Source organism: Cavia porcellus, unplaced genomic scaffold, assembly GCF_034190915.1.
Source record: "Cavia porcellus strain 051 isolate PalLab524CR breed Dunkin Hartley unplaced genomic scaffold, mCavPor4.1 scaffold_24, whole genome shotgun sequence".
Classification (NCBI taxonomy): domain Eukaryota; kingdom Metazoa; phylum Chordata; class Mammalia; order Rodentia; family Caviidae; genus Cavia; species Cavia porcellus.
The window spans coordinates 22,370,876-22,441,541 of record NW_026947507.1 but is presented as its reverse complement, the minus strand read 5'-3'; the positions used below and the strand labels follow the sequence as shown (position 1 = coordinate 22,441,541).

Genomic DNA, 70,666 nt, shown 5'->3' with positions numbered 1-70,666 from the left:
GATCAAGAGCAATAAAGATAATGTGAGGTTCAAGGTTTGATGTAGCAAATACTTTTGTACCCTGTTATGAGAGAAGACAGAGAAACTGACGTGGTTCCGGGTCCCCAGACATGGCAGTGAAGGACCTGAAATGAACCAGAGACAGTGACTTACCTATGTTTAAAACAACTAATTCAGAGAAATAAAATTGACTCATTATTTTTTAAAGGACAATAAAAGCTACTTGTTTTCTAATTGATGCAGTCGGCTAAACACCCTGTGGAGTCTGGTTTGGGTAATATCTTGGGTTGCTTAATGTTACTTAGTGTCCTGGATTTGATCAGGAAATTCACCAGGCGTGTGGCTTTTCAATAGTGGAATCTGTTGACACGAAAAATCCTCAGCACTTTGGGTGATTCAAGTGCACTTTCATAATTTGCTCTCATTTTACCCCCTTTGTTATTTCCACATTGCACAGGAATCCGTCACTTCTCTCTGAATTATGTGCTGCTTGGGACTGATGCTCATACCACCCAGTCAGTGAGGGCAACCTCAGCGCCTTGAACTCACAGAACCTATTGTTCGGTCCCTTTCTTACCCAGTGCTGTCACTGCAGCCCTGTACCACCAGCCGGGAGGGCAGGAAAATGACTCCCTGGAGGGCCATTGATCACGGTAATAAATGCTGTGCATTTAACTAGGTTCCATCAAAGTTCACCTATACACCCAAGCAAAACAATCGTTCTCTGTGCCTTCTTTTTTTGGAAAACATATAGACTGCCCATAAAAGTGCATAAGTCATTTGGGTTTATGTGATGGGTAAACTTGGAGCTGTGCAGCATGTGTACACAAATTGTGTATGTGTACATTGTAGGAACACACTGGTCTGTATTTCAGGAAACCTAAGCATTTGCTCGTATGTGAGGTACCAGACACCTTGATTTGCAGCTGACCTTCAACTTTATATTCTTCTTTTAGATACTACAGCTGCTGCTGGTTTGGATTTCCGTTACTTTCTTCTCCAGTTTTCTTCCTGTCCTCACAGGTGTGCTGACTGTATTTGTGTTGTTCATTTAAGCATCTCCCAAGACTGTAAGAGATTATCTTCCTGTTTCTGGCTTTCTCCTACTCTAGCAAAACCTTTTGTAGCTCTCACACACAAATTAACCAGAAACATTCACTATTAAGTAATGAAATTGGGATTTCTTTTTGTGCAGCCCAGAAAGATATAAAAGGCAGCCTATCTTTATGTTTACATCAATTCCTGTTTTCATTATCTTCATAATGTTATATGCTCTGTCTCGATTACTTTTCTCTTGTTGCTGGGACAAAACACACACTGCCCATAATTAAAGATGGAAAGGTTTATTTAGCTCACAGTTTGTGGAGATTTCAGTCCATACTTAGCTGGCTCAAAGGCAGAGGGGCACATGGCAGAGGACAACAGTTCATGGCAGCCGAAAATAGAAAGAGGAACAAGAGCAAAAAGGGCCAAAGGAAAAAAGGAAAAGCAAGCTTCCTTCCCTCCCTTAGGTTATATTGAGGATACCTGCCCATGGGTAGGTGCAGTACTAACATCACCAATCCCAGTACTGGAAAATGAACCAATCAAAAACTCTAGATTTCACCTCTGAAAAGCCTGCCCCATGACCACATGAGGCTTTGAGGGACATCCAGACACAAACCTTGACATTTCACCCCTTATCTCCCAAAGACTCTTGCACATGCTTTATGCAAAAGGCAGTTAGTCCATCTCTAAGAGTTGCCAAGTCCTAACAGTTTCAATGTTGCTGAAAAGTCCAAGTCCCAAGCCACCTCCAAGACATAAGACAAACTCTTAGCTGTGAGTCCCTGTACAAATGAAAAGAAGGTTAAACATTTCCAGCATTCAATGGCACAAGATAAACATTACCATTCCAACAGTTACAAACAGCGGGCTACAAAGGAATGGGACCAAAGCAAGTGTCCAAAATCCAGCAGTGCAAACATTAAGCCCTGTAGTTACATGTAGAATATCTGAAGCAATCTGTAGCAACTTGTGAGCTCCAAAGGGTTTGCATGAATCCACCTTTATGGTACTTCCTGTGGATGTAGCTCCCAGGACTTCTCTCTGAGACTCTGCTCTTTCCTTGCAGGTTTCCTCACACAATCCACATTCCTAGCTTCTTTAAACCTCAGGAGGCTCCACTGCACCTTGGGCTTCAACCCCACAACTTCATACTTTGCTCTCTCAAGGGCACACTCCCTGGCTTTCCAGGCCTTCTGAAATCTGGTAGACACCCTTTTTTTTTCTTTCTGGTCCTAGGGATTGAACTCACAGCCTTGTGCTTGCCAGACAGGTGTTTATGCCACTGAGCTAAACCCTGGCTCTGGAAACCTTTTCAACCTCAGAACTTTTTCATTCTGCATGCACCTAAAACCAGCACCACATGGATGATGCCAGGATCTGTTGCCAGCTGGAGCAATAGTGAGGCTTTCTTCTCTTTTGGCTGCAGGGCTCCAGTGCCTGGATTGCTGGGCACTCTGAATTCAATTCTGAGGAGCAAATTCTCTATGCCACTGCCTTCCTGGAACATGGCAATCTGCCTCAAACTCTCTTCAGAGCAAAATTTTTCACATTTGCAATTTGGAACCTACAAAAGGTGGAGACTTGCTGGTGTTTTGGGGTGTGTGTGTGTGTGTGTGTGTGTGTGTGTGTGTGTGTGATGCCCTCAGGCCATCTTTCTATTGTTCTATTTCTTCTCAGTAATCTAGATCTCTCTCCTCAGCTCTATCTTTGTAGTCCTTAGCTTTGCTGGAGATTTTTTTTCCCAGGCAAACTTGCATTTTAAATCACTCTGCTGGGGCTCTTTGCTCTTGAGTCTCATCATAAATCTGGCTGAAAGCCTCTAACAGTAGCCAGGCCACTGCCTCAACATTCAACTGCCTTGAAGTTTCTCCTACCAGATTAATTAGTCTGCCACCCTTAATCTTGTCTCAGGCAAAGTCTCTGGACATGAGCAAAATGCAGACAAACTTTCTGCCAAACCATAACACACATCATCTCGAGTCCAACACCCAACACAGTCCTTCTTCCCAGCAGAAACCTTCCAAGCCTGCTCTTTACTGGCAGGATTTCTATTGGCCTTCTGGTTTTCTGAGCTCTGACCAGAATCTCCCATATAAAACAACCTAAGATGTTCCAGGTCTACTTTTTCAACTGGCATCTCTGAACTTTTCCAAACTCTTCCCACAAGTCATTTTCAAAGATTCTTGAACCACATGATCAGGTAGTATGCTACCAACTGACTTTATTTTCAAAAGAAAAAACAAAATGAGGTAATAGGAGAGTAACAATAGTTAATACTTGAGTATTGCTATCTTTAATGAGTTACTCAGAGTACAAGATATAGGCAATTAATTGTCCAAATAATATTAGCACAAACCTTTCTTTTCAACGAACTAAGAGAAATTAGTACTATAATTATCTTAACTATCTTGTGTGTGTAGGTGTATATATATGTATTTTTTCCCTTCCTTTTCTCCTTTCCTCCATCCCAATTGCTCTTTTCTCTTGAACAATTTCTTCCCATTTTATAATACTTCTGACTGACTTTAGAAAAGCAGCAAACATTGTTCCATCTTCTCAGAGCATGGAGTGATGCTTTCAGCAGTCTGAATTAGCTATTTAAGGTTTTCAAAATGTGAGCACGCTCACACACACATACACACATGCATGCATGCACACACATGCATTCAAGTACCCTTTTCTTCATTTTAAATCTTTATTTGCTCAATAGCCTATTTAATAAAACACACACTACTTAGTTTGTCTGGCTGTATTTAATGCAATAACTTATGCATAAAAGAAAGCCCAAACATTTAGCCACAGATGTCGTCAAATAAGGGAAGGATTATAATAATGGCCTGTAATTTAGTGTTTAGATTTTAAGAGAAGACTTGTTAAGAAAAACAAAAGGATTTAACTCATTTACCCGTCTTAATAACTCTTTTTGAATTGACTGAGCATACACCCAATTAGAGTGATAATTTATTAGGGTCATATGTGAGCTAAAAGAAAAAAGAAAAGCTATCACAGAAACTAGGAATTATCAAAGGCTTACCTTGTTTTTGTTAGTGTATGATATCCTTTAAGCAGCCTGATGCCAATCTACCCTTTACATACTAAAGATAAACAATTTAGACATCATCTCGGCTGTACTACATTAATCTTAATTGCAGGAAAGGGCAATGCAAAAACACAGCACATTTAAAAATCAAACAAAACACAGGCTATGCCAGCCTGTATCAGGAAAGACATTCTAATCATTGTGCTTAATTTATCTTTCCTCAACTGATCCATAAAGCCTGATACACTCTATCCTTACAAGAAACACTAAGACTTTGTTGGGTTTTTTTGGAATGCTATTAAAAAGATCAATTGGTTTGATCAAAATTGTTGTATAAACCTAGTCATTTGCAAGGTGAAAATAGGTAGCCAAAAGTTGACAACTAAGCTTTTTGTAGGGCAGTCTGTAGTTCACCACTGAATCTCACATTAAAGCAGTTATCATTTATTATATTAAATTCTAAACTTTGAGAGGAGATTTTTAAAATAAAATGATGGAATTTGACAAACACATGAATCAGTGACTAATTATTAATCACAAGCTTCATAATAACAAAACTTTCAGAGAGATTGCTAGAAAAATACCAACTAAATGTTTAGTTGGTGGATTTCTAAGTACTGTAGATTTTTTATGAGAGTTCACATTTTAAATAAATCTCTGTTTTCTAAGCTAGTTTTTTCATTTTAACTATTGCTGTTGGGATTTAATAGATTTGTGTAACTGTGGCAGGTCTTGCTCAGGATGTTTTGCTTCATCAGTTTAAGTATTAAACAATGAAATGCCATTGTAGATTATAAAATAATTGTTGTACTAACTATTGTTGTTCAGTGAACCCAATTCCTCCTCTTCCAGAGCTCACACATGGTTCCTGAGGCATCACTGCAATTAGAAGTGGCCACAAGACTCCATCATGGTCTGTGAAGGTCTGTAGAAGGAGTCCTAGAGATGTTTCTGGCCCTGAGCCCTGGAAGCCCCCATGAGTGATTTCTCTGCTGTTTTTTTCCTCTTGTCAGATTAATGCAAATAATAAATTTTTTGGAAACCATATGTTGAAAATGGCATAACCACAAAATGGAAGAAACTAGGGTCCCCAAAATTACTGCATGAAAGAATGCTTCACAGCAGTGCTTCACACAGATCAAAGAATAATTTATTCTTTGATCACATGGATGGAGTATTCCCATGTGATCAAAGAATAAATTATTTTTTCATTAAGGATTTTGTAGATGTCATAGCAGTTCATCTTGATCATCAGCTTGATTGGATTGAGACATGCCTAGAGGAGGAGCCAGAGCCAGTGGTGCACGCTGGTAACCCCACCTATTCAGAAGGCTGAGGCAGAAGAATCCCAAGTTTGAGGCCAGTTTGATCAAATTAGCAAGCTCCTGTCTCAAAGTAAAGAAAAGGGCAGGTGAAGTGCTTGCCTAGCATGTCCAGGGTCCAGGGTTCAATCCCCAGGACAATTCTCCTCAATAAAAGGAGATACTGAAAGCCCATCTAAAAAAAAGGGGGATGCCTGCAAGGAAACTAACTCTTGAAGTTCATAGCTGAATGAGTTATTAGGAGGTGGGACCTAGCTGAAGAGAGTAGGCCACAGGGTACATGCTTTGAGGTTATATGTCCCAGTTCTTCCCCACTCTCTGCTTCCTACTTGCCACAATGTGGTCAACTTTCCTTGCCACACCCTTGAGCCATGATTCTTCTGCCTGGAAATCATCAGACCATGGACAGAAAGTGCTAAAATGGTGTGCCAAAAATAAGTCTTTCCTTTTTAAAATTTGTATGTCAGGTATTTTGTTCCATCAGTTATATATGCAAACATGTACATAATTGCACACCATACACATGAGACAGAGAAAGAGGGACAGTGTGTGTGTGTGTGTGTGTGTGTGTGTGTGTGTGTGTGTGTGAGAGAGAGAGAGAAAGAAAGAGAGAGAGAAAAATGAAGGAGGAGAACAGGAGAGAAGAGAGAATAGAGAGAGGAAAAGACCACCAAAAATTTATATACTTTAGGAAAATAAAAACTTGTATAAATATTTTAATACTAAAGTTATTGAGACATCGTGAGATCAATACAAGTTACTGTTGGCCTCTATAACTACAAGAGGTTCACAAAGTAGCAGCTACTCACTTCCAGACATTTACTGTTTTTCTTTTTCCCAAGCATGTATACATCTTTTGGCAGATATTGTATATATAATTACAGAAATAAAGGAAGTTCTCTAGCATTTAAAAGACTACTTCTCTGGGGCACTGTAGAGACAGGTCTGCACCTGAGTGCATTATAGCTAAGGGTGGTAGAAACTTTTTATCCCCTCTTGGCCAAAGGATATGGACAAGTAGCCCTAAGTCAACCAGTCAGATGTTCCTGCACGATCCTCTGCCACTTGAGGAAATGATATCCTTAATTATTCTTTTTGTTTGCTTTGAATAAGACATATGACATTGTCTTCTAAAACTATTTTCTTCTTAGGTTCTAATATGGACATGTCTTCTGTGACTTTTAGCTCCACTAGTCAACTTAAAGACTTCTCTAGATAAAGTTACAGAAGAATATTTCTGAGGTGTTAGTAGCCTTTCTGAAAATATATTATGATATTTTATGGTATGTTTAAGCAAACTTCTCAGTTTCTGTTTTTACTGCCTGGCACATGGTAAACACTACACTTTCATGGATTTTTTTTCTTCCTTCTTTTTTAAATACATTGTGGCTTAGGTCAGTCATTTACAACGTGTTTACAATAAAGGATTCTGTTTCTAATTTTTGCCCTTTGTAGGACACACGTAGACTGGAAGATTTTTAACCTGCTAAAAGGTTTTATTAAGTATCCCAAATTTAATTTGCTATATTTTGTTATTTCTTTCCTATCTTCATGTTGACAGAAGTGGCAATATGGTAGAGGCTATTTCTAGGAGAATGGGCATAGCTTTGACAAGGGTTATTGGTAGTGTGGGATTTTGGTTAACACAGCAAATTCAAATTCTGTTGGACAGTTAGAATTGCCAGTCATGTCCCAATCATTTTACTTTAATATCACTGATGTAGCCAGATATTGTGTTAGGTGCGGGAGGTACTGACGTGAGTGGGATATGCCTTATCTCCCAGAAACCATGATCTGGGTAGGGAGGCATATACATGAAAGAGCATCTACTACGGTGTGACAGAGTCATGCTGAGGTAGGCGGAAAAGGATAAAGGCTTTATATTAGTTTCCTAGAACTGCAAAAATGAAGCACCACAGAATAGTTTAAAGCAACAGAAACTTTATTCTCTCACAGATCTGTCGGCAGGGCATTGTTCCCTTGAAGCCTCTGCAGAAGCATCCCTTCTCACCTCTCCTAGCTTCTGGGAGATGCTAACTATCCTTGGCATTGCTTGGCTTGCAGATGCATCCCTCCAATCTCCACCTCCATCTTCTCGTGGCCTTCTCCTCTGTGTGTCTGAATTTCCCTTATAAGGACACCAGTCACGTTGAATTCATCCAACATGACCTCGTCTTAATTTGGTTATGTCTGAAAGAACTAATTTCCAAATAAGGTCACTTTCACAGGCTCCAGGTGGATGTCTGTACTCTCCAACCCAGTACAGACATCTAGCCCAGATGAAGGCAAGTTTGAAAGGTGACCAAAGGATGCTCAGTGTGCCTGGAAGTTAAGATAAAAGTAAGATGGTATGCCACCTCAACATGTGGGACACATGTAAAACAGTTTTTAAAATGTCTCCTACACAGAAACTTTCATTATGTTATTTATTTAGTCAAGATGAATGTCAGTCTCAAACATTTGCTTTGTCTTTCTCCTATAACAAGGTCTCCCTTTGTGCTCTAAGCCAGGCGGTCCTACTTTATTCTCAGCTGTGAAATATGCAAAGCCCATGTGCTAAATATATATCACATTAACACTTTCTGCTTCAAGAATCTCCCTGTAATCCAAGCTCACCTGGCCTGACTCCAAATGCGAACATGGGACACCTGCAGACCTCTAAGTTTTTTCTACTTTGGAGTTGAGGGCTATTCTCACTCATAAAGAAGCGTGAAAAAGTCACAGTTTTAGGCTCTGAGCTGACTTTATCCAGTTAGTTGGTCATTCCACAAACTTTTGGAGTAGTAGCCACGTGTCACACTCTGTGCTGGGTATGAGGAGATTAGGGAGATAAATATATTACTCTTGTCTTTGAGAAGTCTTGGAGAAAGAAAACACAAGTAACACATGACATACCATCAAATTTTTGGGAAATATATCATGAGGAGATCTTGTTTATAGGTCCATTTCTCACACATATTTCAACTTCTTGCACATAGTAGTTACTCGAGAAATAGTTACTAAGTTGAGTAACAAGTTTTAAACATTAGATAGAAGGAATTAGTTTGCTTATAAATGCCCTGGGAGCTGAACTCTGGTCCCTGGCCTGTCCCTGTATTTAATTCCTCAAGTTTTGACCCATCAGTACTGAAATTCAGCATGTCGTCTTAAGATCTCTCTGCTCTGCCTTATTTTTGCTGTGATTTTCATCAAGATTATAGATTAGAGGGATGGTGTGCAATTTTGGAGAAGCAACCATGGCTCAGATGTGCCTCTCGCAGATTCCTGCAAATGGAATGGCCTGAGAGACATGGTGCGGAGATACCTGTGATTAGATGATACACGGCCCTTCTTCTTTCCTTTTTCCCTCCCTTCCTTTCTATCCTTCTTCCTCTTCTTCTTCATTCCCTTCTCCTTCCCCTTCCCCTCCCTCTTTGTATTCTCTCTCCCCTCTCTTCCTGTGCTGGGAATCAAACTTACTGTCTTTTACATGCTAAGCGTGCGCCATACCACTAATCTCTGAGTTACCCCCTGACCCCCAATGCAGAATCCTTTTCTGTCCTTCAAACTACTATAACTGCCTCACATCTAATTTTCACCTCATGAAACTCATGGGAAAACTGAAGTCAACACCTCAACTTCAAACTCAGTGTTCTGAAGACTCCTGTAGGGCAGATGGGATTGGAATTTGCAGAATATTTTTTCATATTCTCATAGCCATTCAATATTTATTTTGTTGCTTAAGATTTATCTTTGAGGCATAAGAGAGCACATTTGAAGCATTAATCTAAGAAAGTAGCTAAAAGTGGTGATTTTGAGGCTAACAGGAAGTAGTCACTTATTTCTTCTGAGTTAACAGAGGATTTTCTGATCTTTTAATGAGTCCTATTGGCTGGAATGAGCACAAAGCAAAAGCTCAGGGAATAGACGTTGGTTGGATAATCTTGGACATCTACATAATGGTGACTGGGGCCTGGACTGCTGAGATTGAAATGGTATTCAGCTAAAGGAAAGCTGAGAATTTTCAGTTGGTTTGATATAGTTGATTTCCTGAGTAGCCCAAAGCTTGGTTTTCTATTACACTAGTTGCCACACTATTGCTTAGGACTTTATTTATTTATCTATTTACTCTAAACTCTTGGAAATCCCCTCATTTAAAAAAAAAAATCAAAATGTTTGGTTGTCCTACTTTACAGTGACCAAAGTTGGCACCATGTTATTTCTCTTTATTTTAGTGTGGCCTGCTCCTGTAGCCAAGGGTGCGTGGCCAAGGCCAATTCAGCTGGGGTGAAGGATGTGTTGGCTTCACCATCTGCTATGGATGAAGAAACCAGAAGAAAAGGATTAACTGCACAGACACAGCCCCTAAACCTATAACCTGGCTGTAATTTTCTCAGGAAAGTCTTAGAATCTTGGTTTACTCACCTACTTCTTTTTAAAATCAATTATTTTTTCAAGGTAAGTCATCATTTCTGTTTTACACTATTGTTAACAGAAAGACAAAGCAATGAGCCTGAAATAACCTTCTGAAGAACGAGAATTTATGCCACTGTAAATGTTGTATCCCTCAAAAAAGAAATTCTAGTTTTAGCATTAGCAAAATGAGAATTTATTTTTATTTATTTTTGCACTCAGAGAGGAATGAAGATTTTATCCATGTCCTTAGACGCTTCTTGGTTTGTGGATTCTTTCTTATTTTACTCTCTTAATTGGATGAAAGTATGCAGCTGATGATTTATGGCTCTCCAGTTGTGCCAGGCATCATTTTAAATGTGCACAGCTGCTCCGCGGTAGTTTAACTTGGCAGATAGTATTAAGCCATTGGATTGTGTCATTTATTTGTATATGCGTACAATAGCCTCCTTGTGCAGGTTCTTCAAAAATTCTTGCAGGAATACTTTGGAACCAGGCATTTACGAAGTCTCAGAGAGTGATTTATTCTTTTGGAAGATTTTCAGAGTTTCCAGAATGAAGAGTGAGATAGCATTTTGTGTCATTGATAAGATCCCAAAGGAATCACAGAGACAGTCTAAAGTGGAACAAGGTTAAAAGAGTGATAGGCCCAGTGCTCAAGTTTGGGAATGCCAATTTCTATGGTCGCATAGGCAATGTAGAACATGTTCCTGCTGACAGCAGTCTCACTTTCGGAGAAGCAGCTAAAAGAGAGGGGTGATCTAATAATACAAGTCTTTGCAGGCATAAATAACCCGAGAAGCCCTGTTGACAATAAAAAATCTGGCATGCACAGTAGTTGACAATGCTATCTTCAAATTCAAAGGGCCCTGAGATTTGTCACTGTTGTCCTTTGTAGTCAGGGATGATATTGTTGACACTGCGGTTATCCTTGTACGCAAGTGTGGCTGAAAATATCAGAATGTGACAGATGATAAGGCCTTTCTGCTGAGTGTACTTAGAAAATCTTTTTTTGGTTTGTATCTGCTGGCCTTCCAGGACACACTTTGCCTTTCACAAAGTCATTGTGCCTCTGCTACGGACCTTGTTACAATGTCTTCACGACTGAAAACCTTTCCCCTGGAATGCAGTGAGGATTACACATTTTACCTGGTTTGCTTAGAGTTTCCAGTGCCAGAGCCAGCCTGGGAAGCTTGCATCTGGCCTCCATCCTCTACTGTGACTGCTGGGAGGCACTTTGAGATAGGCACCTGTGTACCTGAATGGTTTTGTTTATTGGGGACTTTACTATACCACCTGCAGTTTTTGAGGATTTTTTTTTTAACTGGAAATATCTGAGTTGCTTGGCATAGAATAAGAGAAAAGCAGAAGAAACACTTTCGGTGCAGTGTGTGTCTCCTATAGGCAGATAAGTTTCAATTTATTGCCTTAAAGAGCATTTCTGTACCAGTGTATTCCCCACCTCCTTTTTTGTAAGCCTGAAATATCCCAAGAGGTCATTTGTGAAGCCTAGTAATGGGATCTTCCCAAACCCTGTCAAGATCTCAGAAAGCTTTTCTGAGCTGGCTGCTCGGGGTGGCAATTAATGAGGTGAAGTGCAACACTGGTGAGAAAGGTTTGGCAGTTGATCGCTTTGTCTCTTTGGCAACTAGAAAACCATTTTACATTTCTGTTAGGACAGGGGTTAGGAAAAACTCCTTAGTGGTGCCTTAGTCTTAAAATTTCCTGCAAGAGGAACTGCAGAGACGGTTGGATAGGGAAAACTTCAAAACCCTTCCTAATTACTTAACCCCTAAGTGAGTTGCCTTATCAGCTTCTCTTTAAGAACTAAAGGTGGATTCATATTAAGAAAGTCATGCTGAAGACGTCTGGGAGATTAGAGAGATTAGCCTGGGCCACGAGGTGTCTTCAGAGGAGAAAGGTCTGGCCCAGAATACCCATGAGCTGCCAAAGGGCAGTGGATGTCCAAGAAAGGATACCGTCTCAGGATGAAAAAGGGACATGAGATTTGGAAGGGGGAGGAACTGAAAACATGCCTCGTGCATGTCAAATTTTGCCTTTATTTGATATTGTTCTATCCGGAACAATATTTGAAGTTGTTTCTCCAACGAATGTTTAAGGATCAGATTTAAGCTCTCTTTGGTCCTCTAAAGACACAAGAAGTAAAGCACAAACTTCTCAGATCCCTCAAGACTCCAGTGTGTACCCTGACAGCCTCTGATCTTCTAGTCACCTTTTCTTTTTGTTTTTTTCAGAGGAAAAAGGTTAATAACAAGCAAACAAGTATGAGGAGAGTTTTGCTATTCCCACTTTCTAGATGAGGAAAGTCAAGTTCAGTTATCAGAACAGGAATATGCAAAATTTAAAAATAAAACTGAAACAAAATCTGAGACTTATTTGCAGAGTGAGAAAATTCATAAGCTTACTCAGAGAGCTCCTTGACTTTTGTTTTTTTAGTTCTGTCTCAAAACTTGTGGATTTTCCTCCAATGTTCTGGTTTAAGAACTTCACCAAGAAAATAGCAACTTCATCTCATAAAGTTTTAAAGACCAGTGAGTGATCAACTGTATCCCAGGTGGCCTGTAAAATAGTAAATAGTAATATTACTATGATGGTTGACAATTAAAATTCCTTCTCTGTCATTTGGTTATTTTGAAGGCATCGTGTAAAATCTGTTATTCTGAGACTAATATCTAAATTATTTTAATGAATCTTTTTAGTTTGTTGTATAAAAATAATGTTTGTTGTATAAAAATAATGTCTTTAACTATGTCTGCTGAACAAGAGTTACAAAAGAAATAGTTGCCCTGAGATAACTCTCAAGAGATCTTAACAAATATGCTTAAATAGACATTTGAAAAGTTACTAATTATAAGAACTGATATGCCTATGAAATTATTGTGTACTCAATAGATTTATGACATGTGAGTTCCTTTTCTTTCTATTGATGCTGTCAGGAATCACCATCTTCATGTTATGTGACCCAATGGAGATCCTTTTAATTTATAAAGCTCTTCCTCATGAATGGTTTCGTGAAGCTTGAAGGAAGTCCAGAGAAATACCAAGCCTGAGCTATCCTTCCTTTCCAGTCATATAAATAAATTGAAACAAAACAGCACAGACTTTGCTAAAGTTACCAGAACTAGAATATAGGACCGAGTTGCTTTTAACATTGTCCCATCTTATTCTTTTTTCCAAATTGCACAAAAAGTTTATCAAGAATCATACTGTTGCATGCAGTAGGGTCATGAACAGCAATGGTCATTTGTAAATGAGTTTCAGATAGTGGAACTGATGGATTATTAGTATCTCTTGCCTTACTTTGAGATTTGTCTTTAGAATTTAAGTCATGGTTTAAGACAAGCATGGAGTACAAAAGGAAGGATGCCAAGGATGGAAGCAAGGGCCAATCTGACTTTTGACTGTGCCAGTATGCCAAGGTTTGAATGTGACTGTTCTTCCAAAATTCATGTGTTGGAACCTCAGTGTGATCATGTTCATAGTTAAGGAGCTGGGGAAAGTTGCCAGGCTTTGAAGGAAAGGGACAATGTAGACCAAGAAAAACAATACACTTCTACTTATGCTTGTAGATATGGAGATGGAACATTATGCTACCTTTGAAAACCTACTGCTATGGTTTAAACCCAGAATGCCCATCAAACCTCTCATGCACTCAGGAGAAGAGCTTTGAAAGGTGATTAGATGAGGGTGTTATATTTATCAGTGGACTCACTCACTAATGAGGTTAACAATACTAATGAGTATTCTGTTAAGAGGTGGGGTCTGGTTAGATGTAGGTCACTTGGGCCATGACCTAGAAGGGTGTACCTCCCCCTGGCTCCACACTTCTCTCTGCATCCTGGCTACCATAATGTGAGCAGGTTTTCCCCAGGCCTTTCAATGATTCTGTTTCTGCCTTAGAGCTAGCAATCAGAGACTGAAATCTCTAAAATCCATTAACCAAAATAAATCTCTCCTTTAAATTGTGGGTGTTGGGTATTATGTGTCAGAAAAGTGACTAAAATAGCTATGAAGGGCCAAAGTGGTTAAAGGGAAAGTGGTTAAGAAAGTTGTGGGAGATTGGAATGGGTCTCTAGAGGGCCCAGAAAGCCTGAGGAACTTGTATAAAGTAATGAAGAGGGATAGCTGCAGTGCTCCTAGGCACCGTGGTGGAGGATGGGCCAGACTGGGGAAAATTAGAGGCAAGGCGAGCAAACCAAGATTAGGTTATTGCAATGGTCTGGGCGTGAGGTGTGGAATACTTGAGTTTTTTCCAAATAGCAGAAAAGCACAACTGTAATTACTCAAGTTTCATCTCTGCTATAGAACATAAAGGCAAAATTTCTAGGTAATTTTGTATGTTTGAGGATTGATTTGTAGTATCAATAAATCTATTGCTGTTCTGGGGAAGATGGTCGATCAGTAAGCCGCAAACTACAGAGCATCTCTTAGAGAAACAGCTCAGATGCTGGAATAAAACATCCTAGAGAAGACTGGACAGAGGGCGATGGCTCCTTTCAACCCAGGAAGAAGCTAAAGGGAAAGAAAAAGAGAAAAGAAAAGAAAATCATGGACAGAAGGCTGTAGCCAGATGCGCTCTCACCAGAGCCAGTCCCATTGTGTATGAAATGCTGCTGGAATCTGGAGATGCGTGGTTGCCATGTAGTGGAGGGTTGACAAGTGTGAGGGCCTTAGTAGGAGGAAGCGATAGCGTAGGGAAGCAGTGGAGCAGAGAGCAGCATTCAGCTTGGAGATCTGTATCGGCTCACAGTGAGTGCAAGGAACTTAGTCCTCCAGTGGGAGTGGGCAACTGGCTGGGTGACATTTTGGAGTCAGGCAGGACAAGCCTGGAACCAGAACTGCAGCCAGCTTCATTCAGCCACTCCTAGCAGACAGCAGATTGGTGAGAATTGCTCAGACTGAGTCCCACCCCTGTGCACGATCCAATAGCAAAGGACAAGGTCTCCCTGAAACTATCCCTAACAGGCCCCATCCATGCATCACACACTAATGTGGTGAAGACTCCTAGAGCTTGATCAGCTCAGAAGGGAGGGGCCAGTCTGCCCCACTCCTGCTTGTACTTCAGTAATCATCAACAGACTAGGAAGGACAGCAATCCCTAGCCAGCATGCCTTAGAGTAATACAGGAAGTGCTGAGGACCCTCACTGTCTATTTGTCTGAAGGAAAACAGAAACATCACAAGAGAAGGAAGCAAAAGAAAATCTTCATCCCTAAACACAAACACCACTAGCCTGGGGGAGGTAAACACAGAAGTTTGGGGATTGCACACCCACAGTGTTTGAAAAAGCTGCATCTGACATAAAGAATTATCTTCATGATACTATAAAAGAACTAAAAACAGAAATTCTAATACAAGTGAAGGAAGATCTAAGAAAGATAATAAAAGAAATGCTAAGTATCTCTCAAGAAGACACAGATGGAAGAATGGAGGGACATAGAAAAGGGAAAGAAACCTTCAATGAAGAATATAAAAAAATCTAGATACATGAAACAGATTCAAAGAGACTACCAGGAAATTAAAAACTCCATTGAAAGCTGGCAAAACTGCTAGAAAGAAACTAAAGATGGACTATCAAACCTTGAAGACAGGTTTGCAATGTGCGATCGTGAAAAGAAAGATCTCTTAAAAATAACAAGGAAATAGGCAGTAAAAATACAAAGACTAGAAGATGACAAGAGGATCTATAAGTTAATAAAAGATGTGAGTGAAGAAGCAGGGATAACACAAATGAAATACAAAGGTTATTTACAGAAATAATTAAAGAAAATTTCCCAAGCATAGGAAAAGGAAATGATATACAGATATATGAGGCATACAGAACTCCATCCAGCTATAACCAAAGTAGATCTACACCCAGACATATAATCAAGATCTCAGAAATTCAACAGAACAGAATATAAAAGGTATCAGAGAAAAGAAACAGATCACCTATAAAAAATAACCCATCAGAATCACAACAGACTTCTCGACACAAACTGTCAAATCAAGAAGAGCTTGGAGTGAAGTATTTCAAGCCCTGAAAGAAAATAACCTCCCAGACTGATGTACACTGAAAAACTATCTCTCAAAATTAATGAAGAAACAAGATGATTCCATGATGAAAAGGAACTGGGGGAATTTGTGACCATCAATCCAACCCTACAAAAAATACTGAAAGACATTCTAGACAGAGAGAAAAAAGACCGTAATTTCAAGAACAGCAACAGAAGAGGCTCACTGAATGGGGAAGACAGTGAAGAGGAAAAGTAGACAACTAACAGCAGACAAGTAGCATGGCAGTGAAAAGGCAGAGAAAGTTGGCCATAATGACCAACATGGATGGCCTGGATACACTAATAAAAAGAAACGCAGACAGAGTGGATCAGGAGATAGCGTCCATCAAGATGCTCTATATAAGAAATATATTCAACCTGAAAGAAGGTTTAAGGACTGGAAGTCAAAGATGAGAAAATAATGCTCTATGTGACAGAGAACCAGAAAGAAAGTGGGGGTGGTTCACCCATCAGCTGCAGATTGGTTGGAAAGATATAATGCTTTACCGGGGATTGAACTCACGACCTTGTGCTTGCCAGGCAGTTGCTTATGCTATTGGGCCAAATTCCCAGCTCAGATATAACTTTTTATGCAATAGAGAAATACTCAGCTATAAGGAAGGAAAACCTTGAGGCTCTTGTAGGTAAATGGATACAACTTGAGACCAAGCTCAGGGGTAAAAAGGTTCAGAACCACTTTGGTAAATAGTGGTTTGTCTCCCTAATCTAAAAACAAAGGAGTTTGTGGAATACAAAATGTACAATGCACCCTGTGGAAGTGAAAGGGGAGGAATTGTCTAAATAGGGAAGGTAGAGGACATTGGTAACCTTGTATCATGATTTGTCTACTTGAACTAGATTTGAGGGCATAGACCGCTATTCTAAAGACAGCAGGATATACTACGGTAACCATTTTTAATTTCCTATTAACTTAATCTGAAAACCTGTATTGCTTTCACTGCCTGGTTTTGACTGATTTTATTTGACTGTTTCGTTTGATCACTGTCTGTCCTGACTGATTTTATTCGAATCTGTTATGTTTGATAGTCTCAAGTCTGAGAGTATAGGCAACTACTCTGAAGACAGTAAGATTCACTATGATACCCATTCTGGTTTGACTATTACCCTCTTTTGAAGTCCTATAATGTCTCCAATGTTTTGTTTTTATTGATTTTGTTCTGTATTGCTATATTCAATTTTATTGTATCTGATGATATGGGCAATTTTATTGAAGATAACAAGAGACATCAGAGTACATTGTAGATCACCTTGTATTGTGGTTTTAAATTATGTACTATGTACATCCCTTTGTTCTGAATGACCCCATTTTGCTTTTATTTCTCATTTGGTTTTATTCTTTTTAAAATAAAAATAAAAAATAAATTTATTGCTCCAAGTGGCACTTTCATAAACTTTGTCATTCAAAAGAGTATCATTCAAGTGTTTTGCAATGCATCTTAAGATCAAGTTCTTTCTCAGAAGAATTAGGGGTCAAATATGAAGGATGTTAGAGAATCCTTCCTGGCCAGGATAAGGGAGAGCTTTAATGTGTGGACAGGTTGACAGAAGTGGCAGGTCTTTTACTTGGGAGACCAGCTATGATAAATATCAGTTCTCAAAGTGAAAACTAGCATAAAGCAAATGTGGAGCAGGAGGTTTCAACAGGAGCCTTTAATAAATAAATGGCTCTGTCTTGACTGAAGACTGAAATTCTGTGCACTAGGGTGGTTTCTCACTTTTCTTCTGTATTAGTCTTGGTCTTTGACCTTGCTTGTAAGAAATGTGGACAAGTCTCTTACCTACCTTTCCACAAATGAATGAAATGATACCTTAAATATTTCCCAGACTTGCTTCATTCTCAGGAGTCTCCACAATCCAGGGTCTTTAGGATTTCCACAATTTCCCTTAAACATCACTGAAGGTCTACTTTGGCAAACCACCATGCAATCAAACACCTAAATATTTTTAACAGAGCTGACAGGAATATAATGAAAACAGTTATTTCCAATAATTTATTATGCACATGTTCATAAACACATTACACTTGTTACAGAACATACACTTGCAGCAGGCCTTCAGAGATGAATAAATAACACTTACCTAATGAGAAAGTTGATGTTGTTTTGCAGACTTGACCTATACACACCAAAGTTCCAATATGAAAAGAAGTCACAGTTGTAAGTCTCTTTTAAGTGGGAGTTCCATAGCCATGGGCCACATAGGGTGTGGGTTGAGAAACATTATCTGTAGTGAAGGAGCAATTATTAAATTGTCTTATTCAGACCTATTGTTAGAGGGCTTCGTGAAAACCTGAAGAAATTCCCAGTGACCAGCGTAAAGCTTCAGTGAGAACCAGAGTAAACATCCAGGGACTCAAATTGACAAAAGCAATCTGTCATAAGTGACAAGGCAGTTTCAATCCACTAACAGACCCAGTGCACTATGTTTGACTGTAGTCATCACACTTAAAAAGAACAAAACCCCAAAAATTTGTAGATTCGTAGTAGGGATCTATTCACACTAAGTTGTTAATAGTGTATGAAACCATGTCAGACGGGGAAGAGCTGAAGGAAACAGGATGCCGTGGAAATAAGACTTGGAGAACATGAATCTGTCCTCAAATACTTTAAGGGTTGTTAGGAGGAAGATTTTTTCCCAAGGGAAAGGAAGCCAAAATCAGTGAAAAATGGTGGAGATCATAAATGTTCTATGAAGATGACAATAATGTTGATAATGGCACCTAGTAATAAAAATGAGAATTGTTTTTCATTTCAGAAGTATCAAGGAGTGAGCCAATCCTTGTATTTCTTTGCTGTAATAAAAAGAAGAAAATCTTTTTGAAAATTTCTTTGTCTTGCGTTTGAAAGCATATTTAATGGGGGAGGGTCCTGACTATTCTGCAGAATCTCCCTGACCATTTACAAATGAGGTGTCTGGCCTTCCTGGTGTGAGCTTGCAAGTCCTAACTCAGTGGTTGTGAGTTCACCTTAAATCTTGAATTAGAAACTCATTCATTATTTCACTTTTAACTCAGGTTTTATCAGTGCAACTTCGTCAATTTAAATATTTTAGGCAAATCTACATGCTAGAAATTGATCGTGATCTTCTAGCTAGCCAAGGAATGTGTGAAAGTTGTGCTTAAACTATTGAAGAGCTGGATGCATAGGAGCAGCTTAGCAGTATTTGTGTCCTGTTGTCTCTCTTCTTCCTCCCTCTCCGCCTCACCAGTGGCATCCTCTCCCTATAAAAAGTCATAGTGTTGCCTTAGGCCCTGATTGAGAGCATTCTGCTGGTATCAGGTCTATGCCTCTAAATCCATCATAAACTGTAGATTGCACTGGATTCTAGAGGTGCCTGGTGGGCATGCAGTGCTCTCAGGGACAGGCCTTTGCTGTATATGAACAAAACATCCTCTGAACTACTAAAGCAGAGATGGAAATCTCAAGATCTGTAACTGTTCTCAGGATGCCCAGGAATAGAATGATCTGAGCTGAGGGAATATATGGGTACCTACCAGGGCTGTTAGGGGATTAGGGTAAGTCAAGATAAGTCCAGTCATCCTGTTGAGTGTGTGTATGTGATGTCGTGTTTGTGTGTGTGTGTGGGGGGGGGTTAAGAACATCAAAATTAATCCAGCAGGTGTGGTGGTGCCTTGCTATAATCCCAACTATTCTAGCAGTATAGCCAGGAAGATTACAAATTCAAGTCCAGCCCAGACAATTTAGCAAGGCATTGTCTTCAAATTAAAAAACACAAGGGGCTGTGAATGTAGCTCAGTGCTAGAGCACTCCTGGATTCAATAACTAACAGCATAAAAATAAATAAACTAGACTGTGAAGCAAAAATCAGATTAATAATGACTAGTTGGTTAGTCAGGCACTTGCTCTTAAATATACAATGCAAGTCACACATGCCATTTTAAATGTTCTAGTAGCCACATTAAAAATAGTTGAAAAAAGAAATTAAAGTTAATTTGAATATATTCTATTTAATCCAATATATCTAAAACTGTATCATTTCAATATGTAATTTATATAAAATCATGTATGTAATATTTTATATTTTCTTATATCAGATCTTCAAAACCTGGGGTGTATTTTACAAATACAGTATCTCTACTCAGACAAGCCCCATTTCTGGTACTTAACCTCCAGGCTGGTGGCTACCATGTTAGACAGTGATGCTTTAGCCAGAGACCCAATCTGTCATTTCTGTGGCTTGTTATCACCTCAATAAAGGTGTTACTATTGATTTATTAACATGTTTTCCTGGAGTCTGTACATATTCTATTCAAGATCTTTCACCCACTCTGCACCATTTCAGTTATGATCTTCATAGACAGTGTCTACTCTTCAGGAGTTTATGCTCTGGTATCTGCCATAGGCAATACATTAATACATAAATGAGATAATGGTTGCCATTAAGATGTGATATGAAAAAAATACATAGGTATACAGCATAAATGTTTGTGGTTAGACTATCTGAATTCTTAGGACAGCTACATTTTTGCTTTACTTTGACAGGTAATATACTCTTCCCTGAGGATGGCACATGTACTGTTCCTGGGGTACAGTATGGCATTGAGGGCCTTTCCTGGCCTCTGGAAGACAGGCAGGAGGATTGCAAGTTCAAGATCAGGTTCAGTGTCTTAGAAAGATCCTGGCTCAAACACACACACACGCACACACACACACACACACACACACACACACACACACACACACCAGTAGAAAGATCTGGGGATGTAGCTCAGTGTAAGGGCCCTGGTACAACCTCCCATAGTGAAAACAAGGAAGAAAGTCAGATAACAAATAGTCTGTGGTCAGGTGAGTTGACCCTTTTTTTGAAATATTTTTCAGTGTAGTGGGAGTGTTAAGAATGAGGGTTTTCAAATGATTTGTAAGAATATCAAACCATTCTTCTGCATAGACTGCATCTAACCCCAGAGAGTAAAGTAGGAAATGAAAATGCTGCAATCCACGTAGTGGAATGAAACTCACTTTGATCTCAATCCTTTAGACATTTTATCAAACACATTGGAAGATGTCCAATTCACTTTTTCACATTACTTGCTCATCACAAGAAGTAACAGGAGTTTTAATGAATAGAATTAGAGATTGTGGCTCTCTATAAATAGGAGTAGAAATAGGGGTTCCAGGAAGACTGGTTGATGGATTAAGCTGAAAGCCCTATTAATTATGTCTTCTCAATGAACAAAATAACTGCCAGCTTAACCAAAACTTGTGGTTGTAAGAAAACACAAACAGAATACACTATCTTTCTTCCTTCGAAATATGGTCTTCAAAATGGTAAAAATTCATAGGTAAGAGGGCAGTACTTGGGGTACAGCATTTCCTCTCATTACAGTTTGCAGTACGTATCATTGACATTCATCTTAGGAAATAGGTAGTGTACTTAGCATATCTTAATTCTTTCTGTATCCCTTTCCCTCTCCTCCCTCTCTCCTGCCTCTATCTCCAGATACACTTGCAAAAGATATATCTCCCTGTTCCTTATTGTCTTTTATTTTGTAAAAATTATTTATACTTTGGGTTTCTCATATAAGAGAAGTTATGCAATATTTAAGCTGTTGTGTCTTATTTCATTTAATGTTATGGTCTCATGGTGGGAGATCTTTTAGTTTTTTTAAAAAGATAAGTGTTGGTGAGGATCTGGAAAAATCAGAACCCTAATCAATTGCTGGTAGGAATGTAAAATGACACAGCAGCTGTGGAAAACATTTTGGAAAATTTTTAAAACTTAAACATAGACTCACTGCATCATCTTGCAATGCATTTTTTTAGGTAAGTAGACAAAAGAACTGAAAGTGGGGTCTGAAAGAGATGTCTGTGCACTGATTCTCAGCATCATTCACAACAGCCAAGAGAGCATCCCAACGGCCACTGGCAGATGAATGGGTAAACAAAGCATGCTACCTTACTTGTACATAAAATGAAATATTTAACTTTGCACAAAATGGAATTATGGCAGTGCTTTGACCTGGGTGTATCTTGAACCTGTCATGGTAAGTTAAGCCTTAACAAAAGGACAAATAGTATACAACTTATATGAAAGCCCTAGAACAGTCAAATTCCAAACGACAGAAAATTGAATGGTAGTTGCCAGCGGCTGTTATTATTTAACAAGGTAGTTATTATTTAATGAATATATAGTTTCAATTTGATAAAATCAAAAAGTTCTGGAAATGGATAATTATGTATGTTGTCTAATAATGTGAATGCATTTAAAGTCTCTAGAGTACACAAGTTGGTCAAAATGCCAAAGTTTTATATATATATGATATAGTATATTCATAATGCATAACAATTTGTGTGTGCATGAGTACATGTATGTACATGTGTGTAAGCACACAGAGTCCTGATTTTACTTGTTGATGCATGGGTGAATCATCTGCCCTCCTAGCTGTGAAAGGAGTGTCATTTATTTTTTTCCTCCAAACCTTCTTTTCAACGGAGGAAAATTACCAGCAATAGAGGAGACTTGGCAGTAGTTTAGATTCAAGCCCATTTCCCTCTAGTTTAAAGAACATTTATGGCTGAAATGGTCAATCTGTAGTTTAAAAGAGAATGAAAGGGGGAGACAGGTTTAAAAAGAAAAATACTGTAAAACTTCAAAGTGCTCACACTTGTGGTCAAATGAAACAAATTTCTTTTTCTTTTCATTCTTTCTTTCGTTTTCTTAAATTTGGTACATAAACTTGTCATAAACAAAGCACTAGAAAGGAAAATTCCCAAGCAGCAGTGCTGGGTTTAGGGTCATTTGTCAAATTAATCATGATGTATTTTCTTGCCTCGAATGTGTCAGCTGGAATATGTAACATTCCATCCCAGGAAGAGAATCCAAGTGAACAATTCCCAACAAACAATTGTTCACTCTAGGAGAGTGAAAACTTCCAAGACTTTTCATTTCTGTCTACTTCATTTTTCCAGCTGCAGAGATGCAATCAAATCAAAGAAAAAGGATTGGACCTTTACACAGAGTTCCGAAACCAACATAGTGTTGGCCTTGACCAAGATTCTAATCAGAAGGCAATGCTGGGTTTAGTACAAGAGAATCGCTCAGGGGGAATGGAAAAGAAATAATAAGGCCTCATAATATTTGACACAGACTTGAAGAAAAAAATCCAATACTTAATTCAGTCTCTTTTCCTAGTCCTGCATTTTAAACAAGTGGACGAGAAGTTAGCTTTTCAGTCAAGTAATATTTGACAAAGTAATGCATTTAATACTCAAATGCTGGATAAGGCTAGTGAATGTTGAAATTGGATATCAATTTGAACATTACATCATTCTTAAAATGTCAAATTTTATAGTTGTGAAATGTTATGCTCACTTACTTCACTTAAAATAAAACATGCCAATATTCTACTTGATTCAATAAACAATGTAGACACCTTACCCATGTTTGCTCATAGGGAAAAGTGAATGTGGTTATAAACCTATTTCTTCTGTTTCTAGATGTGATCAGCTATTCATTCTCCTTGTCTCGCCAATTTGGTCCTAACATTAGTGGGGTGGGGGGCAAATGTTTCTAAACTTGAAGAGTAAGAAGTTAGGAATTTTCTTTCTTTCTTTTCTTTCTTTCTTTCTTTCTTTCTTTCTTTCTTTCTTTCTCTCTCTCTCTCTCTTTCTTTCTTTCTTTCTTTCTTTCTTTCTTTCTTTCTTTCTTTCTTTCTTTCTTTCTTTCTCTCTTTCATGGCTTTTTTGTGTGTGATTAAATCCAGGGCCTTCTCATGGAACTACATCCCCACTTTTTTTATTTTTTATTTTTGTACAGGGTCTTGGTAAGTTGGCACATTAGCCACATTGAGTTTAAGCTTGCAATCCTTTTGCCTCAGCCTCTCAGAGTGCTGTGATTTCAGGCATATGCCATCATGCCCCCCCCCAGGAATTTTCCATTTTGTCTGGATTAATAAGCATATAATATTCAACCAATTCAGACAATAACTTTTTTACAAAATGTATTTTTCTTAATTTGTCATGTTAATTTTTTCTATCCTTTTCTTCTTTGAATATGAGTAACTAGTGTTTTGGAAAAAGGTATTTCCCTCTTGCAGGGAAGAATCACACAATCTAATTTTTTGACACTTATCTAAAGTCTAGACATTCTTTACATTCTGCAAATAGAAATACTGGAATTTTCAGGAACAAATCAGGGATATCTACTCTTGGAGTCTTATTCACCATATTTCTTGAAATTTGAGTTACAGTAATTAGGTAAGGGAAAAAATAAAAGGGATATAAGTAGGAGAGGATGAAGTAAAATTGTCTTTGTAGGTAATATGATTCTATATTAAAAAGATACTAAAGACTCTACCAAAAGACTTTAGAACTGGTAAAGAAATTCAGCAGTACAGCAGGATATAAGGTCAACATTTAAAGGAACAACAATTTCACTCTTCACCAGTAATAGACTTAGTTCATGGGGGAAAAAGCTCCCATTAAAATAAAATACCTAGGGATTAATCTAACTTAGGAGGTGAAAAACCTCTACAGTGAAAAATTCAGAACACTGAATACAGAAATTAGGGCTGGGGGTTTAGCTCAGTGGCATAAGTTCCTGCTTGGCAAATGTGAGGTGATGAGTTCGATCCCTGGCACAAAAAAAAAAAAAAAAAAAAATTAAAGATGATATCAGAAGATGGAAAAATCTCCCAGGTTCATGGGTTGGTAGAACCAATATGGTCAAAAGACTGTATTAACAAAACTGATCTACAGATTCAATGCACTTCACATTAGAATACCATTCTTTACAGAAGTAGAAAAAATATTTTAAACTTCATATAGAAGCAAAAAAGACTCAGGATAGCTAAAAAGAGGAGCAAGGCTGGAGGCATCAATATACCTGATTCAAACTATACTACAAAGCTATAGTAAGAGCATGGCAGAGGTTCAAAAAGATAATAGACCAGTGGAACTGAATAGTGGACACAGAAACAAACCCACACAACTACACGGTCTGATTCTAGACAAAGGAGTCAAAAATGTCTGGTGGAGAAAAAACACTTCTTTCATAAATGATGCTAGAAAAATGGGATAATTCACTTGTAAAAGACTGAAGCTAGGTCCCCCTCTCTCACCCTGTACACCAACCATTACAAAATGAACTAAGAGCAAGGAATAAGCGTTGAAACTTTGAAATGGGAGATTCCAGCAGGATAGAAAAAACAGCAAAGCTTAACAAATGGGCCTGTATCAAATTAAAAAGTTTCTGTACAGCAAGGGAGACAACTAACAGAGTGAAGAGGTAGCCTATAGAATGGGAAAATCTGCACCAGCTACTCTTCTCACATAGAATGAATATCTAGAATACAGAAAAAAACTAAAAAAAAAAATCTCCCCCCAAAAATGAAATTAAACAGCCCACCCTACAAATGGGCACATAAATTTATTGAGCAGACACCTTTGAAAGATGTACAAATGACCAAGAGGTATATGAGAAAATATTCATCTTTAGCCATGAGGGAAACAAAAATCAAAAGTACACTGAAATTCCATCTCAACCTAGTCAAATGGCCATGATCAACAATGCAAATGATAATAAATTCTGGTAAGGATGCAGTGAGAAAGGAACCTTTCTTTACTGCTGCTTGAAATGTAAATAGTATGGAGATCAACATAGAGATTCTTCAAAAAATTAAAAATAGAACTTACCATTTGAACTAGCTATGACACTCCTTGGTATGTTAACATCTGCATGCCTTAGAGATACCACAAGCCACATTACCAAGATCAAGATATAGGTATCCATCAACCGATGAATGGATAAAGAAAAGAATATTTACACAATGCAATGTTACTCAGTGAAAAGGGCGAACCAACTCTATCGTATGCAAGAAGAATGGACGGACCTGGAGAATGTCATGTTGAGAAAAATAAGCCAGACTCAGATGAATGTCACGTGTTCTCCCTAAGAGGTGGAATCTAAAACAGACAGAGAGAAAGTAGAAAGGAGACTGTTATTAGACAAGAGGAAGAGAGTAAGAGGGAGCGGAATAGGGTGGGAGCAGGTATGGGGAAATGGATACCAGCAAAATATATGCCTTAAAACCCTACCAAAAGGCCCAGGATATAGCTCAGCGGCACAAGTGCCTGCCTGTCAAGCGCAAGGTCCTGAGTTAGATTCCCAGCACCAAAAAAACAAACAAACAAACAAACAAACAAACAAAACCAACAAACCAATCAACAAACAAAAAAATCCCTCTCAAAAATGAGAAACTGGGAGAGTGGGGGGCAAGGGTGGTGGTGGGGTAAAAATGATCAAGATGTGATATGTGCACATACTAAACTGCCCAAATGAAGCTTACTAATCGGTATAATTAATTTTTAAGAGTAGGGGGGAAGAATTAATAGAATTTAATCTAAATAACTACTTGATGGACTAGATTAAAACCAAATGAATTCACCAGGGAGATGAATATTCAGAGGAACAAAACAGTGATCTTGGCGTATTAACTGTTGTCTTTTGCATTCATAGGACCATGGAGAGTATAGAAAAGACTGAACTTGTTGACAAAAATCACTAGTCACCCAAGACCAGATTTTTGTCTTGGATTGTTTTGGAAGAACTTTGCCAAACAATTTTAAAAAGATGATAACTTGGACGTTTGCCTGTAAGTCTCATAACCCCTCCCAGATGGAGCTGAATATTAGCCCTGGAACAGTCACGGTAAATGGTCCTCTGAGGCTTAGTATCTCTGCTTGACTAAATCTGTTTCAACCCCGTTTCACCTGAACTTTGAAAGCTATGAACCAGATGTGATGGTGCATGCCTGTAATCACAGCATTAGGGAGACTGATGCAGGAGGATTGCTGCAAGTTCAAGGCCAGCCTAGGTTACAAAATGAGTTCAGGGCCAGCCTGAACTGCGAAGCAAGACCCTCTTTCAAAAATACAAAATAAATAGATAAATAAATAAAATAATAGAAAGCTACATGTGCTCTGATGTTTCAATTATGTGTATCACATTAAGTCATGCAAAATAGCCAAATTTGGGGCTCAGTGAAAAACATTTTGAAATGATCTAAAAAAGAATATGCTTTTTAAAATTATAAGAGCATCAGGGGAATAAGGAAATTTTCTACAACTAATCTGACCAGAATGGAAAAAACATTTGGAAAAATAGACTTATTGGAAAATATTGACAGAATGATGTCTAGGTATTAAGCCAAACACTGGTTCCCTGCATATTTAGCCTGGTTTAGTCTATAAAATACACCGGGTTACCCATTCACTGGTGAAATCCTTTCTGAATGTTCACTGTGTACCAGGCATATAGGGGACACTAGACAACACTGATATTCAAAGGAAGTGAGAAAGACTGTCCCCTGACCCTGCTAGGGGTTCATTCTCAGAGATGACCCAGAGAGCATGCTCCATCCTAATCTCTCTCCCACACTTGCTTACAAGGAGGAGACTGAGATTCAGAACGCTTTTGAAGTATGCGATTGCACTATCCTTTTTGCAATCGATGGCATCAGAACAACGCCCTTGCACAGTGGAGTCGTGCACATCAGTGACACAACAAGTGACTTCATTCTTTTGAAATCCACTGAGAAAAAAAAAAAAACACTTTTTTCCTCTAGAGACACAGTGCATCATGCTGTAGGAGCTTATTGTGGGGCGACCATTAACTATGAAACCGAGCCTTAGCCCCTTTGTGTCTGCAGCCCCTTGCTTTGCTCAGCCCTGAAAACTCACGCTTGGTCCAAGCCTCTGCCCGGGGCATCGGAAGCGAGCTCAGAAGCAGCCTGAGCAGATGCGGAAGTGTTCTCAGAGCATTGATCCATGTTGCTCAAAGTAAACTTTGCCACCGTGTATAAACACAAACTGCCTCAGACACTTTCATTTTATTTAGTTTGGAAGTTACTCAAGGCAGAGTTCAGAATTAGGAAACTGGATACTATCTTGGTTATTGGTGATGGGCCATGAAAAATAAATTAAGTCCTTTAATAGTAAGTAATAAAAATCTCAGGAACCGTCCAGAGGGAAAAAGGACAAAGAAAAGTTTTCTAATACATTTTTTTTTCTGTAATTAATCAAATACTTTAAGAATTCAGTCAATATAATTTTGTCCTAAAAGTAAAACTAATATAAAGTAAATGCAAAGTACTTCTTTGTTATGAATTTTTTTAAAGAAAATAGAGACTCGGCCAATTTATCCCCCAACAATTTTATAAAGTATTGAAATGATATATGCTATTTAAAAATATTAGGAATCCATTAAATTGGTAAGATGCCAAATTTGATATATTCATGATTTTGCTTTGTTAGGAATCAAATTGTATAAATTCCCTATTGGAATTAGGATTTGGGGGAATTAGATAAATTGAAGATGCAAACAGTAGTTTTCTACCAGTTGGAAGGAAACTGTTGTCTACAGAATTTTTATTGGCTAAAATCTTCCCTGAGCATCCAACACCAATGCAACAACCATCACAAACTGAGAAGAAACTGTCTCCCCACTTATAGGTTCTCCATAAAAGAGGATTTGGGTAAATCAAAGGGAAGCGTTACTCTCCAGCTCCTTCAAGGTTTGTGGCTACACCAAGTCAGTACTGTGGCTACACCATGTCGGTACTGTGGCTTAACTTCACTATCCCACTATGAGAGGCACATACTACCACAGACCTCTGCCTCAGAGCCACTCAGGCTCCGAATGTGTGCGCACACACCATGCTCTCCAGGGAGAGAGGATGCCAGAGACCTCTCCCTTCTGCTGGGAACCAGCGCATCCCTAGCTCAGGTTAGAGAACTCAGACAGAAATAGCTGTGGACAGGGCACAGGTCATGGTAGTTGTCTGCCTGATTCCTGTCTCTTTCTCTCCCTGAATTTTTGGGTTTTTTAATTTGCTTTCAGGTATCACTGGTAATCATGTCAAAATATGTTTACTAGATAGCATAAGATGTTAAAAAGAACAGAAGGAAACAAGTCTTTTAAATGGTACAGAAACTTTCACTTGGGTCCCTGTTACATGCAACCCTTCAGGCAAGTCAGATGGGGGTTGAGGGATCTCAGATTAAGGAAGCATTATCTCTCCTTCATGTAGCTTAGAATCTAAATAGCTGAGATCAGCGCACAGGCAGCCTGGTGTTCAGTCATATGGATTTGCTGAATAGTCTTTCATTGAGCTTATGATCATAATGACTGTGAAAAAACAAATTATCCTCCCATAGAAACAAATTAAATAATGAAGCCCAAAATAGATTTACCATTTTTTGTTTCAAATGGACTCTGTAAGGACATTTGTTTAGTAAACTAAGTTTTTGTTTTATATAACATTAAAAAAGCCAAATTACTTTTCTCTCTATTTCTTTTTAATATAGTTACGGCTCAATGAAATTATCTAACCTAAGGACCTTAATTTGTTATTTTTTAACCTTGTAGGAATTTTTAGAAGTACAATCATCTTATTTACACTGGAATATAATTTTATTGAATAGTTTTTAGAAATCAGATATGTCCACAATTCAGTATCAAAAGGTGGCTAAAATTAATGTCTCATGAAATATCAATAGATTCTAGGATACATTTTTAAAAATACCTTGTGAACAAAAGGCTTTAAATGTATTTTCCCTAGTGATCAAGTCATATGAGTTAAGATGAAATAAGAAAGTTCCATTAATTTTTGACTGTAAAAATTAAGTACTTAGAAAAATGTATAAGAGCCTGGGATTTAGCACAGTGGCGGGGCACCTGCCTTGACAGCATGAGGTCCTACCAAAATAATAATAATAATAATAATAATAATAATAATAATAATGAGAAAACAGAAAGAAGTGTACATGGAAAATATCATTTTTTAATTAAAAGAAACTTGGTAATTCTGCTCACACCAAATTTTTTAAATCCACTACTCCTAGATCCTTAGGTCACTCACCAACCTCCCCACCTCCTCCAGTATCATCTTTAAATAAGCAATTGTTTTGTTTTTGAGACAGGTTCTCCCTATGCAGTTCAGGCTGTTGCATAGGTCACTTTATCACAGGGTTCCCTGTGATACCAGGCTGGCCTTGAACTTGAAAAGATCCCCCTGCATCAGTCTCCCAAGTGCTGGGATTACAGGTGTGAGCTAGCATGCCTGGTTTAAATAAGCATTTAATCCAATAAAAAATTTTAAAATAATCATTTCAGAGTAAAAGAAATGTTTAGGGAAACTAGTTCTTATGTTAAATTTCCTGGTCAAATGAACACTCTGGTGGTCTGTGAGCAGATCCAGCCACATCAGAGGACCAAATCCTGAAGTTAATAGGGGGGAAATGAGTTTTGAAAGCAAGAATCATGCTGACCGCTTATTATCTGGCTTTCTCCCCTTTCTTGACTAGTTTCTCCTTTAACTGGTGCACAGACCTGAAGGCTGGTAGTCAGTATCTGTATCATGGGAGATTCTATGCTTTAAAAAGAAACACAAAATTCAGTATTTACTATGTGGCTATGGGTGAAAATTTATCACAGGCAGGTGGTATTTTTGTGCCTTTTACTTTTCAGTAAGTTAATTCCTTTAATCAGCTATATCATCAATACCTCAACTGTAGCAGGATTACTTTTACAAATACATGAAGCTTTGTGATATTTCATAGTTAAACTCGACAACATTAGGTTTCCTTTCACCAGGTGTATTAGTTAGAGTTCTCTGGAGAAAAAGAACCAATATGGAAATGGATTTACTTATTAGGAATTGGCCCATGCGATGATGGAGGCTGAGAAGTCCCAAGATCCTCAGTCAGGAGAGCAGATGTTGTTAGTCTGAGTTTCAAAGCCAGGACAGCTCACGAAGCAGCAGGCTCAATACCTGAAAAGAGCAGATGTTTTTGTTTGAGCTGAGGAGACCTGATACCCCAGCCCCAAAGCAGGAGGAATTGCCTCTTACTGGAGGATGAGGCAGTGTTTTTGCTCTAGCAGGGCCTTCAGGGGACCGGCTGAGGCCCACCTACAGTCTTTACCCACTCTACTAGCTCAGCAGGAGCTGCTCCAGAAAGACCCTCACAGCCACACCCAGAACGATGTCACATCCAGTGTTTGGGAACCCTGTGACCAGTCAAGCCGACACATTTAAATTAACCATCACACCAGCTGAGATTCAATTGTATAACTAAATGACTGCTGATAAACGGACATGCAAAGAATTGCATTTCTACTATAAATCCAAGTATGGTGGCTGTAGAACGTTTGGAGACAGGGACTATGATTTGTATGTGTCTCCTGAAAGTGTGTTGGAAACTTAATCCTCAAATTTGTATGTTAGGATTGGGAGGTAGGGTTATTGAGAGATACTGGAGATATTTAGGGTTAGATGGGGTCACTTGGATGGGGTCTCATGATGGATTTATAAGAAGAGGAACAGAGGCCTGAGTTGTCCTACTCTCCAATTCTCGTCCCATGTGATGCCTTCTGCCAGGTTATAATCTTTTAAGCTGTCTACCTACTGTTAAGATTCACCCAACATAGAAATGGGAAGAGACATGACTGCCATTGTTCTAACCAATCAGAAGGCACCTTTTGATTTCATCTTTATTTTTCTGTTAAGAAAAAAATTATTTTAAATCCAGGCATGGTGGTGCACACCTGTAACCCTTGCACTTGGGAAACTGAGGCAGAAGGCTTACAATGAGTTTAAGGCCAGCCTCAACTACGTAGTGAGACTGTCAGAAAAAAAATTAATGTAAGCATTATTTAATCAGAAACTGAAGCCCCATGTAAATCTAGAGGTCTGTGGTTGAGGAGGCAGATTCATAGGGTTTGCATCACTTGGTTAGAAAGTGGTTAGTAGGGGCTGGGGATTTAGCTCAGCCGCATAAGCGCCTGCCTCGCAAGTAGGCAGTCGTGAGTTTGATCCCTGGTACTGATAAAAATGAAAAAGACAAAAAAAAAACAAAAAACAAAAAACAAAAAAACGTTCAGAAAGTGGTTAGTAATCACTCCCCCCTCGGCCCTGAACCATTTGGGGAAGTGCATGATTTGAACATGAGAGTCTTATGAAAAGTTAAAAGAAGGCTAGGGACATAGCTCAGCAGCACAGCACCTGCCTGACAAGCACAAGATCCTGACTTTGATTTCTGGTACAAAAAAAAAAAAAAGTGAAATGATACATAAATATAAATGAAGTGGGAAAAGACTTAAAAATGTACACCTTTGGAGGACTTGATGCCTCCAAATTGTATGTGAATTCTTGTAATTAAGTGATTAGTAACCACAATTGCACTGTTGTTTTAATTATACACTGTATATACTAAAGGGATCACAGTCACACTGTTTTAAAAAAGATGACACTTAGACCTCCCCTCCCTGGTAAGCGGAGGCAGGGTGGCAGACTGCAGTCCTTCCAGGGGGAGAACCAGCAGAGTCTCCTGAGATCCACGCCATGTTGGAACTGAGGACGCTGTGAAAACAAATGACCATCCTGCCTCCCTGCTTAGCAATAGTGAACCTACTGCTACATGGCCTAGAGTCAAATATCCCACTTCCCCTATCATCCTTCTCCTTTCCACCCTGCCCATTAGCAAGTGGGAACCAGAAATCTGAGCATCTCCTGGCAGATTGACCATAGAAAATAAGGGGGACTTTCTTCTACCATTTCTTTGAAGGCAAATATTTTTATTACTGTTTTGCTCTTTTCTAATTAATGGTACTGCTCTATTCAATATTCTGTTTTGATAAGTTCTATAGTGTTCTATATTTCATCTCATTTAGATAAACGTGATTGAAAGAACAACTATTATAAAGATAACAAAATATACTGTGATACCTATTACTGTTATCCCGGTAACCTGCTGTGAAGTTCTGTACCAATTTCACTGTACGATCTTAGTTGGCTTTATTCTGACTTGTTCTGTTGTATACTTTCAAAATAAAATTTGAAAAAAAAGATGACACTTAATGATCATTTAACCAAACTTCTGTGTTTCCCACTGGAGTTACCTAAAGTCATGAAAAGTCAGAGATGTGACAAGTGGCAATCAGTGAAAGACAAATTACTAGCGTAGTGTAATATTCCAGGCAGGACTTATGTTCATCACTGCACTTATTTCTCCCCTCTCCCCTCCCCTCCCTTCCCCTCCCCTCCCTTCCCCTGTCCTCTCCCCTTCCCTCTCCTCTCCTCTCCTCTCCTCTCCTCTCCTCTCCTCTCCTCTCCTCTCCTTCTCCCTCTACCCTTCCCTTACCGCCCACTTGATTCTATTCAACCAGGCCGTTTCTGGTATAGTGATTCAAAAAAGGGATATGACAACAGGAGAGAGATCAGATTTTCTTTAACAATTCTGAGTTTATAAAGATTTTCTTATAGGATTTTGAGTTTATAGAAACAATCCTTAAAGATTAGGAAGAGCCAGGGGAGGGGATGGAGTCTGTAGGGGACACATGACGATGTGTGGGAGGGTGAGGCGTGTAGCAGAACAACTGGGAAATGTTACCATATCACCTGCAGACAGTGGCAGGGGCCAGGGAGGCCAGGGACGCTAAATTCCTGCAAAGAGTGAAACAGTCCTGCACAGCAAGCTCACTGGTGGGCAAAGATAGAGAGGCAGTGGAATCTCTGCATTCCTGGGGGAATCGAAGCTGAAAGGCTGTGAAAAGCAGTACAGCCACGGTAGTTTGGATCTGAAATGTTCCCTGAAGGCTCACGTGCTGAAGGCTTCATCCCCAGCTGGTGGCGCCATTGGGAGACAGTGGAAACTTCAGCAGGCAGAGCCCGGGTGAGGGAGTAGGTCCTCAGGGCATGACTCTGAAGGTATGTTTTATCCCCAGTCCATTCTTAGTTTCTTGGTTCTTTCTCTCTCAGTGCCCCACCCCACCTTTCCCTCTCCTGGGTGCCATGAGGTAAGTAGCTTTTGTCTTCCACGATGTTATGCCTTCTTAGAGACCCAAAAAATACCAAGATATGTAACTGTGAACTAAAACCTCTGAAATCATTTTTCTTCCTTTAAATTGATTTTCTCAAAGATTTTGTCATAATGATGAAACACTAGCACAGCAAATAAGCATACAATTACCATAGGACCCGCCAATTTTACTCTTGGGTATAGATACAAAAGAATTGAAGGTAAAAACTTGAACAGGGCCCACGTTCACAGCAGAATCATTCACAACAGCCAGAAGGGAGAGGGGGAGGGGGAGGCACTTGGACCTAATTTTCTGGAGTACACCTCGAGAACAGGAGAGATTCTTAAGGGGGAAAATTCGGCTATGCATTAGGTCTTGGTTATTGAAGTCTTAGCATCACAAAATCTTAGGCCCCAGTAGGTAGAAAAGCAGAAAAATCCCTGTGTGCCCAAGAATAGTAGGGAAGTGACAAAAAGAGGAACTGAAGGGAACATCACAGGATTGAATTTGTGACCAGAACAGCCCGTGTTGATGGGCAATGCAGTGTCCACCAAATGGAGTTATAATGCAGAAACAGCCGAGCTCCCCCCAGTGCCGTGGTTCTGTGTGAGCCACCCCAGAATTCACGTGTGACATTACAGACAAGAAAAGTACCTAAACAGACTGAAAGAAAGCTTAAATAGATTTTTAATTGTATCATGAAGTTTACTGTCTTGCCCACTGAGTCTCTGGTTTGACACAAAAAGCCATCGTTACATTTCTTCCAATTTTCCAGAGGCTACCCAGACACTACAGACCTCTATAGTAGTCTGTGGTAATTTTTCATCTTGTATGAGGTCACTCACACCCTTTGTCTGAGAATTCTCATCATTAGCAACTCCAGTGAGCACCAGTGGATGTGCTTCCTGTGGGCTATTTTACCTGGAACAGAGGAGAGGAACTGGCTGCCTAATCCTTCAGAATGTTAAGTTGAAAGTCGCAATATTGCATGTAAGAGAAGTCTGTCCAGATGGGACATTAAAAAGTGGCATCTTAGGAAACTGTCTCTTTGCCTCTTCCAGTCAAGCTACCTTTGGATGAAAACTGTGGTTCAATGTCTGTTACGTTTCTTATCTCATGAATCATGTCACACTGAAGTTTCTAGAATGAAGAAATCTTGCTGAAAAACAGATTGATGAGGAATTAATTGACCAAAACAGCTGGATGTTAAAATTTGAGCTTTGTGTTTGTGTGGGGAGAAGGAGAAATGGTTTTGGAAATTGAACGCAGGACCTTTGCATTGAGCTATATTTATGTCTTAGTTACTTTCTCATTGCTGGAACAAAATACTCATCTTCCTCATGTAAAAGGAGGAAAGGCTTATTGTACTCACAGTTCATAGAGGTTTCTGTCCGTAGTCAGCTGGTTCCAAGGCAGCCTGGCAGGGTGGAGGAGAAGTAGTCCATGGCAGGGCAGGCAGAAAGCCCCAAGCTTCCTTTATTTCCCTTTTTATTCCATTCAGGCTAAAAGTACACTGGTTGATGCCACCCACACAGAGTGCGTCTTCCCATCATCCACACCCAGAACTGTGCTAAACCAATCAATGGACTAATCCAGTTACTCATACCTGTGATCCAGTCCTGCACACTCATGATCCAGTAATGCCCAAAGCCCTACCTAGGAGTGCATGGGACAGTCTAGATAGAAACCATAATATACACTTCTAGTGCTGTGCTTAAAACAACTTTTTTTTTAATTTTAAAAAATTGAACCCAGATTTATGCTAAACTTTCCCATCCAAGGTTAAATGTAATCCTCTTGCCTCAGTCTCCCAAATCCTGAGATTACCAGCACACACCACCACGCCTGGCTTGGAGCTTCTTCTAAAGGTTATGTAGAACTTTCTTAGAAAAAGTGAAAAACTATCCATCCCTACCAGTAACAAGAAAATTTCCCTCTTGTCTTCTATTTTCTGTGAGATAGGTTGTCTTCTGTCATTCCCAAAATGTTTTGGGGTGGAGGGCATCAGTAAAGCACACAACCTGTGAAGAACTGGAAAGGTCTTTTCTTTCAAAGCCGCACAGCCCACATGATGATTTTCTAGCTGTAAGTGTAGAAAGGAAAGTGGATTGAATAAATATAAATGTGCTACTGGCATGAGATATTTCAGCATATGGTGTTATTTTTGTTTGTCTTTATTTTTTTAATAAAAACAACCTTACATTTATTGGCCTCAAGTAAAAACATAAGGGTAGTCAAAACAATATGAACAAACGTTTTACAAATACTCCCAGGGCAAACCACTTAATTGCTTGCCTTTTTAAACATATTATCATAATCTCCATTTCCTCACTTCACTGCTGTCTTAATTCATTTCTAGTTGGAGACACTTTATAGCAGGGTAATATTATCTTCTTTCAGTATAATCCGACCCAGTTGTTTTAGAATGAATTTCTTTTGTATCGTCTAACGCAAGGTTCATGTACTCATCAAAACCAATTGGGTTTTAACAGGGTTTGGCTCCTCTGTGCACCTAGGATTTTAGTACCTAAAAATGTAATCTAATTGGGAAAACGTAGTTCCTATTTAATATAGATTGTATTCATTCACATCTAGTTAATACAGTTACCCCAGTGTTAATTTCAAGTTCTAAATATAATCTTGTGTAATTGGTGGCTGGTATAGAATCTCATCACTTGATTTTGCATATGCTACTACAGATACATGTTCCCTGGACTATTCACATAAATCCGTATTACCCTGGGAATGTGGTCCTTAAGTAACTGACCTCTTGCTGGAAAAAAAAAATACTAGTCCTGGTCTTCATCACTTTTCTGTACTCTGGTAAACCAAGGTTTGGGTAGTCTCCAATCTTCTAGCAGCTAGAGACTTTATCTGTTTATAAGACTTCTGAATTTTCTTGTTTTCCTCGCATTTCCGTCGGGGACTATATCCTGGTTTAGCTTGTTTGTTCTTGTTCTTTTTTACTCCTCCCTCTTCACCCTGGGAATTAAAAGTATGTGCTCTGTAAGCTCGATAAGACTGGCTTTTAAGTGAGACCACAGTACAAATAATAAATGAGATGTTAAACAATGTTTGAAGTGGGTGAGAGCCATGTTGTATGCTTCAAGATTCATACTTTTGCAGGAGCCATTATGGAGAATGAGGAAAGGCAAATGAATCACAGATGGGGTGAGGCAATAAATAAAGAAATAAAACGAATAGACACAGACTTTAGCATGATTTCTTTTCCTAAATAGGCTTGATACCTCCATGTTTGGTGACTGGTATGTTCTCACTCTTGCCTTTGACTTGGTTAGAAAAGGAAACAAAAACATTGTTTCAAGAGAGGGCACTGCAGTTTCAATGTACAACATAATTATTTCACAGCAAGTGTCTGGTAGCCAACTACCTGCATCAAGGTCTGGTTTCTTACCACACAGAGTGCTTCCCTGATCTGGTTCCATTCTGCGGCACTCTATGTTGCTTCGTTTCTGAACTCAGCCTGTAATAATCATAAAATCAAAATGCACGGATTAAAAAAAATGCTCATGAGGTCAACCAACGTTCAGTTCACTAGTCAGGAGTGTATAACTACGTAAACCAGAGTGGTACTCAAAATTACAAAGGTATGAGCTGAAACAAATACTTACCTAAAGGTCAAATGTAGATACTGGCTTGTTTCCATGATTTTAGACTGAATATATGCCATCTTGAAGAAGTTTTTATTTTTGTTGTTTTTTTGAGACAGGGTCTTGCTATGTAGTGAAGGCTGGCCTTGAACTCACTTATGTAGCCCAGGCTGGCCTCAAACTCAAGGCAATCCTCCACCTCGGCTTCCTGAGACTGCAGGCATGTGTCACCATATCCAGCTTGAAAGTCTTGAAAAACTGAATATAATTCTTTATCAAAATTTTATATCTCAGTACAGTTCAGTGATAGAGATAATGCTCATGACATTAGAATGCATGCTTAGCATGCATGAGGCCCTGAGATCAGTTCCCGGCACCAGCCAATCAGTTATATTTTTTAGTTTATTATCACTATTATTATTATTATTATTATAACTTTGGCAGTACTGAGAATTGAACTCAGGGCCTTCACATTGAGCTATAGCCCCAGCCCTTTTAATTTTTAAAATTTTTGAGACACAGCTTTGCTGAATCACTAAGTTGCCAAAACTCATGATCTTCTTGCCTCAGCTCTCAGAGTGCTGAGATCACAGGGATGCACCAAACACCTAACCCAGTTATGTTTTCAAAAATTGAAGAAAAAACTCCTCACTTTAGGTAACTGCATATTTGCATAGCACCAAATTTATCACCCCACTGATGATAGCAAATTGATGAAAGCAGCTGTGTTTGCATCACCTTAACTGAAGAATCAAACTTCACATCTGTAGTAATTTCATCTCTGCTACTATAACAAAATACATGAGATAATTCAATTTAAAGGAGAAATCGTTTATTTTGAGTCATGGTTTCAGAGGTTTCAGTCCATGGCCACTTGGCTTTATAGCTCTGGACCTATAGTCAACAGAACATCATGCCAGAAGTGAGTAATGAAGCAAACTTCTCACCTGATAGTAGCCAGAGGGAACGAGGAAGGACCCATCGTCTCAGTGTACTTTCCAGGGCACACTCCTAGGGACCTGTTTCCTCCAGCTAAGCCCCACCTCCTGAAGTTTCTACCACTTTCCAACAGTGCCACCAGCTGGCCACCAAGTCATCCGTGCACAAGTCCGTGCACTCTAGGAGCATCACTCAGAGTCTAACAAATAGACTGAGGTCACGTATTATAGAGTAAGCAGCCTTATACAGAAAGCACTCTTCAAAATGAGTAATCTGAACCCAACCAAGACTTCCAACATACATGCTATATGAGATAGAGGAACAAGTTAAACCACCATGTAGAAAAATTATTTTAAAAATCCAAAGCTGGGCATAGTGGCACATGCCAGGCTGAGATAAGATATCAAGTTCAAGCCCTATGTAGGCTACATAGCAAGTTCAAGGCCAAACTGGACTATGTTGCAAGATTCTATCACATACACACACCACACACACACACACACACACACACACACACACACACAAATTCAGAATAGGGGATAAGACAACTAGCTTGCAAGCCTGGTTTCTTTAAAAAATCAGTAACATGGGAAAAGTGGTGAGACGGGGGGTTTGTTATTCTAGACAGAAAGAGACTAAAGACTTAACAGTGATTAACACATGTTCCTTGATTGGATTCTAATTTGGAAAAAAAATCTATGAAATTAAGGTAATAATTTTAGTATGGACTAGATCACATAATATTAGGTAATTTTTATTAATTTATTAGTGTACTATATTGAAACCTGATTATGTAAACTAGTGTCCTTGTTCTTTGGAGATGCAGGCAGAGTGCATAGAGGGTGATAGACTTTAAAATGATCTAACAAGAAAAATACAGGTAGATAAAGATAGTAAAATGTTAACAATTATGGATAAAAGTTGCTGGGTTACATGTGTTTCTTTTGCTCTTTTTTATTGCTGCATGTGTGTTTGTGTGTTTCATCTCTGCGTGTTTGAACATTTTTATGATAAAGGGGTTTTTTAAAACTTTACCTTTCAGCATTTGCCTGTCATGTGTGAGATCTGAGGTCAAACCCCCAAAAGCACAGCACTAATAAAAAAAACTATTTTAAAAAACCCTTGACTTTATGATGTCTGAAGATTAGATGTTTCAGAACTAATTACTGTTGGGGATGTAGCTTAGTGGCATAAGCACCTGCCTAGGAAGTGCAAGATCCTGAGTTCAATCCCTGGTACAAATTAAACAAACAAACCAAACAAAGAAATAGGCTTTTAATACCCAGCAAACACACACACACACACACACACACACACACACACCTATTTCTTCTCTATCTGTTTATACTAGATCAATTTACCAAATCATACAAAAAAATTAACATACTAGGCAGGTGTTTTAGCCCAGTGGTGTAAGTGCCTATTTGGCAAATGCAAGGTAGTGAATTCAATCCCAGGTGTGTGTGTGTGTGTGTGTGTGTGTGTGTGTGTGTGTGTGTATGTGTGTGTGTATATACATATATATATATATATATATATCATACTAATAATTTCTTAAAGTAACCAAAACCTGCAGTTCTCTCATGAAAAGCCATCCACTGGCAAAAAAAAAAAAATAATCTAAACTAAATTACATCAATTTTCCTTTAGTTATCTGTACTTTATGAGACAATAATAAAAACTTGAAGGGGTAATGTTACTTAGTTTTTATGTGAGTCAAAATCAGTATAAACTGATTTCTTATTCTTATCAATGTATGATTTTTTAAATAGGTGGCTTTAAAAGTGAGAACAACTCTGCCAATCATAAATTATTTGTTGCAATCAATTTTTCCAGGCAAATAATTGAAAAATAGAAAATACTTGTGAGTAAAATGAGATAACTAAACCTAGGAATCTGTCCACAACTGTACCAATTTGCAAGTTAATAAAATAACTTATTCCTCATCTTTAATTTTAATCAGACTACTTTACTATCTGGATATATGTGGAGAGTATGTTAATTAAAAAGTATTTATATTTTATTGCATACATTTGATTTAAATTATCCTGATCTGGTAGTTGACTTGTGACTTTTAAATTGTTGAAATTCACTTCCTGCAATAATAAGATGAATTTTATTTATAAATAGTGGAAATGACATGACACTGAGAGTTGTGGGTAATGCCAGATGTGGTGACAAATGTTTATAATCTCCGCACTTTGGAAAACAATGAGGCAATGAGGATTGCAACTTCAAACCCAGCCTGGGCAACTTCATGAGACTTGTCACAAAATTTTTAAAAAGTAGGGGGAGGAGTAGGGGCAATATAGCTTAGTGTGAAGACCCCGTACCCCCAATATCAGTATCCCCAAAAGAGTGGGCAGAAGGTTATGCTTAGATGGCCATCCCTATTTTAAATAAATATTTGTTGACTTTATGCAAATCTTACATCTCTTTGAGCTTTAGTAGTCTCATTTAAACATATGCATAGTTAGATCTGAGGCTTTTCACTTTCCTAGCTTGAGGTCAACAATCCATGAGTCCCCTGAAATTAAAATGCTTCACGTGTATTAGTATACAAGCATTTTCTGAGAAGTTATGTGGTGAATTAAATGTGATCACAAATCTTTAGAGTATTTCCCAACTGGAAGTTTGTCTATTTCCTTGCTCACTGAGCTGGGCTACTCTTGTGAAACCCTCTGACCAAAAGAATGAGATATAAATGTTGTCATATGATTCGAGTCCTCAAGAAGCCCTGAAATTCTTGCTTTCATTTTCTTGGAATGCTGATAGCATCAAGTAAACGAACCTCAGCTCTCCTGTTGGCCCAGCTGATAACCAGCAACAACCATGAAACACGTGACTGAGATTATCTGGATCATTCCACCTCAGCTAAGCATCAGGGTCTGAGGCTACCTAAGGGATCCTAGAAAAGCCAGCAGAAGAATCACCTAGTTGGGCCCAGCACAAATTGCAGACTGTGAGGATAGGTTGAGTCACTCTTAGATATGCTTCTGATTTCAGATTTGTTTAAATTTTGGAATATTTGCATATGCCTTCATATTCTAGGAGTAGAACTCAAGTCTAAATGCAAAATTCATTTATATTTCACATACATATTGTATATGTGTCTGAAGTAGTTTCATACAATATTTTTAGTGTGTCTGCCTTGAACTGTGACCCATCACATAAACTCAAATGTAGAATTTTCAACTGGTGGCATCCTGTCAGTGCTCAAAAAAATTCAAACGTTAGAACATTTTGGAGTGTGAGCTTTTGCATTAGAAATACTCAACCAATAGTTTGTTTTAAGCCACTAAGTTTTGGGATATTTTGTTATACTGCAGTTCTAACTACTGTACTTCAAAAGGGTACATCACTTTTATCTGATTCACAAAGGTTATGAGTTACTGAATTTGAATTAGATTGTTTAAAATTTTAAGATTCCTGGTCTCAACCCTCTTCAAACTATGTCACAAGCATGATTTAATTTAGCAAGCTTGCATTCAAACTGAATTCGAATGTAAATCCTAGAATTTTTGAACTGAAAAATCAGCAGGCCCTCATGTCTATAGTTCAAAGACTTTTTGTACTTTCAAAACATAAAACTGTGGAGTAGGTCTCAGAGTTTCTCTAACTTTCCATCTTTTTTTAAAGATTAAGGCAATTGCATCTGAAAATTCTACTAACACTCTGGTTTGTATTTCCAGGCAGTGCTTGAACTTGTTTAGACAGCTAGCATTTCCTCCTAAGTGAACTTTCCCTTCAATTTCTTCTCACCAGACTTTGTCTTACCCTTCCTAGTTGAAACAGTGAAATAAAAAGCTCCCCCTCGTCTCCTCTATCATGGACATAATGTCATCACAGCCATGCAGGGATCCTGTGTTTTCTTGCTTTGATCCAAATAGTCCTCCCCATCACTTAAATGTTAACTGCCTTCTGATTTAGTCTTTCTGACTCTTTTCTTATATATACATATTTTTTTTGATACCAAGGATTGAACTCATAACCTTATGTTTGCCAGGCAGGCGCTTATACCACTGAAGTAAATCCCCAGCCCATATATATATATTATATATTCTTAACAAATTGTATTGTATTCTTGCTTACTTTTCTAGATCAGCCTTCACATTTTACACACATCATTTAAAAATATATCTGATCTCAGCAGACAGTTTCCTGTCTGAAAATACTAAATCTCTTTGTTACCTCCGTATTTTATTTTTTCTTCCCCTCCTATTATACCTCCTCTCTCACTTTAGACCATTTGAAATGGTAGTATCAGAATTTTATTATGAGGAATATCCCCTGATTCTTTTCGGAATCTCAGAGCAGGGCATCAAAACCAAGCTTTTATAATTTCCTGAAATATTTTTAAGCTCAGTCTAACAGTGTGTGTCTGGCAGTGACTGCATCCCTCTGGAATTTTCTGATGGCCAGGTGGCCCTTTTCCAGGGTTTCTGTCTTCTGATTTTCCATTCAAGTCTTCCTAGCTGGCCAGAATTAGAAGCAGGGTGTTAATCCTCCTCATCACTTTCTCTCCTTTCTAAAAGATGAAATTATCATGTGGGTTAGCGATTCTCAACGTGGCTGCACATTTGAATCATTTGGGGGCACTTGAAAAAAAAAAACAAGACAGAGAACTATTTGGTCAACTCTGAGAGTCTGAGAGAGTCTGCTTTAATTAGTGTAGGATGAAGCTACCTATCAAAATTTGTTTTGAACTCTGGGGCATCCTAATGTGCAGTCAGAGCTGAGAATACTAATTGAGGAAATCATGGATTTATCAGATGTTCTGAATTTAGGAAATGAGACATCTGGCAGATGCCTGGATAGCTGAAGCCCCCATCATTAAGATTTTTTGAATGCTTTTCTTCTCTAGTCCATTAAGTTTTAACACAGGCAATCTAGTTCTAGCATGTCTAAACAGGCTAATGACAACCAGAACCATGATATTACTTTTTGATTGTTGATATTAATCTCAACATAGCTCTAACATCTTTAAACAAGATGAAGCTAGACAGAAAAAGTCCTTGAAACAGTTCAGAAAACCTGGTTTGGAACATTAGCTTTCCTGAAATTCCATATACAGATGAGTCATGTTCCTCTTTCTTTTCTTATTAGTTAAGAGAGTGATTTGACAAAGTAAGTAAATTTAAAATAAGAAAATAAGACAAAATAATGTTTTCTTCTTTGTGAGTTTTCACATTGGTAGTTCTGTTTTAGTAAAAAAAAAGCCATTTGATTTTTTGTTTTTTATTTTAATGTAATAAAAGTATATATTAATAAAGATAACATTAAAAAGCACTCTTCTATGGAAAATAAAATTTCATAACATATAATTAGAGAATAACAATAGTTAATACACTGTGTACCATACTCTTAAAAGAACGGTCAAAATGACTTAGAGTACAAGTCATAGACAAAGAAAGGACTCTCTCTTACAAAAGATAATAACACAAAACTTTCTCCACACATTTGAGCTTTAAAGTTTTTTTAAAATTCTAGTAAATTATGATCACTGCTATAGTTTGAATGGGTCCCCTAACATGTGTATGCTGCAAACTTTTTCCCATGCCAATAGTGTTGGGAGGTGGCCCTCAAAAGTAAGGATTTGTTCAGGTTGTCTGGCCTCAGAAATGGATTAATGTCATTTTCTGGGGAGTGAGCTAGTTATCAAGACTCTTAATTTTAAAAGTAGGCTTGGACCCTATCTTACTCTTCTGCTTGCTATCAATGACGACAGCATGAGGACTCTGGTCAGATGCCAGCACCATGCTCGTGGTCTTCCAAGCCTCCCAGTGGCCAAAAACATTTCTCTTCAGTATAAATTACTCAGGTTATGATATTCTATCAGAGCAATACAAACCAGGCTATCACCAAGTATTGTATGCAAATTCAATTTTCCATAAAATCATTTTTCTTTCTCCATAGAAATGGCCTTCTGGTATGCTTAGTGACAGAGCTGCTTTTGGTATCATTCTGTCAATCAGACTAAGTGTCAACTAAATTGGGATATTTAGAGATAAGTGGTAAATTTATTCTGAAGTCACCTGACTTAAATGAGCACTCAAACGTTCTAGAAGAGGGCATAGCTGTGTCTTGGCAGCCACTGGCAAACTTTGGGAATGGCCAAGAATGTTTATGCAATTTGTAGGTGTTGCTGGACATTATTAATGCATAGAAGGAAATCAGCTTTGTATGAATTAGAGATGAATATGGAAGAAGATGATGAGATTTTCCTAAAAGTTACTCAGGGAATAAAAAGCAAGAAGTAGAATTTTCTAAAACTCTAGCTCTAATCTGCTCACAGTTAACCGTGGAGAAACTGCTATCTGGGGACAGAAAAAGTCCAGAGATACAGTCTAATAGGAATCTCCAAAGACACCAACAGAAAGGATGAACAACATTCTCACACTGAAACACTGTGACTGCTTTCAATCAAGCAGATTCTTTTGGAATCACAAGCATTTTGTCAATAATTTGGCTCTGCAAATATTTAGCAATATGGTTTCATCTGACAAACACTCAGTAGAAAGCACGTGAATAAAAATGGTGTCGAATAACACTAAAGGGTGTTTTAATACTGTGTACCCTTAGGAGACTGGTGGTGTCCTCTTTTCAAGTCATGCTATCTTGAGCTAAGATTACAGTGTTTAAAACAACGTATGAGAAAATGGAGGATTGAAAAAGAATGCTTGACCACAAGAGAGAGCTAACAGAGAGTAAGTCAGGTGATAGAGGGTTTCTTTAAACCCAGGTTTAACTCAGAGCGGGTGCCATTTTAATGCCTTGTTCGTTTTACACAGATAGACATACCTAACTATACACAGTTTTGTCATCACCTGCCATTAAATATCAACACTGCAAAAACATGTACTTTTGTTCTGTATTAGAGCAAAATGCATACATTCAAATAAAAGTGATTATAGAAATTTTTAGAACAACCAGGTTACATTTCTCCTCCTACCAAATATGCATTCTTTCTCTTCTTTTACTTGTTTATTTTACTTATTGCGCTGGGGAAAGGGATGACTGAACCAAGGGCCTTGTGCGTGCAAAGTATGCTTTCTACCACTGAGCTGCACCCACTAAAATTACAGGCTTTCTAAACAAACTTGCTGAAATTCTGTAGAAACAAGAGGATTCCTATTGCTTCAAATTAAAGTCTTCATATTAGCAGAGGAATTATTGGTTATAATTTATTGAAAACAGATTGTTTTTTCACTTAGAACTTAGAAGTATCAGTCTTGCCATGAGGGTGGTGATCATGTTCCTACCTGGGATGTGTATTATGGATTGTTCCTTCCCCCCTCTTTCCTCAGGAGTGCAGGAAAACACATATTTAGCACTTTTAGGGGTTGTTCCTGGTTTTGGTTTTGGCTCTGGAAACAAGAAAATCAATCAATCTGATTTTATTCAAAACCAGTAGGTGTTCCTGCTCTGGTATAATACGGCTGGAATTGCACAAATGTTGAGATCAAAAGAAGACATTTTCTTCTTCATTTGATTTGAATCAATGTCAATTAATTCAAAATGTCAATCGTGATTTAGATAAAATATGCTCACAAAAACAGTACTGGTTGGTTAAGAAAGAGGTTAATGAGGAAAATGTAATCCCTGCTTGAATGTCACTGGAATGCAAAGCCACATTTATTTGCATGTGTGGTATCTGAAAAAGCTCCAAGGAATTTTGTTTTTGGTGTTTTGAATTGTTTATAATGTATTCTTTTTATTCCATCTACTAACAATTCCCAGAAATGATGAAAATCAAAGACAGAAAAATATAAATGAAGTTGGGTTCTAAGAAAATTACCAGTTACAACATCAGCTCTAGCTACAGTTCATAAAGCAGGTGATTATAGGGACAATATGAAAAAAATGTCATTAAATCAGTAAAAATGCCTTGAATTTTGCCAGTTCTGCAATAGCGCCTAGAAGTCTGAGACTTCAAAACAGTCTATGCCAAATTTTGCAACAAAATTTCACCAATAAAGATGCTCATTTGCAAGGATTTAGTTTAGATATTCCAGACTACAGGACATGAAACAAACTGGATAATTTCTTTGATGTTGTTATATTTTATTAAATCATTCCCAAAGTGTCAAAGAAAACAAATCTGTTCTTTTAAAAGTAGCCTTGGAAAGGTCACCAACTTTTCAACAGAGCAACTTCTCACCTCACTTTTAGTTTATTTTCTTGCACATTTCACGTTCAGGAATCGCTCCATTAAGAATGCTAGATTTCAAAACAACCCTGCTTTCCTCTGAGGCCCAGGAGCCACAGCAGAGCTCAAGGATGGAAGCCACAGGCCATCAATTCACCGGGAGCCTGGCCCCAGAAGCCAGGGATATCTTGGCAGAAAGTCAGTCACATTAATGTTCAGGCCACAAATTCCCATTTAATATGCAATAGCTGCCCTATTGCAGCGAAGTGCTAAATGTTACCTCTAGTTACTAATACCAGCTTTACCATTGCTTCAGCTTTTATGTCAGAACCTTGATTGGTCACTTAAATGCTTCCTTTTAGGCTTTAAAATATGCAAGACTAAAAATAAGCCAACATTAACATGTTTATAACATGTTAATATTTCTATTTCTGGCATGTTCTTTTAGAAACACAGAGTGATACAGTTCTACTGTAACTAAATCCCTCTGGAAACCTATTCCACTAAGGTTTTCAGAGGATACTACCTGCTGGCAGGCAGCCTGGAGCTAAAGGATTGGCTGGGGGAGGGAAGGCGCCCTTAAGGGATTTAGAAGCACGTTCACCTTCCCATTTCACATACTTCTCAAGAGGTCACAGAGCAGTCATTCTCAAAGGTCTGATCCCTGAACCAGTATCAGCGCCACTTGGACACTTGTTAAAAACACAGATTCTCAAGCCCCACTCAGACCTCGTGAGTCAGATAATAGAGAGGGCCCAGTGACTGGTGTTTTAACAAGCTCTCTTGGTGATTCTGGTGCCTTCTAAAGTTTGTCAACGCATGCTATAAGGAATAATACATTTCTGGCACAAACAATACAGAAAATAATCCTGGCTTGATTACTTGTGGGACAAAACTAGTATTATATCTCAGTGCAGAGCTCTGATAAAGCTAAATGAAACAGTTAGGTACATCTCTTCTAAAATTTACATCCGAACCTCGTTTCTTTTTCCCTGACTACAGACCTAAAGCTCTGGCCAGCATGTTTTTACATGAAGAGAAACAAGAAAGGCCACTCCCAAGCTGGGTCTTGACTCAGCTATTAATCTTACCATCCAGAATGGAAAAATAAGTGGGAGATGGTTGATATTCCAGAGGATAGGCTCCAAGAGGTCTACTTATCAGGAAATAGGAAAACAACCTCCCGCAAGTAAACATGGTTTAATCAGCGTCCTAAAACTTGAGCAGTAAAAATAGTATCTGCTTTTCTCAGACACTGGGGCAGAGAGGTAGGAGGAGAAACAGAAGGACCCCTTGCTCCCTATATAACTCCCTAAGTCCTTGAATTGCTCTCCATGGTCCAACACTATTCTAGTTATCCCAGTTAAGATCATGAGTCTCCTGTATAAAACTTTCTGACTCCAGGCAGCCTGGCTTCCTCTTCCATTTCCAGCTTAAGTAAGCACCTTCTGCTTCAGTGTCTGCTCCACAGTTCCTAGTCTAATTAATCTCTCCAATATAGCTATCATTGCTCTCCTAGGACTCTGTACCATTCTTTCTTTCCAGGCCTACTCCTGGGGCTGGAAGCCTGACAGGCCCTCCAGAGTTACTTTAGTGGTCAGGAAAGCTGGGGTAAGACTTTGAAAGCTGGATGCCCACCTGCCAATCCTTTTCACACCAGGTCATGCCAGTGTCAGGGCTGCCAAGGGTTCAGACCCCAGCAGCTCAAGGCAGAGCAGCAGAGGGCAGGCAGCAAGAGCCTCGGCCTCACACCCTAAACCAGAAGAGCATAAATCTAATGGGAACCTTGTTAGAGAAACAGGGAAGTTTCTAAAATTACAGCTTTCAAACATCTTCCTAATGTCACCTGTTATGCAGTAGCCAGTACCCACAAATAATGGCAGGTTTGAGAAATGCATTTAAAAAATCCTTTTGATATTATCTATTCTATTTCATAAGGCTAGTCAAATTTCATATTATTGATTTCTTTATTAATGTTTGGCAGCCTGCAGCTTGAAAAAGAGTTCTCACGGGCTGGGGATTTAGCTCAGCAGCATAAGCACCTGCCTTGCAAGCAGGCAGTCCTGAGTTCGATCTCCGGTACTGATAAGAAAAAAAAAAAAAAAAAAGAAAAAGAAAAAGGAGTTCTCACTTGCACACTGTCGTAAACACACCATCAGTGCTATTAAAAAGCAGTATTGGTAGCACACTGTCTTCATTATTAATGCTGTTGAGTGGTCTATGTGTTGGAATATGTATTACTGTCATTTCAATTAAAATCTTAAAATTATAAGCTATAATAGCACCTCTCTTCTCTTAGTCTTCCAATGAATTTTTAAATAACTTCTATTGAATCCATCTTAACTTCAGATTTGGTGATGATTTGCAACAGCAGCACATATGATGGCCAAATTTTCATGAGCAGATTAGCAATTATTTTCCAAGTTTCAGTATTTTCATTTCATTGAGTTTGGTTTAAATCAAGTTAATATAATTGTACAATGATAGGGTTTCTTCCCTCTCCCTGTTAAAATTACAATACTCGGAAGATTGGAAACATTTCAAAAGATTATGAAAAAGAGGGGTTGAAAACGGAAACGTGTGTCCTCTAGAATAGATTCAGGGCCTTAACTGCCACATGGCACCCCTCAGCCCTCCCTTACAGCTTGGAGGATTTCTGCCGCTTTATAAACATGCACCGTTTAGACAGAGCCTTCCACGCGTGACACACGGAGACAGGATGCTGCACCCACAGGAACGTGCGCACCAAAGCGCGCGTGCCCACCCGCCCCACTGTCATCTGCATCCCAGACAGATTCAGGATGCGGGTAGATTGGAACCGGCCTTAACCTCTCCTCGCTCTCATTCCAAATCAAAACCCACCGTAAACACCGTGAAGAGCCAGGAAACCTCACGGCTTTAATCATTTCCTTTCCCCAAGCTCCATGTGGCACACAGGACACTCCGCTTTCCTTTGGGGCTGCCGTATCCTGCGAGGGGCGCAGAAGAACGCAAAGGTTTCCACGCGCGCGGAAAGCGCCAATCCGGAGCTGTGCTCCTCCAACCTCCTCCGCGCTGCACTCTGAGCCAGCCAGGAAACCCTGCAGCTCCAGCAGGGGTTGAGAGCTGGCGCCACCTGGCTTTCTAGAGAAGAACCAGAGGCGGGAGGTAGAGGTGGTGGAGGGGCCGAAGCCTCTCTTTTCCACCCGGGACTGGCGGGGCGCAGGGAGAAAGCCCTGCGCTGCGAAAAGTGAGGCCACTATCCAGTCGGGAGCTGGGAGCTGCTCTTGCTACTGACTTTAGAATAGCGGGTTTCGCATTTAAAGCAAGTCCAAAGTGCAGAGGTAACTGTGGTAATTAAAGCGTTAGAAAGAAGCACGGATCTGTTTCTGGTGAGCAGCGCCCCTTGTTTTGTGCAAACTCCCTATACCGATGCGGGGCTAAAGGAAAGACAGGAGAAAGGGCATCCTAGGATTTGGATCTCCACTCTGCCGAGACTTCAGAAAAAGCCAGATTAAATGAGGCCCCTATGCCTCGGTTTTTTCACATAAAGAATGGGGACAAGGACGCCCAGGCCTTCAGTAACTACTCCAAAGGACTGGAGAGGAAGTCAAATGAAAAAGTGGAGGGAAAGTGCCTTTGACTTTGCTATTTTCTTAGCAAGGTAACATAGTCATAGAGAAGAATGAGAATGAGCTGTTATGACCCATACAGTGCCTTATGAATTTACACTGTTGGTGTGTATGGGTGTAATGGGTTCATTGAATGACTTAACGGGAGACCACAAATCACTCCATCTAATGAATCTGCACAAGTTATCAGAATACATTATCAATCTATTTCAGCTGCCTTTTAGAGACAGGAATCTAGAGAAAGCTGTTTGCAGACTGTCTTTTCATTCCACATAACCATACAGAAACATAAACACAAACATATGTACAGCAAACATATATATACTGCATGCAGGTATGTACACATGCTTATATGCATGTATAGGAATTTGTTATAACAATTTGTTATAACAATTGATGCATGTATGCTGCTGCTACTTGGTTTACAAGTTTGCATTCACTTTTAACTTATTCCTCACATCATTAGAGAGCATTTTTAAAATTTTATGTAGCTCAGACTGGCCTTGAACTCACTGTGATCCTCCCGGCTCAGCCTCCTGAGTGCTGGGGTTACAGGTGGTGTTTGCCACCATGCCTCATGTGGAGGGCATTTTTAACCCTCATTTTACACGTGAGAAAACTAAACTCAAAAAGGAAAACTTTCTGCAGATTTTGATGATAAATGTTAATAGAACCAATGCCCTCAATTGCAATGCTGGGTTATTATCATGTTCATAAGATGTACAATGGACACCTACCATGTGCCAGACACTAAGGCATGGTGGTCATAAAGAGGCAAGAAACACTCCACTGCCCTCAAAAAACTCACAGTTAGTGGAGAAGAGGAAAAATTATACTCTGCTGGGGCTGGGTGAAGGTTTCCAGGAAAAGGAGACACTTGGGCTAAATCCTGAAGGACAGTTGGGATAAAGTCCACTGGAAAGAAGAGAGGAACAGCCAAGGCTTAAGGGACACACATGAACAGACACAAAGGTGAAAGGCTCTACGAGTGTTCGGTGTAGTTCAGCGGAGATACAAGTTATCGTGTATGCAGGGAGAGTGGTGAGAAAGGAGACTACAGATCATCATGAATATTACATGCGCAGCGTTTAGGTTTTCCTCAAGTCTATGGAACAGGGAAAGGGAGATTGCAAGTAGAGAAATTATATGACCAAACGTGACAGTGTGTGATGCACAATGCACAATGTAAAGAGCTGCCCTGGGAACAGAGTAGATGGGGCACTGGTGGTGGGACAAATGACAGAATGATGCAGGCAAGCCAGGCTTGGTGCTGCACACTTGCAAGAGAATCCTGAGTGAGGCCAACCTGGGAAACTTGAAACTATGTCTAAAAATATAGAAAATAAAAATGCCTAGGGATGTAGCTTAGCACTCAGTCCTCAGTACCAGGCAAAGCTCAGAATCATTGTTGAGGCAGGAAAAAAAAAACACAGTGCAGTTGAAAGCTATTTAGAAGTACCTGGTGACAACTGGCAGGTGATGGGCCCAAGTACTGGATGGAAGAGGGCACAGTTCACATAGTCCAGGGGCATGCATTACGAGTATTCAGTGGGCTAGAAAGAAATTCTGTTCTAAATACTGAGTTTTAAAAATTGAATTATATCTACATGGAAATGTCCTTGAGTAGGGAGTTAGACCTCCAAGAAGAGGTCTGAATAGACACGCCATCAACATCAGCTGAAGTCACAGCTAACCTCAGTTAACAAGGCTTGCTAATGTACCTTAAGTGCTATGTGTCTCACATTGTACAAAATACTTTTAGCAGATTATCTCATTTACTCCTCACAACCACCTCAAAAAGTGTTATAATTATTGCCCAAGGAGAGGGTTTCACTTAAAAACAAAAGAGGTCCAAAACAAGACCTGAGGATTACATTGAAAAGAGCTCATTTTCCTATGTTGCTTAGCTATGGCAAAGACGAGTTATTTAAATAATCCCCACACTTAGATGCAGAAGGCCCCCTGTCTACTGGCTGAATTCTTAGCTCTGCTATTGCCCAGGACCATGTCCTGGAAAGGCTGGGAGCCCCTTCTCCCACTAAGTCTCTGCTAAGGGAGGGTCTCTCAGACATGGTGCTACTTGGGGTTATTTCAATGCCCAAGTCATCAGTGTCCCCATCTTGAAGGTGACACAGGAAAAGATGATTGCAGTGCAAAGAAGCCTCTTGGCCCACCACACACCCAGGAAAAACAGATCATGAGTGTTCCTCTAAAATACACTGGATTCTAGCCCAGCTGAAAGAAGTGGGTATGAGAGAAGAGGTGTCCTAGACTTCACTTTCAACATGGTAGACAGCACTAGAGCCATCGCAGAGCAAATAAGAACAGCTTTACTTCTCTCTCTCTCTCTCTCTCTCTCTCTCTCTCTCTCTCAAACTTTCAACCTTGCACTTGCCAGGCAGGAGCTTATGCCATGAAGCTAAATCCCTGGACCCCTCTTTCTTTTTGACACAGGGTCTCACTGTGTAGTTCAGGTAGGCCTTCAACTCACTGTGTTGTAGCCCAGGCTGATTTTGAACTCACAACATTCCTCCTACCTCAGCCTTCTGGTGTTGGGATTTCAGGTATGTGCCACCCAGTTCTACTACTTTATTCTTAATGGTAGATAATTCTTGTTAGCTCCTCCACTATCCTATTCTATAATACAGAGCACAATTCTTGTCATCATCCCCAATATATGTGAATTGGGAGTTATGTAAGGGAAGAGAATCAGCTGAATACTATTATGAACATTCATTCAATTTAATTTGCTTTTTTTAAAGGTTTGAGTAGAAATGTGTGTCTCTTTTACATCAAGCTCAATTTTAAAAACAAGTGAGACTTGGGACTGTAGCTCTCATTAGAGGACCCATTGTCTTAGTGGTTCTTAAGAGCTCAAGTCTAACACAGTAAAGCAGATATGTTTAAAAAAGCACCACCCCACTCCAAAAAAATGACATGAAAGTAAAAGGCAGTCTGTTAGAGAAGATCAAGGGAATCAGGAAAGGGAGAATAAAGAAGGGGATTGGAGGAGTGAACAGAATGAAAAGGTTACATACATGTGTAAAATGTCACAGTACAACCCTTTATATTGTATAATTGCTGGGCACTAATAAAAAAAGAAGCATCACTCACATGAAACAGTACTGAGTTTGTTTTGAATTTGTGCTCCTTGAGCAGATGTGATGACCCATACCTCCAATCCCAGCACGCAGAAGAGAAGGTCCAGGAAGGAACCAGAGGCCAGGCTGAGCTACATGAGTTCAAACCAGCTTTGAGACCTGACCACACAGAGAAGTCCTGACTCCAAACCAACCATTATCTTACTTTGAAGTCATGTATTGTGTTCATGTTTTGTTCTTATTGGTATGTACTGTCCTGTTTTGTTTGACTTTGTTTTTTGATCTCTGATGGTATGGGCAGCTGTTCTGAAGATGGCAAGAGGCATTATGGCAGCCATTGTTGATTGCCTATTATCTTGTTTTGAAGTCCTGTGTAACTTGCACTGTTTTGCTTTAATGGGCTTTATTGTTTTATTTTGCTTGGTTTTATTCACTTTAAAATTAAAAAAAATTATTTTTTTAAAAAATCCAACCAACAAACAAATACAAATAAAGAAATAAATGATGTGCCTGAACCTGAGTGAATTATATCCTGGCCATTTTTCCTGGTCTGAGTGCAAATGAGAACCGAAGATGATTGAAGCAGAAAAAGCAGTAGCACATATATGTCTGCCCTTCAGTCACTTTTTTAGAGGAATACAGCCCTAAGTAGGCTCTCCAGCCATGTGATTTCAGAAATTTAGCTCTCGGGACCACAAGTCGAAGGGGTTGGTGCACCTTGAAAGCCTTTTCTAAGTTTGACATTCTCACTACTTCACATTAGAAATCAGCAAGGTTCTGGTAGCTATTCTGCTTACATGTAACGTGAGTAAGGAAATCACTGAATTTGTTTTGAATGTTGACATATATAATGAGCAAACATGAGAACTCACATCAGATTTATGTACCCAAAAGAGAATATTATCAACTTTTCCAGCTAAGAATAATTAAATGTATATGCCCATATATTGTAATACGTTGGTTCACAAATACTTCTGTTCACAAACAACTCAGTTCTCAAGCAAAAGCTTTTGACAAAGACGTGCTTCCCTTTGCAGATTCCACATCAGGTGATAAACACAACTGCAGCCATCTTCCCCAAAGTCATAAAACAAACTAAGTTTGTAAACTGAGGTACCACTGTATATCTATATTTTATGTATATTCATATATAGAGAAACACACAATCAGAGACAGAGGGAAAAACAGTAGTGAAACCAACTGAGTGACCAAACATCCAGCAGGTTGATGGCAAACGGAGGTCTACAGCACATTTTCTGACTATTGGAAGTGTAATTGCCCACTGGTCTCTGTGTATATCATGTCTGTCACAAGAAAGCTGGAAGATTTGATGATTCATTTTTAATTAGCTCCATGTGTGCTGTGCTTCCTTCCCCCACCATCAATATTGTGTTAGAAAGAGCTGCATGTTCTGGCGACAGCATGGATCTTCTTTTAAATGGGAGTCCAAAGAACTCACCCCTGCCTTTAATACTAACTCTGCATGTAAATTTGCCAAAGGATAATATCCTGAGTTCATTTTTCAGAGGTGACGAAAGGAGTCCACTTAATCAATGAGGGAGAAAAAAGGAAGTTAGCCAGCTTGTTCCTCCACTGATGGGCAATGTGGGATGGTGAGGCAGCCTGCACCAAGCATGGGAAAGGGGCTTCTTCCCCAGTCCCAGATCAGCTACGCTCCCTGGGCCAGTAACTTTTACCTTTTTTGGGTCTCAGGTTATCTTTAGGACAATCCACAAGTTAAACTGGATGATTTTTATGACCCGGAACATTCTGAGATTCCCCTAGAGAACTCTTGAAACAAACTGAACTTTAGCCAACTATTCTCTCAAAAAACAAAAAACTGAAACAGTGGTCTAAATAATAGTAAAAAGAAAAATTTTGCAACCGAATCTTCCTTCACAGAAATTAAAAAGTGGATTGACAGCCATAGCGCGACTTAGTGTGTTCAGTCTTCATTCGGTAACTATATAGTAAGCGTCCCTGTACATGGAGTATGCTAAGGCCTGAGGATACAAGCCAGCTATCTTGACCAAACTATGGGAGCAGTTACCAACAGGAAAATGTCATTGCACAATGCGGAACGCGACCTAACATCTTTGAATATGATAATGTTTCAACGCTACCACCACCAGCTCTCGGTCCCCGGCAAGTTGCAGCTTCTGGGCTCAGGTCTCCATCGCCCACCTATCTTCACAGCGCCTTCCTGGAGTAGATTCTGCTCCCGAAAGGCCTACTCGGTGGAGCCTCCAACTGCTTCCTGTGAACGCAAACCGCCCTAGGTAACCTGAGCCCATGGCTCCCTCCCATTTGGGGAGGAAAAAAGTGGGGGGCGGGGGAACGAAAGAAAAGAAAAGAAAAATACTGAGAAACATATTTTGGCAGGCAAGGCCTTCGGAGACTACCATGTGTGCTCCATATTGAGCAACTCCTGGTCTTTGAAGTTTTTCTGAATGTAAAGGCATTATTCTTTCTCAAACTGCGGCTAAGTAGTACAGACATTAAAACAATGGGGCCAGAACGCGCGGACGCGGGTCTAAGTGTTTAATTCGTCCTTCACCCAAGCGCTTGCCACCAGTTCGCCCCCCGGTGTGCACCCGGGCAGCTGGCAGGGCTGCACCCCCGGCCCATCCCCCTCTGCAGACCCGGCTTTGTCTGGACCCTCGCACACCTTAGCGCCGAGTTCGGAAGTGAGTACTTTCCCAAACGCCCGGCGAAAACTCCCAGATGTTTCCTGTGTCACGGCATCGAGCCCAGGGTGGATCCCGGGCGTGCTCACCGCGGCGGACCCCGGCGCCCGCGAGCCCGGTGCCGGCGAGCTGCGGCCCCCGCGCGGGGCTCGCGGGGCGGAGGCCGGCAGCGGGCGCCGAGGGCAGCGGGCGCAGAGGGCAGCGGGCGCCGAGGGCAGCGGGCGCAGAGGGCAGCGGCGGGCGGCCGTTCACTACGTGCGGAATGATGACTCGCGGCCGACGATCCTAGAACATTCTCCCTGCGCTCCCGGGGGGGGGGGGGTCCGTGCACGCGCCCCTGCAGAGGCCTGCTCCCCGGGCTCCGCTGCCCTCCTCGGCGGGGCGGACCGGCGCCCCCTGGCCTGGGCGGGGCCGCTCTGCAGGGCGCACGGCGGGGCGAGGGGCTCCCCCCCCCCCCGGGCTCCCGCCGCTTCCGGTCCCGCCGAGCACTTCCGGGGTGCACGCCGCCAGCGGGGCACAGGGGTGCACTCGGGCCGGTGAACGTCGGGGTGCGCGACGTCAGGGCCCGGGTAGTGGGGTGCAGCGCGCCCCACCCGCCCGTGCCTTCGCGTCCGCCCGGAGGAGCGCTGCGGGCTCCCCAGGTCGGCCTCTGCCGAGGTGCTGCACCTATGGGTGAATTCCCTGGGGTCCCCCAGCTCCTGGCCTCTGAGTGTGCCTGGGCTCCGCTGGGTGACTGCTCACTGACCCCGGAGGGTCAGGAGAGGGGCACTGTCGGGCAGAGGTCACAGCGATCCTTTGCTTGGTCGTCTTGGAGCGCGGCGCCCTCTAGGCGAGGGTTTCCCAAGCCCAGTGAGGCTGGGTTTGGCTTTGGGGTGAAGCTGGGCAAGCATCCTCCCGAGACTGTCACCTAGAGGAACCCCAAACCGACCGCACAGGCACAGCTACTCAAGGCGCACCTTTGCTTCCAGGTGCACCCAAATAACTGGCCCCTTGTCTGCCGCAACTCTATTCTGTCCACCAGAACCTGCGGTCTCAGCGCCTGCAGTGTGGTCAGATCTTTGCCAAGCCCACTGGCTTATAAAGTCAGGTTCCTGCGCGTGAGCCTGACTCAAGCCTGGGGATTAGTGGGTGTTCGGGTTAGTCGAAGGGTAGGAGGACACCCATTAAAATTACTTCTTTTCTGGAATGAATCAAAGGCACCCAGAGAACACTATGATATTGCAGGCCTGCACTTCATGCTCGGCTTCCTTTTACTGACCCTTCCTCAACCCGGCTTTCCCATCTCAGGAGGAGATTCAGAATTCCCCTTGTGGGGAGTGGGTGAGGAAAGAGCTAGTCCAGGTAAGTATGGGAGCCACATGGTCTGGCGAATTGAAAAAAGGAAAATCATCTCCAAATGCAGTCAGGCAGGTGGGGGTGGATCGCAGCTGAAGGAAAATGGGCGATGTGAATACCTCTGAAGCAGGCTCCACACCCGAGGCTGAGGTGTGAGGAACAGTCAACATTTGGAGCCCTGGAGTCAGAAGTTTTGGCAGCTGTTAGATAACTTCCTGATCCGCAATAAAATTCATGTGACCAAGAGGATGTTTCCGCTATTCTGTTGCCTGGCTCCTTTCCTCTCTTGCCAACCCTTCAAGTTTTAAGAGACTTTACTGGATCCCAGTTGGATGGTGATGCCCGCCAAGTGTGGTGCCAGAGGACGGGGTGGGGTGGGGGTGGGGCTAGAAACACGCGGCAGGGCGGGCAATGGAAATTTCAGGGAGCTGCTGCTTCCCAGTTCTCACCTGCGTGGTAACACCGAGGCTGTTTTCCGCATGGGGAATCTGAGGGCTTCACTTTGCAGCCACCAAGTAGTCTTTCCTTTCTGTCACCAAAAAGTCCAAACTAAAAGTTCCAAGAGTCTTCTGTGAGTTGGGTGCTTTCTGGCCACAGCAGCCTTATTTCTGGAACGTGATCATGCATAATGAGGGCCTGACTACTACGGAAATATATACAAGATGTTTACTTTTCTTCCTAAAGATATAAAAATGAAGCCTGAGCACACCGCTTTGGCTTCTGGAGTAACATAGCGCGCCCTAACACCTGCCAACCTTGACCTTTAGCGGCTGAGCAAGAGATTACTACTTGCTTGGTCTCTGGGTGCATCTCCAGGCGCCCAGGTGGCCAGTGCAGAGGTTGCCTCTCAGTCTCTGTGGCTGGCTTGAAGCTGTCGTTCTTCCTCTCAGGCCCCCTGTCAAGTACGTTTGGCAGAATGGAGGGTGGAGTGGGGATCAGAGTCTCTCTGCATCTTAGGGCTTCTGTGTGGGTTCCAGGCTGTTTTGAGGGACTGTCCCCTGACTGCAGCCGGAAAGTAATTGGATTGGCTGATGGGCAATGGCAAGAATACAAAGATCAGCCCGCATCCAACAGGGTGGCAGAGTGCAAATGGAGGCCCAGCAAGGAAAAAGGCTTTTGAGATCTCTGGGAACAATCGATGTTTGCCATGTTTGCGGGGTCAGGAGCCACTAAGAGGGGAATGGCACACAACTGGGAATCTACACCTCACCTCCGTAAAGGAAGACAATCAGCTCACATTTTCTGAGTTTCTAGCAAAAGAATGTGCAAACTTTCATGAAGACTCAAGGAAATGCCGAGCTATGCAGACCACCAGGTCCAGCTGCAGTAACTTCAGACCCGTTATTTGGCAATTGAGAAAACAGAGAACCCACGATGTTGATTTCAGGTCACAAAGCCAATCCAGAAGCCTGACAACACGTCGTCCTCTGGCACATACTTGGCGGCATCACCATTCAACTGGGATCCAGTAAAATCTCTTAAAACTTGAAGGGTTGGCAAGAGAGGAAAGGAGCCAGGCAACAGAATAGCGGAAACATCCTCTTGGTCACATGAATTTTACTGCGGATCAGGAAGTTATCAGGTTGTGGCATTCAGCATGTGACAGCCTGGCAAGCTACTTTTAGGGACAGCCCTAGTTCTACAGGAATGATGAATCTGTCCAAACTCCTGAAGGCTTTTAAGACAGTGTCATCTTTAGGGTTTTCTTTATTATTAAGGACCTTAAATCTGCTTTGAAGGAAGAAGTGTTGGTTAGTTGTCTTAGGTACACAGGGTTCATCTTCTAACACCCTCCCCAAGCACTGCATAGCCTCCTTTTTTCAAGAAACCGCCTTCCGGCTGCAGAGTCACAAACTGTTGAAGTGCAGAGCCCACTGGTAAATACCTAAGAAACAACAGTACCAGTGGTATAGTGAGCAGCCCATAGCTTTTGCAAAGAGCACAGGCAGAGCTGTATTGCTTTTCTCATTTATATCCCTTTCCTTTTGGTCCTGGCTTAAATCATTCTGGTCATTAATAATGACAAGATCACCCTGGTCCAAGTCACCCAGGATGGCCAGGAGCCCAGAGGCTCCCAGCAGGCAGCCAGGCTCCACACATTTGTTCCAGGGCCAAAGTCTGAAAGTGCCTACACCAGCCTTGCCAGCCCTGCCCAGGGCTTTTCGCACCCCACCTGTTGCCCACACCAGCAGCTTTCCCTACTGTGGTCCCTGGGTAAGCCCCTCCACCCCACCCCCACCCTGCCAGACCAGGCTGCTTGTTTGCAAATGTGTGGTTTCCAGGCAAAGGCAGAGAATTCCAGAGATACTGAAGGAGGAAACTGGGCTCTAGGAACCATATGGAGAAACCCAGTCAAACAGAGAAAGGCAGACCTACAGCTACCTTTGTTGGAAATTCAGGAGAAATTCCAAATATCTTTCAGATTTTGCACACAGTTCTTTTCCTTTCCTTTCTTTCTTCACACACTTTATTGTTCTTTAAGTTTTGTGCTTGAATTTCTTGATTTTTGCATTTTCAAAGCCCCCGGAGTCCCATGAGAAGAGGAAATGTCACTGTTGGATCATTGCCATCCTCCTCAGAGGAAGAAGGCCTAAGTTGAATTCTAACTGGCATCTTAATTCTAGCCCTAGGGCCTTGGGTGGTCAACTTCTTTCTCTCCTTGTCCAGTGCAGTGCCACCAGCCACTGATGGCAGCAGAAATTACAGCAGGATGACAGAGAGACAGACACCGAACTTGGTTCTCACCTATTAGTCACCTTTGTTATCACTGAGTTAGATAATCAGTAACTGAAACCGAGAAAAATAATTACCTCCTTCTCCCACCTGAGGGACTATAAAGTGAATTAGTAGCTGTTTGTGGGGTTAACAATTCCCATTTAATGGCTGCTCATTTACTCATCTCTAGATTTGGGATTGGTACTCCACAAGCAGTCAGGGCCCAAAAGGTTCAGAGGAGCCAAAAATTCAGGAAATTCACCTGATACCCACTAGAATATTTGTGCAGAAAGGGAATGAGATGGTCCAATATGGATAAATGTGACTTTAGGGATTCTTCCAGAATAATTCATCTTGGTGCCCACTCAGAGTCCTTCCCCTGACATCCTGACATTTGACTTCCTCAAAGAGAAGAATGTAAGGGGAGGCCCCTCCTCCTTCCCTTTCCCTCCTCTCCCTGCTCAATGTTACTCAAAACTATCATCAGAAAACTGAAGCGAAAGGGGAACGTGGCTAGACAAAGGAGATCTCTGCTGAGACTGGCCTGTAGGATGGGGAATGGGGTGATCACTCCCACTACGCCCCTGAGCACACAGGCCTCCCCACAGCCCTGCACACTCCCCTTCCTTGCTTGTCTGTTATCTCACCTCTCTTACCTTCTGCTGAATCCTCAAATCAAAAACTCTAGGCATTTTCTGCAGAATGTCTGCAGTCCCCAGACTGCATTTCCACGGGGGAGAAAGAAGCCCATGAAGCAACTACTGGATAAGGAATTGCAGAGAGGTATTTGGATCAGAAAGCTTGGGAGGTGGGTTCCTGGAGCTTTGCTTCCAAAGGCTGACAAGCGGTTTCGAGACCCCTAATGCAGCCCTCTCCTAGCTTAGGGGTAGGTAATGCCTTCTGCTTACTCCCTGGACAAACTCCTGGCCCTGAAAAGTGGAAAAGTGGATGGGTAGCACTTGCAATTCCTTCCTGGTCTCAGTCTTCTGAGCCTGAGTTTTCCTGTCTCAGTCTGAAGGGAGAGTTTTAAACATTCTTAAAATGGTTTAGGTAGAAACTCAAGTCCAATGAATTTGAATTGAAGGTTTCTCAAACTGTGCTGACATAAGAGAAGAAAAGTGACCCCTGAGGGACACCTGTAGTTGTCCGTGAGTTTCTCTGGCTGAGTAAGAATTGCCGTGAGTATTTTGGTGAAATGAATAGGTGTATGGACACTCCAACTTTAAATGGTGCCTATAGCTTCAAGTTCTCAGGAAAGGATTCCCCATCATTTAAATCACCCTCTAGAGCAGGGGCTCATAGGAAGCGGCTGAACTTCCTCTTGCTGGTTACCAGGAGGTCTGAACCAGGCTGCAGGCTCTCTCTAGGTACCATGGAGTCCTAAGAAGCCTGGAGTTTATTTCAGATACACAGATCTGTGGCCAGACTGTCTGTTTGCACACAACGTCTTTGTAAGCACATGGAGTATGAAAATACCTTCCCTGCAGTTTATGATGATTAAACAATATGCAGCCTATAAAATACTTGGCACTTAATAGGCACTCAGTGAAAGTTGCTTCTTTTCCCTCATGTCCTGGAGGTGGGGGGTGGATGGACTTTATTACCTTCTTGATGGAAGGATGAAGGCAGCTCTGTGGAGGGGCTGCAGGGGAGTGCAGAAGCACTAGGATCTCTCGCTTCAGTCCTGTTAAAGTGGCAGCCTCAGCTCTTTCCAGCTCATGTGAAGATGAGAGCTAAGACAGAGTTGTCTAGTGCTTCATTTAGAGGCCTGGCCACTGTAATTGGGCTTTTCTGGGAGCACCACTGCTATAGGTCTCCAGTGCATTAGACAGCCAAAAACCAGAGAACTCTGGGTTCTGGGAATGGTGGATTTTCCCAGGATCCCCAGCTCCCTTCTCTTTGGTGCTGCATCAAAGAAGGACTCAAACTACCCAAGCCCTTCACTCCCTTAGGCTTACCAAGCAACCCTAAAGCCCTGGAAAGTGGCTTGGTAGGGGCTGTAGGGCTGGGCAGAGAGCATTACTTCCTGAATCTTCCTAGTCTTTTAGTGCCCATGAAGTGAAAGGTCTTGTGTCCATGAAGAGAAAGCAAGGGCGCTGTGAAGTGGGCTAATTAAGAAACCCAGGCCTGATTCCTTGCTCAAGGCCTGAAGCAAGGCTCTTCTTTTATTTATTTAATATCATTTCATTGTTTTGCGGTGTTAGGGCTTAAACCCAGAACATCTGTCACCATTTGTTGTACCATTGAGCTAAGTGCCTAGCCAGGCTCTGTTCTTTAAAAATGTCCAGTCTAATCCTTTCCTACAACCAAAAACCAGAACTGTCCTCAAGTTCTGCCTACTGCCTCAACCCCCCTGAAAAAGAAGTGCTAAGATTTCCTCCAGATTTGAAAGCCCCCACCCAGAGGCCACCACCAGCACCAATAGTTAGAGGCTCTGGGCGCCAGTCTAAGGAGGAGAGAAAAGAAGAAGGAAGCCAAGTGCCTGGTGGTGAGAGAGCAGAGCGACCCTCTTTTCTATCACCAGTCTGGAGCAGTCACGGGAGGGCTGGCCTGGTGCATGGAAGTATTTAGCAGGTTCAGTGCCATTACTGCCTAACAGGGTGTGAAAAGTAATATGAATGTGAAATACTGTGGGAAAATGGAGAGTTTCCAAAGCAGGCAGCAGAGGCCCCTCCTCTGGCTGGCCCGGAAGGCCCAGAATCTCTGCTGCCCAGGGTAAGGCTGCTGCAGTCCCTGCTACTGGCCGAAACCTCAGAGGAAAAGTGGGAGTGGGGTGAGGGAAGGGAGGTGTACAGGACACCACGGAGAGAGATGAGGAGCCAGCTGGCAGCCTAGGGGAGAAACCTCTGCTGGCTTCCCCTTCCTGGCTGCTAAAGTTGGCAACTTTCTAGCGCTTCCCCCCCTCCCACTTAAATGTGCAGTCAAGAGTTGTGTGGGGTGTGTGGAAAGGGTTAAAACAAGATTTTTCCGATTTTACCAAGTAACTCTTCAACCCAGTGGAAAGGATGACTGAAAGTTTGTGGGCATTTTTGAAGGCGGGGGTGGAATGGCAAGATCTTAAACGGATAGAAATTCCTCCCCAGTCGACTTCAGATCTAGAGTGTAGAAATTCAGCAAACACGCCCCCATGGCGCCCTGCAGACCAGACCCCCTCCTGGCGATGGGACAAGAAGCCCCCCACTTCCAGCATACTCTGAAGGGTTGGGATTTTCGCACTCGGGGCCTCAGCAATCCCTACTTGTGGGCGACAGGGGGAGCCAGACAGCCTACCCCATCGCCGCCTCGGCGCTAGGTAGCCAAGTGGCTTCTTTTCCAATGAGACCCCACGCCTGTCCCAACAATCACACGCACACGCACCGCAAGGCAAAGGGAAATCCTGGGGCCTCGTCTCTCCCGTGCAGGGTGGAATTACACCCATTCCAGCCCCTCACACATCGCCGTCTTTTTGCAGACGCTAGGCTCACGGCCGCCGAGTGACTCCCGCACTCCGGGTCGGGTCTGCAGCGGCGCTGGAGGCGCAGAGCCGAGCTCGCGAATCCTCCCCAGGCACAGGCACCAAGCTGGTTCAGCGCAAAGTTAGTTTGGAAATGCGTGTCGTCACTCTCAAAGTCTCCGCTCACGGGGCTTGGTGCCAAGGTGAAGCAGCAGGCCCCTGGTCGGTTCTGTAAGCCTAACCGCATCGGAGCACCCAGGCGGTGTCGCGGCTGTGTGGATGGCACGAGGTTGGAACGCAGGGCGCGCAGCACCTCTCGAGTAGAGTGCAAAACGGGTGGCTTGGGGCACTCGTTTTCTCATGCAAATAAATTTCTGGTCATAAATTAAAGCTCCAGGATCTGCTTTTTTTTTTTTCCAGGAGCCTTGGAGAAAAAGAGTGTGATTGTATGTGTGACCACGCGCGGGAGACTCGGAAACAAACGCGTGCAAAGGAGGGAAGCCTGGTGACACGAAGGCCACCAGAGTAAACGCAACGCCGCCCTGAGATGCCAGTATCGTGCCAGAGGCCTGACAGTGAGTCGGGCGTGGCGCTCCCCTTCTCAGGGACCTCGAAGGACCAGGGCGGCCTCTTCCTCCGAGGACCAGAGCAGTGGGACCGGGCGCTCAGCTTCCCCTCCGGCCTCCGTGCTGCAGAGCCCTGCGCTGGGGCCGGGGCCAGGCCGGACCTCCTTCCCCGCTTTCCTTCCCCGGTGAGCTCACTTCCTCCTGCGCCCTCCCTTCCGTCGGCTGGAACCCGCTCGGACTCGGACTGGCTGCCGACCGGGCACCCAGCCTTCTCCCAGGCCCTCTCCTGCCCAGGCACTGCTTGGGGACGTGCCTGGGAGGTGACAGCAGAAAGGAGAAGTGGAAGCTTGTGAAACCAGAGGCTATGGCTTCTTTCATGGCCAAACTCCGAGTGCAGGCTGGAAGGGCAGGGGTCGAGGCCACGCATATAAATGTCTCTTAACAGTCCCTGACTCAAAAAATGTCTTTTGACTGTCCCATGACTCAGCATGGGCTCTCTTTTCTTCCTTCTTTCTTGCCCACCCTCTTTCCCGTCGTTTCTCATTTTAGTTCACTTGTGTTTTAAAAATTCATATGCAGACACATTAGAAAAGCAATTTCGCATTTTAAAGTCGGTAGCAGCAGAGGGAGAATTACAAACAGGATTGAATTTAATTAGCTGGTAATGCTCCTCTCATGCCCTATAATTAAACAGAGATTCTAGTGGCGCTTCAGGGTCCACAAGTGATTATTACAAGCATATTTTACATTTACATTAAAACTTTGTCCCTGGGGCGTAATCCGGAATCTGGCTCCATTTATTCGGATTTTGAATTTGAGCACTGAGAACCGAATACTGCTCCCCAGCAATGGAAGGCTGGGTTAGTAGGGCCTATTGTTGGGTTTCCTTGGCTGATTTGTATATTTTTGTCCTGTTTTGAAAGATAGTTGATAACTCCTGAGGCCACTCTAACTGGCCAGGGCATCTGCAGCCTCTGACCCCACAGAATCCTGCCTGCACACACACATCTAAAGTGTGAATTTATGCAAAACCCAGAGCCACTTTGGTGTCCCCACCAAAGGGGTGCGCCCAGGCACATCTAGGCAGCCCGGGCAGTTGGTCCTATCCCACTGCTCTGCACAAGGATGTGGGGACCACAGAATGCAGAAGCCTCATTTCATGGCTAAGTACACTTTTCTTCTCGTTTTCTCCTCTGCCACTTCATCTTCCTGCATCAAGTTCATCTACCAACCTGCCTCTGGGATTCCTTATGAATCCAGATTTGTCGCCTAGCTGGGTAGGACACCCTATGCCCAGTGGGTTCATCTCACATCCTGCAGTCCTGGTGGCTGGCATCCCACCTCCTCCCCTACACAGTCTCCAGGAAGTATGTGAGACACATATCCATCCTGTCACCAGATCCACCAGTGCTCCTGATGAGATCTGCTTCTCTTTTGGAAAAACTACTTCCTTTCCTCTAGGGAGAAGAATCCATTCTCCTGGGCTTGCTTAGAAAAATAATAGCCAAGACACAGAATCTGTGATATGAATATTGAGCTTCTAACAGTTGTCTTTGAATGAAGACTTTCAGGAAATGGTCAAGATAGGCCTGTTTAAATTAACTGACCTCCAGACTATCACTTCTCTGGATCTCTCTTTTCTTGCCTGGCACTCTAAACTGCCTCCCACCAATATTTTCCCACTGAAACTTCCTCTGCATGTAAGCCCGAGATCTTTAGAAATAACTATCTCAGGGGAGAGGAAGCTACCACACCTGATTTCACTTAATGGCTCATTATGACCAGGTAGTAGGTGCATCTTTGGGACCTCAGTCTTCCTATTTGTTGAGAAGTGGGTAGATGCAATAGGACAAGATATATATCCATATGTACATCTGTGCTAATATCCAGGTAGGGAGAACAATTAAAGTCTCTGAGGGTGCCCTCCTTCATTGATTCCTATATCAGTATTCCTTTCAGGGAATGAAAAGAGACCCCCCAGGGTGGAAAGCACAAAGTGGGGGTTAGGTGTCCTGAACACAGCCACCATCCAAGTCTACTAACAGTCACATGATTCATTAAGACCCTTAATCCTCATGAGAGCCCTAGCATCAGACCTTGTGACCCTGCCAGTGAAACCCCATAAAACTGGCCAAGAGGCTGGCCAACATATGCACATGTTAATTAGAGTGACTTGGGCCTTTGGCTTCTAGTCTGATGAACAGTTTCAAGGGTGCAGGGGGCAGAAGGCTTGGAATCCCTTTCACCCACTAAATGACCTTGATTCTCATCAAGGCATCAGTTGGCCACAGTAGGTGATTTCAGAGCTAACCCTATTCTGAGGGTAGCTTAACCTCAGTAACTAAGAACCTAAGTAACTAAGACTAGATCCTGGCAGTAAACAGGAACAGGCAAAAATCTATTCAAAGTAGGAAACAAGAATAAAACTTGAGGTTTTATTGTCATTGTTACTTCTGGTATTCTCATGGAACAGAGACAGGGAAAAGTCCAAAGTGAAAGAAGAGATTTTTGCTATTAATGGAAGGACTAGATACTTATCAACCCTCTTCCTCAGTGTGCATGCAGCAATCACACACACACACACACACACACACACACACACACTCACCAATGTGAAGGGGAAATAAATGGCTATCATCTATTCAAGAAGCTAAAACAGCTTCCGATACCATTTACGAGCACACAGGAAGAATGGTGGCTTGGACCAAGTTAACCACAATTCTGGCCAAGTACCAGGACTCATGGAACATCTCCAGCACAGACCTGTCCCTATCTGTCCCCTGCAAGGATCCCCATGTAAAGCATGTTTCCTATAAAATACATCCTCTTTTCCATCCCTTTGTGATTTCCATTAGAGGGCATCTGGAGAAGCCACTATTTAGATTAGGCTCTAGAGTGAGATCTTTAAGCCTCTCCCACAGCCACAGTGATATTAAAGAAGGTGCTACCTGCTCCTTATCCAGGAGCTTTGACTTCATTTCTTGAATTGTGAAGGACAAAATGCTTGAGGTCTATCAAACCTACACATATTAATGAAGGTGTAGAATTTATCTCAGTTATTTTATAATAAATGCTTCTTCCTTCCATTTATGACCCATACAAACTAACTACAGACCAGAATATAGCAAAAGTCTCTGATAGTAATACAGAAAATTTACTCATGATTTACTTGACACAAAACAGCTTAGTCCTTTCCAATCTGAGTTAGGGGCTGGAGACATAGCTTAGTGGTAGAGTATCCCTAGAATTGAGAAGTCAGCCCAATCAGTAACAATAACAATCAATAACAATAAACAAAAACAAAAGCAATTTGAGTGGGGGGGGTATACCAAAAATGAGAAGCCACAATTCTAGGAACTAGATGAGCTTGGATTTTGATTGCTCTTCTTTTTTCCTTTTCTTTTTTCTTATTTTTTGGTGTCTGTCACAGAGAACAGACAATCCAATTTGGGGCTTTAAGGATCCTTTGTTCTGCATGTGCTCCTGTGTTCTCTTTCCCAGATATTTTAAATCATGATCAGAAGGCACCTGACACCATGGCCAGATTGTATTTTGTGTGAATCTCTTCAAAGTTTCTAGAGATCTCCCCTGCCCCACCCCCATCAGCAGAGCATACACAACCAGAGTAACTGTTATCATTCTGGAATCATACAGATGGCATTCCTGTTTGCTTTATCATGCATTAGGAAGCTCTGTGAAGATGAACAAGAGATAAGCAACAGTGAAGAAACCGGGGAGGGAGATAATTTTACACGTACAATTTGTATATTTTTGCCTGCTCATTAAGAAACAATCTGATCTAGATATACATGAGATGGTAGATGCTTCACCACAAATAAAAATATTGTGTGTTGAGAAAGATGTTAGCTACTGAGAATATGGTACTGGAAAACATGTAATAAAGTTTCTATTTTGTTTAATATGTCACAAATTGGCAACTGTACTAGAAAATGATTTGTAGGGAGAAGTATAAAACTTTATGCAAGGAAAACGCACACCACCCCTCTTTTCTGTCACTTTCCTAAATGGGAAAACTTGCCAGTTGAATGCCACTTGCTCCTTCAGAGAAGACAGATGTGCAAGAGTGGCTGAATCTTCTGTCCCTATAGAAAGACTGAGCTAGAATACAGTTGAAAAGCAGGCTTCACATTCTCTAGTTGATATTTGAAAAATATAAGATTTCTCTCACAAAGAGAACAAGACTTTTGCCTAGAAATGGCTGCGTCTCAGAGTACGTCCCTTCCACGCACATGCCCTTACACTTTGCAGGGCAGGCTGACCCTGACGCTTTTTTAGGGCTCCAACTGGAGTGCAAGTTCCTGTTAGGTAAATTCTACTCAGGAAGCATGTTTTAAACCTAAACTTTAAAGACGCGAATACAAACATCTCTATGAAGGGTAATGATGTAAACTCAGAACCAGGAGGGATCAACTAAGTATGGAGTTGAACAATTAATCCACTCCACCTTTAGGCAATTAAACAACCTCTGTGTGCCAAAAATATGTTAAGTTGGAATTGCTATGCTCTTCAAGAAATGTGCAAATAAACAAACCTGCCCAGCCAAAGGATATAGTTCTATGCTTCACACTGATGTTTATGTCTCCTGCAGTTTTCCCTACTGCATGGTCCCTGCTAGTAAACAACTTAAATTACTCATGTGGCAAAGGTCAAATTGCAAAGTGAAAGGAACTTCTAAAACTATGTATTTAAAGGCATGGTTATATAAAAAATTGCATTGGAAATAACCTCTGCTTTATCCCTTTGTGTTAATAAAGAGATTCAGCTCCAAGCAAAATCAGAGTGTCTTTTTTCCACAAAGGCAGGTGGTCATCTACATATTTCCCCCCCAGCTACTCACTTCATACTATTGAAAGCAAGAAAGGATTCCAGATAGTGACCAGCCTAAAGAATGAAACCAGGTCTGTGAAATCCAAAAAGGTGGCAAGTGAGGGAAACAGTGGGGCAGGAAGGAAATGAAAGGGAGTTGAAAGAGCCTTTGGCTTCTCCAGCTGTTTGCAGAAGTCAGAACATATGGTGCCAGGTTTTTTCAAAGATGACAAAAGATAGACAGTAAAATTCTTTTCCTTTCCCTCTAAAGAATGCCTTCCTCCAATAAAAATATGTCTTCAGGCTGGAGACATTGCTCCTTCCACGGGGAATAAGTGGAGAGCACTTAGAACAAATTCTCACCACTCAGTAAAATATCAGCGTGGTTATGGAAGCAAGAGTCAAGGTGCTTGTGCTACAAAACAAAACAAACAAACAGAAACGGCCCTTGAATATCTGACGTAGCCTGGAGAGGGAACATCCCAATGGGTTCTTCATATCTCACATTTTATAGACATCCCTCTCTCCTGAAGGATATACTTTCATTAGGTCATAAATACACCAGCACAACAGAGAGGGAAAGAGGTGCATGCATAACTCTGTGTGTGTGTACATGTGTGTGTGCTTGTACTGTGGTGCAGGTGGGATCATGGGGCTGTGGAGGGAGGGGGGATCCTGGGAGTGGTGTGTGACACCTACTCTTCCCAAACAGAGCCCAGGGGCCGTGCACCAAGGTCACAGATGAGGCTTCCTAGGGTGTCTGCCTGGAGAGTTCTTGGCTTTTATATTTCTCATGGGTTTTGCCGAAGCTCCTAACCTGCACAAATCTAGACGCTAAAGGCCATAAGAATGTCACAAATTTAACTCGTCGGAGTTTACTAGTTGGGGCCTCAGTGATTGAGCCTAAATGGGCAGGAAAACGGTTATGTGAAGACATTTCTCACTGCATCTCTTGGAGCTTACCTCCATTAACATCCAAGAACCCAGCCAGCTCTGCTCATGAGTGAGTGCTCTTAGTCTCCCACTGTGTTCCAGGCTGGGGAAGACTTCGGACGGAGAATCATCCTGTCTCCCTAGCCACACTGGCTTCCTGAAGCAGCTTCTCTGAGTGAGTCCGGGTTATATAACCTGCATCAGTGCCCCCCCCCGCAAGTCCTGAAGAATATCTATCTCCACAGCCCTGATGCACACCTAGAAGTCGGTAGCAATTTGAAATTACTGTAAAGCCCCATCTAGATGATATATTGTCCACCTAGGCCTGATTAACAAGATGTATGTGTCTAACCTGTTTGAGTCACACTCTGAAACGCAGGCAAAATGTTTCTGTAGGGGTCTGAGGTGGCAGACAGGACCTGGAGCGACCATGTTCTCTTCTTTCTTTTTGATTTGCAATCTCTAGAGAAAGCACTGGTCTCCAGGACAAGTTAGGCACTGTCTACTAAAGGCAAACAGGTCGTTGTCGTTTAAACCCAATCACAGGTCCTAGTTCAAGGCAAACTGTCTCCAAGGGACACAGTGCGTGCTCGCCTGCTGCCTCCGACTGCTCGGACAGGGCCAGCCCCATGAGTATTTGTTTCTAGGACTGGAAACAAAACAACCAACCCCGTCTACTGCGTAAGAGAGCGCTCCAAGATGGACTGCCAGAGAGAGGCTTTTTGACCCCTGTGGAAATTAGTCATATTGACAGGCGCAGGGAAGGTAAATCACCCCGCGCTGACGTTGCGCAGGAGCGCGCGCAGTTCCCACTGCGCCCCGGCGCGGAGGGGGCCGGAGGCTCCCGGTTCTTCTCCCCAGATTCCGATCGAGCCCCACTCTGCTACTTTGGACGTAGGATTTATCCTTGAAGGCGATGGGGAGAGCGGGAATAAGATGCTAGAGAGGAAAAGGGCGAGAGAAAGAAAACAAACAGCACAGGAGGGAAGGAGAGAGCCGTGCTCCTCGGCTCTGCAAACCTGAGACACGGGAGCAGGCGAGCGAGCGGAGTCTGCAGGGGAGGGG

General features: G+C 41.4%; 1 long non-coding RNA gene across 4 annotated transcripts; it reads right to left on the bottom strand.

Annotated features, from left to right (window-relative positions):
- Positions 1–9,973: 9,973 nt before the first annotated feature.
- Positions 9,974–56,235, bottom strand: LOC101787926 (uncharacterized). 4 transcript variants are annotated; one of them, XR_010042607.1, is made up of 14 exons: positions 55,774–56,235; positions 49,256–55,362; positions 37,327–37,563; positions 37,086–37,178; positions 36,943–36,984; positions 36,462–36,676; positions 35,610–35,777; positions 35,067–35,111; positions 32,622–32,715; positions 30,545–30,668; positions 25,728–30,269; positions 17,957–18,100; positions 17,686–17,830; positions 9,974–12,381 (listed from the first exon to the last, which is right to left on the bottom strand). It is a non-coding gene; the product is annotated as an uncharacterized LOC101787926 (long non-coding RNA). The 4 variants fall into 4 exon arrangements; XR_010042606.1 differs by lacking the exon at positions 25,728–30,269 and having other exon boundaries at positions 35,067–35,777; XR_010042605.1 differs by lacking the exons at positions 25,728–30,269; positions 32,622–32,715 and having other exon boundaries at positions 35,067–35,777.
- Between the last annotated feature and the right edge of the window lie 14,431 nt (positions 56,236–70,666).